This window comes from Haemorhous mexicanus, chromosome 1 (genome assembly GCF_027477595.1).
Source record: "Haemorhous mexicanus isolate bHaeMex1 chromosome 1, bHaeMex1.pri, whole genome shotgun sequence".
In the NCBI taxonomy this organism is placed as follows: Eukaryota; Metazoa; Chordata; class Aves; order Passeriformes; family Fringillidae; genus Haemorhous; species Haemorhous mexicanus.
In genome coordinates, this window is record NC_082341.1 from 111,319,302 (window position 1) to 111,391,390 (window position 72,089).

At 38.6% G+C, this 72,089-nt stretch overlaps 1 protein-coding gene across 5 annotated transcripts; it reads left to right on the plus strand.

Annotated features, from left to right (window-relative positions):
* Window positions 1-20,247: 20,247 nt before the first annotated feature.
* On the plus strand, window positions 20,248-60,271 carry RBBP8 (RB binding protein 8, endonuclease). 5 transcript variants are annotated; one of them, XM_059859209.1, is made up of 20 exons: window positions 20,248-20,419; window positions 22,021-22,070; window positions 29,264-29,484; window positions 34,569-34,611; window positions 36,577-36,672; window positions 38,740-38,852; window positions 40,390-40,465; window positions 43,533-43,699; window positions 45,102-45,203; window positions 45,906-46,003; window positions 46,607-46,734; window positions 47,666-48,551; window positions 48,638-48,764; window positions 50,633-50,733; window positions 51,141-51,255; window positions 52,155-52,307; window positions 52,940-53,009; window positions 53,969-54,065; window positions 57,555-57,696; window positions 58,528-59,271. In XM_059859209.1, the coding sequence occupies exons 3-20, from the start codon at window positions 29,373-29,375 to the stop codon at window positions 58,638-58,640; spliced, it is 2,739 nt and encodes a 912-aa protein (XP_059715192.1). In that variant the 5' UTR covers window positions 20,248-20,419; window positions 22,021-22,070; window positions 29,264-29,372; the 3' UTR covers window positions 58,641-59,271. The 5 variants fall into 5 exon arrangements, with proteins under 5 accessions (XP_059715192.1, XP_059715209.1, XP_059715225.1 ...); XM_059859242.1 differs by lacking the exon at window positions 58,528-59,271 and adding an exon at window positions 59,640-60,271 and having other exon boundaries at window positions 20,249-20,419; XM_059859226.1 differs by lacking the exon at window positions 22,021-22,070.
* Window positions 60,272-72,089: the final 11,818 nt, after the last annotated feature.

The following is a 72,089-nucleotide window of genomic DNA, read 5'->3' on the forward strand; positions in this document are numbered from 1 at the left end:
CTCTGTTCCTGAGTGTGAGAAGCATACACAGGAATATACATTTAGGCATACAAGTCTTCTCTCTGAAGAATCTCAGGTGGCACTTGGGTCTCCATTCAGGAACCTCCAAAACACATCTGTTATGGCATTTGATCCTTCCTGAAGCCCCTACATCTGGTACCTTCAGTAGGGAAGACCAAATGAAATATTCTAAATACCATCTACTTAAAGCTACTTGGCCTCAGTGGCCCAGAAAGGTCATGGATAACATTGAAATCCTTCACATACTTTTAGCTGAGGTTTTGAAACCAGTTGTTGGAAATGAGCACCTGAAGGACTGTGATTTTCATATGCTGTCTGCGAAGAACCAGCAAGTACCAGTGACAACCTCCACAGTCTTTGATGGCTCTCATCTGATTGGAAGCCACCTCTTGATCCACCTGGACTACCTAAACCATGAGAGGAATCAGCCAGCAAAGATTTTCCATGTAATTTACCCAAGATTTTAATTACCAGCCAAACCAAACAGCAGAGGGTACAGGAAACACAAAATCCACTTGGGAGTTCACAACCTGCCTGGTTCAAAAAGCACACACAAAACCACATTGTTTTATAGGCTTCAAAAAGAGAAGGAGGATGAAAAATAGTAAGCATTTGATTGCTGTTCTTCCCGAAAATCTCTTTTTCCAGAAAATTTCTCTTGCAGCTGGATTTTAACAGAACTACTATAGGAAACAGAAACTTTTCAGTGGCCCAGACTCCCAGACTGTAACTTTGGGTCCATCCTCTGCATTTTTCCAGAGATAAGACTAATAGAAGCTTGATTTTTTTTTTTTTTTTTTTTTTTTTTTTTTTTTTTTTTTTTTTTTTTTTGAATATAGCCCAGACTGTGCAATTAAGGACCCTATGGGGAAAAAAACATGTAAATGTCATGGACATGGAAGAGACAATGTAACAGAGACAACTTATTTCTGATATTTTGTTACTTTGTAGCACTTGATTTGCAAGCTGAATAATGTAGGTTTTACATGCAATTCCATTAAAGCAAAAAAAAAAAAAAAAAAAAAAGAGGGACAGAGTACTGGAAAACTTCATGAGTAGTCATCAGGTCCCAAAAGCTTAGATCCACAGCACAGCCTACGATTGTCCTAATCTGCTTGAGCATTTGGTGACACAGTAGAAGACTATTGTCTATGCTCAGCCACGGGAGGCAGATGAGACAGAACTTTAATGAGTATATTTCAAAGCTATTTGTTAGACAGCAAATGAAAGATGAAAGTTGGGAAAGCACAGTTCAATCACAGAAGAAAAATGTATTTTCTTTTTGGAAAACTCTGCTGTTCTTATTCTCCCTGGCTTGTCTCTCTATCCCCACATCTGTTCCCACTTACTCTGCGCCCATTTTCTCACTGGGAAGCATCAGACAATCTTTACTGCAGGCACAAATATCCATTCCAAGTGTCTTCGAGGGAATACATTCTTAGTCATGCTTCTACTCTACTGGGTGTCCTTACTTTACATGCAAGTCTGGGTCCACATGTGTCCCAGGCTTCGACTCAGCAAAATACTTATGCAGGGATCTCACAGTACAGATGTGCTTAACCCCCCAAATGTCTAGCATGCATTTAATTTTGAGAATTCATTCCACTGAAGCTGGCAAAAGAGCAGGGTTTGTCACTGTCTTCTCCTAAACTGGGGCTTCAGGCTTGCATATTGCACTTTGTGACACTGACAGCCAAAATGCATATTAATTATATCACAAATGTAACATTTCTGTTTTTTAAAGAAATGCAAGTTGGCAAGAAAGTTGGCTGCTATTTCCCCCACACTTTCTCCAGATGAGTTAATAATTTTCTCCCTTATTTTGTTACACACTCAAAACTCCGAGCAAGACTTTACTTGTCTGGCTTGTGACACGGCTGTGAATTCTTTTATGTCCCTTGTGTGTCTCCCAGGAAGAACCAGCGAGCTGGGGGACTCCTTCTCACTCCTTCACTGATTTTCTCCCAGGGAAGTCTCCTTCTCCTCAGCCCTCTAGGTGGCTCAGGTGTCCTTACAGACAAAGCAGACCACAAACACTTGGGTGAAGGGGGGAAAGATGTCCAAAACCACAGCAACAGCCTTATTTGCCTATTGCTTGTGGGTAAATGATTGTGATCCATGGGAGGAATAGAGAACTGGCATGGATCGGGAAACAATACCATAAGGCAAACAGGTTGCTATGCAAAATAATGATTTAATAGGCAAGGCCTGTAAGCATTTGTTATTAAATAATTACAATTAACCTATTTCAACTACTAGGAAGATTTTCATTCAGTTTGAAATGCTAATGTTCAGCGTGCAATGAAGCCACTAAATGTAGAAAATCATTCCTCAGAAAATCACAGCTCTGCAAGAAAAGAACATTGTTGCCAGCATTTTTTTTTCCTCAAGGAGAAAAGCAGCTGATACAACAGGACAGGACATTTTCCACTCAGAAAACATGCATGCTCAGGCAGGCTGGAGGACTGTGTAAAACAGGCAGCTGTGGAGAGATGAGTAAGTCCCATCCATTCAGAGATAAAACAACTTTTTTTTCTTTTTTTTTTTTTCTTTTTTTTACATAGGCTAGTCTAATGTGGAGACTGCCAATCCTTCCCTCTCACTACTTTGATGTTCATTTGCTTTAAAATTTTTCCCCATGATGAACAACAGAGATTGCCAACAAGTATTTGCAAGCTCAGCAGCAAAGCAGAAGGAACTGAAGACTTGCTGCTCCAAATGAATCCTTGAAAATGACTGTCTACAATCATTCTCTTCTGTTTGCTTCACTTAGTGAGTTATGGGATAAAGGGAAACAAACAAACTATGATGGCAATAGCTATAATAACAATAACAATTCATTACTGTTTGTAAAATCTCTGTTGGAGGCATGTAAGTGTGCAAAGTATCACTCTGAAAGGGATACTGAAGGAGACATTTATTTCCTCATAGGCTGCCTCTTTTTACTAATACATTTTGGGGTTTGATAGCATCACTGATTTTTGATAGCAAATTTCAATGCTGTAAAGAATACCACAAGAACAGAGGAAAGTGTACCTAAAGCAGTACACTGTCCATGATGCTATGGGAGGAGTGCAAGAACAGAGTTAGAATGTTAGAAGGTGGTAAATTTCCTCCAGACAAACTCCCCATCACAAACCATCTCCTATGCTGCACATTATGAACACAGAGAGCATAACCTGCTCCTTCAGAAATCAGCCATGCCGGGAGCTCCCCTTGCCGGAGATGTCACTTGCCAGGAGCGGGAGGGTGGGTGGCGGCACTAGGTGGCACTGGAAGCCCTGCGGTTAAGGCAATTTTAGTGTTATTTTGGGCTTTAAGCGCCATCTGGCGTTACCGTCGGCTTTTTCTTAAAAAGTTTGGTTATGAGACCCTGGCACCGGCCACCTCCACTTTTCATGTTTTACAATAAATATGCATAGATAGATATTAAAATACAGTACCATCGAGATTTGCTGAACAGATTAGTATTTCTCCTCCTTTCTTGTAGTGCTTTTGGAAAGGAGTTCAATATGCAATGCACTTATCAATTCTGATTTTTAGCCAAAAATATTTAATCAGAGAAGTTTTGGCTTAAAGGCACGAATGTGCTGCCAGATGCACTCCTGCTTCTGGATGCAAGAGCGTTTCAATGCCCTTTCCTTCACAGTTCCTTGGCTTCTCCTCCTTTAGGCTTCCTCTTGAAAACTCAATCAAACAGGTTAGAGAAATCAGAGAGATTGCCATGGGAGGCAAGAGCACAAAGATCAAACAAACAAAATCACACATCCATTCTTCCAACTCCCGTCCACCCTGCCCCCCCTTACAAAAAGAAACACCAAACCAAAACAATAACAAAGGACTAGTCCTTCACAAATTCCCCAAAGCCTGGAATGCATCTCATCAGTCAAGATGGTGCACACAAATGCCAACCACCTAGTAAGGACTTTCTTCCATGCAAGTTTGTTGCAAATCTTCTCATTCCTGTCTCCCTTCTTTGCTTGTTTGGCCAGAAATTCTTTAAAAACAAATGACAACTTATTTTATACCCCTAGAATATTCCTTCTGGGTAGAAGAGTGTATTATTTGTGTATGTAAAACTCTAGATTCTGCTTTGCCATTTCCTGGACAACATACAACCTGTGTCGAAGGCAGTGTGCAACAGGTACACACCCAAAAGCAGGCATCTGTTCCACATTTTGAAAGACTCTTGCACTATCGTAAAGGCTGGGAGGGCAGGGGGAGGCTTCCTCTCAGTCTTGCTGATGTTGAGGCTAACAGAGAAAGCTCCTTTCCACTTCTTTAGGAGCATACAGTGGATTTTGTCCTTTGCTACTACCTTGTAAACGGATGCTGTAAGAAGAAATTACTGACACAGTGTGACAAGGAGAATCAGCTGTGGCTCTAGGAGCTGGTGGGTGACTGATGCTGGGGTAGCAGCTGACTGGACCACTCGAGACCCCATCTACAGACAGGGCAGGGGTCTCCACTGACTCCGCCTTGAAAGGCAGAAGGGCTAACTTGTTCTTCCTGGGATTACCAACACAGGCACACTAAAGCCAAAACTCAGATTACCTTTGTATAACTTGCCAGCAATTCACTCACCCTGTTTTTATCCCATCACCTGGGGCAAGGATGGAGGGGGGTGGCAGGTAAACACCAGGGCACAGGGTGGGCACTTCTGCAAACTGCCAGACCAAGCAGGTTAGCCAGGGGAATTCAGAAAGGAGGGTGAAACAGTTGACCTACCCAAAAATGAATCCTCTCACAGACATAATGAAGACAGAATTTGCATTAGAAATTCATACAGCTGTTTGGAGAGGGGAATGTTGCCCTCAGGGACAAATCCACTCCCTAGCACCCAGCCTTGGCGTCTCCCTCATGCCTGGCCAAGGTCCTCCCCCTCATGAGGAAGAATCCTGCCCCCGAGGCGCCTTAGCAACAGTGGAGCAATCCTGAGGAGGCTGCTTTATTAAATTAAATGTCCTCGTGGGAGGATGCAATTCAGGGGTTTTTCCCTTTTTTCTTTCTTTTTTTTTTTCCCTTCCCCTCAAATGAAGTTTCCTTCTCAGAGAAGAGAGTTTCATTTGGAAAAATTAATTCTGTGTGGCATGATTCAAACTGAATGTTGTCTCTTTGTTCCTTTTTTAAAGTCAAGTTGCATAAAAGTAATACATTTCCAAAATCAGATTGTCTTCTTCTTCAGATCTGATTACTTACTCCAAGTTCATCATTAGGATAGTGTAATGTGGATCCATGCTTTAAGCAGGACTCTCCAGTGAAAACAATGAGTGTTCTGCCTTCTGCCTAAATTAATAACACAACATGACCAGTACAAAATGACTAAAAGATAAATCAAGCCAAGTTAGTTTCATTTAGGCTAAATGTGGGAGTTTGGCTTTGAAGTAAGAACATAGAAATTTGGTCTTGTTCTGTTCTAAAAGAAATTAATTTGAGAAACCTATCCTAAATAATCAAGACAGGCAAGTATTTTGTATATAAGTAACCAGGATTACATCCCTGAAATACAAATCAGGATTCTTTGCAGCTTTAATATAAGGTTTTCCATACAAAACACTCAGCATAAACTCTCAAATCCAATATTCCTCTTTACTTTTTATAATTAGCTTTTTTTTTTTTTACTTTAGTCAATGTAACTCCTTAACAACACACTCCTTTTGCCTATTTTGTACTATTCTGATCATACTAGACTATAAAAATCAAACCGTCTCATAGAAGAAGCTTAGGAGGTCTGTACTTTTATTAAGTATGTGCTTTACTTGGTGTATCTGCACCACAAATAGACAGAAGCAGGAGGTCACATCATTGTGCCCCTGTGTGGCTCCAGTAACAGGACTTTGGGCTACAGTCTACACAGCTGTGGGCATCACAATGGTCACTTTCAGAATGCATTTCAAGCTTGTGTCCCAGCACATGTTTAAGCTCAAAATGGTTTCATGTCCAAATAATTTCAATATTAACACCCAAAACTGAGCTTCAAACAGAGATCTGGAGTCATACTACTCTTTAGTCCAGATTCAAACATGCAGCAAAATTACACAAGGCAGACAAGGCAGTGTAGGTGCCTTCTAAAAAGGCTGGTACCTGCAGCAAGGATAGGTAGGCTGTTGAGCTGTAGTTCAGGGCAGACACACAGATGAGAAAGTGCATTTGTTTCACACAGCTTTCTGTCTTGTGCTTCACCCACAAGGGTAGCCCATGTGGCCCAAAGTTTCCTGATTCTTCTTAGAAAAAACGCAGTTTGTAAATTAAGTTCTATTTTAACCTCATGGCCACCTCCACCTCTGCAAGACAGTCCCCATGTGGAGATTCTTTTCACAGGACAGAAAAGACAATGAAGCTGTCAGAAGGGCTTTTCAGCCTGCCTTTGTTCATTATATCTTTTCAGCTCTTGAAGGTGCCGAGCAAAGTGTCAACAGCTGTTGTGAGAAGAGAGAGTGCATCAAAAACAGACCGTGTGAACTTCTCTTCCTATCAGTCTGTTCTCACTACCTGTGTTCTACCAACTTGTACTTATATTGTTTAGACATTTTACTCTTACCAGGGGATTTGTGTTGTTTTCATCTAATTATCTTTCTGTATAGAATAACTTCACATAGACCAACTTCATCCAGCTGAGAGAGAGACGTATACAAATAAAATTTTCACTGTATGCTGGAAGAATGAAGGGAGGTCACACCTCACCTACCCATGCTGTACAAAGCTCTTATTCATGTAGGTATGGTCACTGATGTATAGTGGGCTTTAAATAACTTGTTAAGAAGAAAATTAGTATCAGAAAAGTAAACAAAATTACAAATTTCTTGACTCTTCAGCTTTGCTGAGACCCACAACCTCTTTCTCAAGCCTTCCTCCAAACATAAAAGGCACCTTAACATTCTTTGTCATGCAAAAATTCTCATTTGTGTGAGACTCTAGTGACTTGTCTCACTGGCCTTTTAGGGCATAAATACCTCTTCTAAAAAGAAGAAAAAGGTCAGATTCGTTAAAGACTTCACTCTACTCATGACTACCAGGCTATTGCAATGTAATGACTCCAGGAGATAGGTCTTCAGTCCTAGTGTTAAGGAATGCGATTTGAGCCGTTGCCGGTACAGACATGTCACTGATGCTACTAAAACAAAACTTGAGCTAAAATTTGTTTCAAGTCTTTACTTGCTTGCAATGGAAAGTTTGCTGGCAGCTGTTGTCATCATTAGCCTTGTGGCGATGTTTTTTTCTGAAGTGTCTTGTGTCTTACTGAAGCTTAACGCTTGTTAAGTTGGGAGGGGACTTTGGGTGATCTGCCAGCAGCAGACAATAAAGTGTTCTTTTCTCCTGTTGTAACAGAGTCGTAAGTTTTGGTTTATGGATAATGGCAGCTACACATAGTAAATTAAAACACACACAAAAAAGAGGAAAACATGAGGGCTTTTCTCTAAGTAGTCTATTTAGCCTATTACAGGCTCCCCTCGGGTTTTAAATACAACCATAAAAACACTCTAATTTTTCACCATTAACTATTTTTTTTTTCTTAGTAAGCTAAGAGCAGGCATTTTTATAGCAATGTCCCTCTCCAGGGACCCCAGCTTTACAAGCTTTGAGCAGCATTACCATCACCTCCCTTGCTGTGTGTCCCTAGACATGCAGGAAAAGGTGTGATCTGGAGAACACCCCTTTCTCTGTGCACAGCTCTCTGGGATGGAGCTGAAATTCATCATCTGCTAGTACACTGTTCTCTGGTTTTGCCTTCTCACTATGGATTGCTGGGATGGATGGTGGTCTAGCTTTTAAATATGGATCAACTACTGCATCTTTACCCTTTCAACTGACACAGGGCTGTATCTCCAAGCATGCCAGAAAGCCCAGGAAAGAACCACTGAAGGAAACAGTGCAGTCCAAAGTAGACTCAAGTACATTGGTTCTGTGCAGTGAAGCCTCACATATAGCTTAGGGAGGCCTGTCAGGGCCATGGGACCCACTGCAGACATCTGGTAATTTGTTGCTATAAAACACCAAATGTACCAGAACCACTTAACTTCACCAGCTTCTGTGCAGAAGCCCTGTAAAATGTCCTGCAAGCAGATGGGGAGGGACTATATCACTCTACAGAAACACACAGCAGTCTCAGACTGTTAGGTTCAAGTTTAGGTTCATTATTCTAAAACAGGTCCAGTGAAAGCTAATCAGATTAAGGTAATTAAAAAACAACCAGGCACCTTCAGCTGAAAAAACAAAACTAGAAGTCCAAGCAAGGAGCAGCATGTTTTTGCCCACTGGTTGTGGTTTTCCTTGTTTGCTCAAGTTACCTGAGTCCTTGAAGTTACATGGAGCAAGCATGGCCAGGTACTGGCATTGTTTTAGCAGCATGATGAAACTAAACTGTAAAGAAATCTCTAAGGTTTGTGTGATTTAACACAGAGCTCTGTGGGTAGGTCCTGGGCTGGAGACACAGGTTACAAAGGGAATTCGGTTCCTTACAGTAATTCCAGCTCCTCAGGGCAACCTTGGACTTGTCACTTCAACTCTCTGTGTCTTTTCTTCTCCTTCACATTACAGCCACAATGATGATGCATTGCTGCCTTACCCTTTCCTGCCTCACCTCCTGGAACAGGAGCTCCACGGGAAGCAAGCCTCTGCCAGCTGCTTGCAGGAACACAGCCTGGCACAGCGGGGCCACCGGTGCAGATCGTCGCGGCTCCAGCAGCAGCAGGGCATGTGGCACTCCTGTGTCACCACAAGACACACAAAGCAAGGTTCACTGTCCCTGCCACAGCACAGACAGAGAGACAGCAGGCAATAATCACCCTCTGCATGTTTAATAATTTAAAGGAGGAAATTGCCATACATAACTTAAACCTTATGGGTAATTCAGGAAAAGTGGAATTAATTAACTATCTTGGCACTTGGTCTTGATTCTACTGCTAAGATGTATTATAAAACATATCAACATCATGGAAGTGTGGTTCTATTTGTCATGCTGTGTAACAAACAGGGAAAATACTATTGAATAGCAAGCCAACATCTTTCCTCACATACACTCTGCCTTAAGAAATCATCTCTTCCAGTACAGATCTGAGGCAACAGCATTCCTGCTATTAGCTGTCTTCTAATTACAAAGAAATATGAAGTACAGAAATAAAATTCCACTTGTATTACATCTGCCTTTCCTAAGTGGCCAGTGCATATACCTTGCTCAATTTAATTCTGGAATCTCAGACCCAGCCAGAAGCCAGCTCAGTCTCCTCAACACCACTCACTTGGCAGTCTCTTGCCAGGTTCTTTGCACTTGCATCTTTTCCTAATTTTCTTTCACGATGTTTGTGTGTATTTTGATCTTTCTGAATGATAAAACAAGGTAACCTAAAATAAAAAGAAAAAAAAAAAGGAAAGGAAAGGAACAGAAAAGCTATTTTAGCATGTGTAACAACAATCTCATTGGAATTTCTCTGGAAGGCTTGTAGTCTGATCTTGTAGAGGCAAACACCTCAGATAGAGTCCTTTTTCTTGTTCTGACCCATTTGCATAAAATGGGCAGTTTTATTTTTTTTTTTCTCATGGGATCTAGATTTTTTAAAAAGAATATTTCACACAACAGCTTTCACTTAGGTATTGAGACAGTCCTGATGGAAGTGCAGAGATCCCAGCTGAGCTGAGTGTCCCCTCAAAGTACAAGTAGGGTAAAGGCAGTTCAAAATTCGGCAACTGCCACATTCCCAATGGCAAAACTTTATAAAGAGACCAGATTAAACTGCTGTGCCAAGAAAGATGTTATGTTCTTTTGCTTTTAAAGTGTCCCTAAAGCTCACCAGGGCTTTCTTCAGGTGCTAGAGCTCTATAAGTAGCAGTAGCATATGTATTTCAAACACCAGCCACTGCTGAAAGACAATGAACAAAGGGCATGCAAAAGGGAGGAAAGAACTCAGAGCCAAATTCTCTCAGGTCACATACCAGGTGAGATGACACTAGTTCAGGCTGTTCACTTGCCCAAATGAGGCCCTTCTCATGTGTGCCATCTGCCCACATATTTCTATCTTTCCGGTGTTGCTGTCACAGCAAGTCCATCATTCTTTCGGGGGGAAAAAAAAGCCACCTGAACTATTGTATGTGTATTGATTTGGTTGATTTGCTGCCTGTGTAACTCAGAGCATCATTAATCTGATACAGAGAGCACCATTTGAAAGGCTTTGACTAAGTACAATATCAAGTGTCACCCTGGGCTTTAGAGTACAAAAAGTACAGATAGCACAAACAAAAGGGCCATATTCACCCTGGTTTAACTCTTCCAGCCTTGCTAACAATTGCCATAATGTGGTTATTCTGGAGTCGAATCAGAGGAAAATCTGAACCAGAATAAAAATGGGAGAAAGTTGCTTGGACAAAGATGTTTTCTTGATTTCTTTTGCTTGAATGATATCACTGAAAATGCCAGATGATTGGAAACATTCATGTTGTTGTTTCTCAGATGTTAGAATTGTCTGGTTTCTGGATAGCAATGTGCTTATCAAAGGTGCTAATCACTTCCTCCACACAAATAAGATTAATTTCTCTCTTGAAAATTAATATGCAGGTAGCCTCTGACCAGGACTGGTGAAGTGCTTCATAAGTAGTTGGGTAACAGTAAAAACCCCTGAGAGTATATTTAGAGGAAGTAGCAGCAGGCATTCACTTTCACAGCACAAAACCTTTCAAACTCAAATACACCTTGTGTTCTTCTCCAAATTCCTTCCCCTCACCTGTATTCTGGTCCATACTTCCATTGCTGTGTCAGCTATCATCCTTGCTGTTCCCATGCCCTCCTTCTCTTATTCTCAACAACTGCTATCAGCTGCTGCCTTCTCCAACAAGACTTAACACAGGGCTGCTGTACAGGCTGCAGGTCACCAGCCAAGTTCTTTGGGAGTATGCTCTGTGATCCCACATGCATTTTCAGTATGTTTCCCTGTTCCTACAACCCACACATATGCACCCAGAAGAAGAGGTAGACTTTCATTACACCAGCTAGGAAAAAAAAAGAAAAGATGCTAAATCTCCAGTGCAATAGGGCTGTCATAAGCCTGAAGCAAAACAAAACTCAGCACCCTGTCCAGCCTTCCTGCCCTTGATCACTCCTGATATTACTCACCCACAGGGGTTCAGTCTAACCTGTATGTCATGCCTGTGGCAGACAGAAATTCCTATAGTTTTACTGAAGCTGAACATTATTTGAATTTTCAGTCTTTCAGGTATCCCTTAAAAGAAACTTTGCAAGGCAATTCAATTATTTGACCTTTGTCCTACTAATAAAATCCTTTTTATGTTGAAAAGGGTATTTTGATCTGAATGACAGAGGCTGGGCTGGACCCTGCTTTGTTTTCAAGCCAACAAAGTGATAGAGGGCCAGGGCACACTTCAGCTTTCAGGTTTTTATACAGCCCAGAAATAGGCAAAACATGATCTAGAAGCTTTAAATAAGGTGAGAGGGGTCAACCAAAGCAACTGTGAGCAGTTTTTAAACCAGTTCCAGTACTGGTTGAAATCAGCCCAATGTGCCTTGAAATTTGCTGAGACCAGAACATCTCTCTTTTTTGTGTGTGTGTGCTATTCCTCTGATTTAGCACTGCAAAAACATAAAATAAAAAAAAAAAAAATCTGAAGAAACTGATGTTGTTGTTGACCCAGGTAGAATACCTATGACAAAAAACCAACTTCTCTCTGTCACTGAATTATTGTTTCTCACTGACATTAAGAAAACAACCTGGAGATTAGCCATTGATAAATGGTTTCTACTTCCCCAAAGGGAACTTTCCCGTTTTACACTGCAGTGCAGACAATCGAGCTGTCAGATTGTCAGGAACGCGTGACACAGGTTTCCTGTAACAAACAGGCCATGTTCCAGTCTGCACATTCCAATTCCATTAATCCTTGTACTGCTCTGTGTTTAAAAGTATAAGTAGCATGATTGGAAAAACAATAAAGATACCATCTGAGAAGTAAGTATATAAGGGTGCAGAATTCTTAGAAAACGGTATTGCTGACACTGGACTGTACCTGGGCTTCTCAACATGTAGGGAAGATGAGACCTTGACACCCTAAGGAACAGGTTAACATAATTCTCATGTACTGAGAAAACTCAGGAACTGAGGGCTTCACCCCTGTTGCTGCAGTAAAGAAAGCAGAGACAACAGATTGCTCCTGCAAAAAGCAATCACCCCTTCTTCTGCTCTGCTCTCACCCCAAAAGAGTCCCCATTCATCTATTTTGCTGGCCTTTTACTGAGGAGCAGCTGGATAGCTGGCTGCACAGGGGATGCCGATGTCCTTTCCAGCACAGGCATTCAGGCAGCAGAATCCTTGCCAGCCCAGTTTATGAAACAGGGGGACCCCTTTCATTCCTTGATTCTGTGTGCCCCCACAGACTAAACAGGGGTAAGTCTTTGAGGAGTCCTAAATCACAAAACCTAAAGAGCAGCAAATTAGTGAAAGGAGAAAGCACAACTGGACAATTTCCTCACACACCTACACTGAGATCACCCATTTCAGGACGAAAAATTATTTTTTGCACTTCCTTAATGAAATAACAATCCCTTAATTTCCAACACAGACGCCTGCTTTAACAGTAGCAGAGCCTAGATCAATACTTTAGATGTGGTTTGATACTTTATGCTTTTGTTTCACTGCCTTTTAAAGCATAACTCACATATGAGTCCCTGATATTTGTTCTTAGAATTAATTATATTCCTGTATTTGCTTGAATACAAGCCAGAAAGTAATGAACTACACACCTGAGTGTTAGAAAAAATGTATCAAAGGTACAAATACACTATTCACTATTCCATACATTCTTTAAATTGCTGGGGTGAGTAAAAATGTTCTCCCATTTAGTTCACACATTTTCATTTACTGAATTAAAAAAACATTTATTGGTCAGTATTCTTTGCTTTCTTTTAGGTTTCTAGTTGCTGCCATTTTACAGAGCATACTGTCTGGTCCTGACTGCATATGAGTCAGCCCAGTTTTAGGAAGGTAGGTGGAGAATTAGTGTTTGGGCCAAGTGAGGAGAGTGATAGCTGTTCCCCAGTTAGTATTGAATGGAAGTACTTTATTGGGGAGCATGGGGTGGGTGTCTGAAGAAAAGTAGTTGTGTTAATTCTAGGGGGTGCATCAGAGGGTTTTTCTACGTGTTGTGCCTAGGAAAGAATAGTTTCACCACTGTGTTCTGATTTTGCATTTCTAGATGCTTACATAAGAAAAACACCTTGCTAATTTGCAAATAGAAACACTCAAGGCCTCCACACTGTATGAGTAAGTCCCTTTTTATAACACTAGATGAAATTCCAATTATTTTACTTTCAAAAAATCAACTGTTGAAATATTTATTTCCTAAAGAAAACCATACTGCAAGAACCTTTACAAAGAATGAATAGGACAATTCCTTTTAGATAATTGTATTACATAGCGCTCAATTAAATGACACGTTTTACCTGTATAAGCATCAATTTAGAGGACATGCTCCAGGTCACCCTTACTGACTTTGTTGCCCAATTTTTGCTTATCTTGAAGAAATACAAATGAATCTCATGAGAAGGATATGAGCTTCAGTGGATTAAGTCCCAGTTATAAAAGGTCACCACTGCCAAAAGGACTAGGGAACACCATCAGAATTCACTGGTTAGTCTACTTTGACAGTAGGATACATTGACACTTAGTACAAGAATTTGTTCAGAAGGGACTAGGGCAAGGTATTCGGAGTGCTGTAAATTCACACCTTATCTTACCTCTCTCTAATCTGCCTATGTTAGACACAGTGATGAAAGAAGACATTTTTAATTGATTACACTGAGCAAATCTAAAGTCTGATCACTGAAGTTCACCTTCAAAACCAGACTTCCTGTCTTAGCTTAGCTGATTCAGAATGGAAGTCAAAGTAAGGGGCTGCAGATGAATTTGGTCTAGCTTAAGTGAATCATCCAAAAAGCTCTTCTACACTAAAATCCTGTAGTATCTGTTTTCTCAGACAACATGACTCAATCCTTAGCTATCAGCTGGATTCTGACCTTGCCTTAGGTGGAGGACCAGATAAAGGCAACCTGAGCCATCAGTCCTGACAATCCTGCCTTCTGTCAGGAGCTTATGGTGGAAGCACCAGAAAAAAATACACTTTCCTTAAGGCAAATTGCCACTTCCCTTGGAATTTTCAGAAGCTTATTAGTACTTTAGGAAACAACAGTACTTACATTGTGCGTGCATTGTACTGCCTTTTTTTTTTTCTTTTTTTGATCACTAGAGCACTGAAAAAGCTGTGGCGCTATGCTCAGCACAGTAAACACAGTGCAAAACAAAATTTGACTGGCATCATATAATGAAGAATCACTTCAAAGTTCATATCTTTCCTATGCAGGTCAAGAGTTTATGTTTTAGCCATGTAGTTTTCCTGAGGAGAAAAATAACTCTAATACAAAAGATACTGTGAAATCACCATTAACTTTTCTGTGTTTGTCTTTTTTTGTGGGTTTTATTCAGCTGATCCCATCTCTTTAGTGATAAAGCAGGTGGAAATGAGGAAAATGTACAGTATCATTACTATACTTAGTCCAGTAATGTGCTCATACTGTAGCTGTCAGTTCATTATACAGTTTCCTCATGAAATTTTAAGGCCTTTAACAGCATTCATATCATATTAAGTAAAGTTTTTGGTCACAGTGCATGTGCCAGTTTCCCAAAAGTTTGATCTCTTTCATATATTGAAAAGTTTGGAGCATGTGCCCCTCAGACATGCTACCACTCCTTTGTTTCAAAATGAAATATGTTTTGCTTTAAAAAATAATCCTGTGAGCCCATCACTGTCTGCCCTGCCAAGGTTTGCCGGTACTTCAGCTATCCTGATACAGTTTTTGTGGGGCTGTGCTATTATATTTATTTAGTAATTGTGGTTTTAAAATTCCTTTTGTTTAAGTATAAAATTTTTAAACCAGACTATTCCACTGATACCCTCCACCAAAAAAGCCCACCAACACTTTCACTGGAATATTTTGGAGACAATGGCAAAGTTGGCTTCTGGATAAATAAAAAAGGTGACAGCCTCTCTGCCCTTTGTGAATGTCAGGGCTTCAGATGTGTGTCTCAGAGGAAGGTGGACAGAAGCTCTGCAGAGACTTGTACTCTCTGCAAAAGAGTAAGGGGAAAGGCACTGCCCCACCTTTCCCACTGCTCTTCCCCTCCTTCTGCCACAAGATATCTCCACCTGGGATTTCCCAGAGGTATCTAACCTGAAAGAGGATAAAGAAGAGGTACTGAATGAAGCATAAAAACAAGACACTCTGTTCATGCAGTTTCAATAATGCTGCAAGACTGCTGTGAACTCTTTCCTTTTAAAGTCCTAAGAGAGCTGACAACAGGTTAAATGGTGTGACTGTTGTAGCTGCTGAATATAAACAACTGATCACAGATGACAGAAGTTGAAGAAGTGAGAGAGAGAGAGAGGATGTAGAGCTAGTGATCTGCTTGGTGATGTGCTGAACTGATACAAGCATAATTATGGTTTAAGTCATGGGCTAAAGATCAAAGGTGGAGGCTTGAAGGGTCTGTCTTGATTTTCCGTTTTTATCATGCATGGTCAGGAAGGGAATCTTGAGTCACAATAAAGCGTGACTGTATACTGTGTATGGACTAGCAGCACAGAGAAATGGCTGCCTAAGTTTATATTTCCCCCTTGCTTCAAAAAGTGAGTGGCTCCCTTAACAGCTCAAGCCAGAAGACATATACTGGAACAGTAATTTTTTCAAAAATTTTATCATACAATAAAGATGACAAAAGAGGATTAAAAATCTGGCTTCGGTAAGGTCATTAGCAAAGCTTTTTCTGACTTTAGAAGCTTGGAATTTTTTGTGAAAGACTAATTGCAAAAATCAAAAGCTTTGCTTTTGAAAAGTTGGAACAAATATTCACATGCAACTAGTGTTTTCCTAATACCTTCTTCCTCTTCCTGTTTCTAAGTACAAGAACCAGAAGAGACCAACAGAGATTTGGGTATTGGAAGAAAAAATTCTGCAGCAGGACTGTTGAATGAAGTAACAGAATGTAAGAGTGGTTGGGTTTCCCTTAATGTTCTGAATTCTGAAGACGCTTAATAACAATGCGGCATCTTAAGTTTCTAACAAAAGATATTGTCTCAGTAACATTAGGTTTCAGAACAAAAACATATTTTCTTGCTCAATGAACCAGAAAGCAATAAATAACATGTTCTTTTTTTAAATACAGACCTATTGAAAATTTTAGTGAGTCTTTCTTCAGTAATAGCTTGATTTAAACTACCTTTTCATTTTGCATATGAGACACAAAGAGAGATCTAATGTGCTAAGAATATTTCAGGAGGACTCCTACAACAGAAAATTGTAGCTCCTTAACAAAACTATCTGGTGTATTAGTAAAACAGCAGACAAATAAGTAGTAGACAATCTACTTGGATTTTCTAAGGTCTTTGACCAAGGCCTGCAGAGGATACCATAAGTACAGATAAAGGCATGGGAAAGTAGTTCTCATATTTAAAATAACTGAAGACCTAGACAACAAACCAGAAAAATTAAATATCTGATGTCAGCATGCGAAAAGATAACTGTGAGGTCCATTATATCCCATGCTTCCATGTCTTCATATAGAAAGACTTTTCCTTAATACAGTATCATTTGAAAAAGAACATTAATAACAAAAAAATGTTTATTATTGAGACATTCAAACAAAGACAGCAATGCCTCTTCTGGTTCCTGCTTTATAATTCTCTCTTTACAACAAATACTCAAGCTTCTGTAATGATTAATCTCCATGAAAAAAAAGGCAAAGCAGTCCTAAATGTCTGTAAGACACCAAAAAATAATAACATTTCAAGGCTTTTTCCTCCCAGAGAAAAACTGCAAGATTTTGTACCAGGCTTCTTTTATAGTGAGAATAGTGATAATTCTCTTGTAATTAATTTTTATATCCTGCTGTCTCAGACTAGGTAAAGGAGAAACTGTTGTTATCAACAAATTAGTTGCAACAAGTTCTAAACCTGTTTTTGCTCAGGAAAGCATCAAAAATGCTTTAGGTTGCGTCCCTTGGCTCACTTGAAGGCATTTTTCTCTAGTTAGCCTCTAGGTCAGAAATTAACTGCTGCTCCCTCTCTTCCTTTTCCAAGGTTGGACTTGGCCTACTTTTCATTATGCCCTCTATGAACCAACAGTCTCATGCCCTTACACTGCTACACAACTAGTCAAGAGGAAAGAAATATTACCTAACTGTGATAAGGGGTGGGGGCATGTGTGTTATCTGAATTTGCTTGTGAATGTACTGAACAGCTCTTGATAGCTACAGGGAGGTATGTTGTAAACTCTCTGTAATGAATACTTGTAGACATGAATGTTTGTGCATACCTTCACTATAAGAACAAGTTGAAGCCTGCACCATTTATATTGTTTTACTTTTCAGAATTGCACCTCTTTGAGACTCCTCTCCTGAAGAAGATTTTATGTGATCACTGTATAAATTGGTAGAGTTCACAGATAAGCATTACATGACTTTTCTTGACGGAAGCTGGAGATGACGAACAACTTATACTTTATTCTCAACTGGAAAAGCATGTAACTGTTTAGTAGGTTTGATTTTGAAGAGAATTCACCTGTGAAATTATATTTGAAATAAGAGAGAAAGAGGTCCTTCAGATAATTATACTGCCTTTTTTAGGAGAAAAAAGATCTCTCTTACAGAGAACTCCAAGGAAGCCTGATACTACAATACTTATAGCTGTGGTAAGTCTACATTTATAACTGCTATGAGTTATGAGGTGGAGAACAAGAGCCAACTGATGTCAAAATATGTGTTGATACATACAATAAATTCCTTGTCTTATACTTTTGCCTTTTACTTATGAAAAATTAAATTTCTGTAACTTGTGGAAATGAATATAAAAGCATAACTTAAAACTCAGCCCTGACAGCAACTCTGTATGTGAAGCCCTAACTAAGGAAAAGCCCCTGCTGAATCTCTAAGGTGTGTACATTGTGGGTTTTGTTTGGGGGGAACAAGAGTCTGGAAACAACAAGCTCCTTAAAAGCTCTCAAGTCAAAGGAAGAGGAAGTAAACATCCCTTTTTCCCTAGGCTTTTCAGAGTCCAGTAAAGAGTTCAATGGCAAGTACAATGCCTTTAAAGACCCATCATCAGGTTCACTCTAAGACTCCAAGTTTAACGGTGAGCTCAGGATGCAGAAAGGAACATTTCAGACCGTATCTTTTATGAGACCAGCTGACACAGTTGGAAGTAGATCAGCTTTGAAGCAAGCACACCAGCCCTCCTTAAGTCTAGTGTACAAGCAGAACCTTAGCCACATTGTACATTCTTACAGCTATTTTGGGTGGTAATTTACTTGTGTTAATCAGTTACACAGTTTACCCAATTATGCGACACTCATAAAACCAAATCATAGGCAGACAACAGTACGTTCACATTGGGTAGGGATTTACAGTTCAAGATTAAGAGCTTGTGGAAAGAGCTTTGGAGTTTTTAAACTTCTACTAAATATGGCACCAAGACTGGGGCATACCCAGAACCCAATGTCTCCATCACATTTGGCAGCGATGTCCGATTATTCAGTATAGCCTCCTGAATCACCAAAACCACTTCCTGCAGCGGACTCTCTGTAAATCCCTTACCCAAGTACTGACCCAGCCCAGCCCTGCTTAGCTGTATGCAATCATAGCCTAAGGTGGTGTGAGTGCAAGCACAAACAGCATACATCTGGCATTTCAGCTCAGTTAGCTGCCTTCTTCAGAAAAGAGCCTTCCTTTCAAGGCAGTCATAAGATGCAGTTTTATAGGAAGGGTTACTTTCCTGTAATAATATCATTTGAGTGTATTCAAATATCAGCTTGTCCTTCATATTCAGGTCAATGATGAAAATACCATTGCCTACCCTACACAGCACTGTTAGAATTTGGTGGTAACTTCCTGTTCTAATCACAGTCTAGCAACTATTATTAAAATCAGTAAGTAAGAAAAGATGATCTAAAAAATGATAAATATCACTGCGGGATCATTATATGAAAAAACACAGCTTTCTACAGTTACTCACAGCCTTTGACAACATTCAATACAGCAAACCTTTTCAAGCCTGAGTGTTTAAATTCTGGGTGCTTAAACAAAAAAGAAGCACATTTAGCCAACTGTTTGTATATGTACCCATGGTTACATTTCCAGAAGTGTTAATTACAGCTCTTACTAATTTTACTCAACATCTCTGACAATTACAGTAGGAGATCTGAAAATTATGGCATATATTTGTATCTGAAAAAGAAAAAAAAAGAGTACTAAGTTTACACAGATGCAGGCTTCTGTCGGGGCATATGCTGATCTCTGCCTACAGCCTGAATAACTATGCAATCTGCAGGACTGCGGTGCAAGTATTCTTGCCCCACAGCCATGAACAAGAAGCAGCACAGCTGCCATTGCAGCCCATGTGCTATTGTAGCAGAGCAACTGCTGTAGTTCCTTGTAGTTATGGAAGCATGGCCCAAATGTGCCATATTCTCTGACCAGTTTCACCTTGAAATAAGCTGTGCAGTAACTCAGGCTCAGCTTGCACCGACCTAGGGCTCCCCCAAAGTCACCAGGTGGGTATTCCACATGCAAGCTCCCAGTATGCTGTTTCTCATGTGGTAACAAAGATATGCTGAATCCTATGCACACAGTAAATATACATACTTTGCACTGGAAATAAATCTGAATTACTGCATAATTTGGGGGGGGGGGGGGTTAGCTAGTCACTCTAAAGATTTAGTGTTACGTTATAATAAGTCTGTACTGTTAGTGTTATAAAAAAGGACATTTTCTTCTCTGTTTCTCTTTGCACTTATGCTGGGCAGACCTCTAGCCCAGTTCATCTGCATATAAAATGAAACAAAATTTATAACAATAAGATCTTGCTACACTTAATAAGGATGTATCACTCCCCCACCCCTCGGTAAATGATTTTGCTGCAGGCTACATCATTCTCTCAGAGTAGAATGTTGGGAGTTGACAGAGGCGTGAATAATTCGCGGTGGAGAAGCCTCCCCAGCCGAGCTGAGCTGCAGCATGTTGGGCTGGCCTTTGATGCAGACTGGTTGGGCAGGTTCCTGGGTGCCCCGGGAACCGGTCTGACGGGCCTGTTATGCCAACAAATTCTGGTATGATTCCATGCTCTCCAGAATGCAGAAACCTGCCCAGCCAGTTAAATGAAAGGCATATTAGGTTATCCATTGCACATTGTATATATCTTAGGTGCAGCAGATCTCCTCTCGGCATTCTCTAGTGTGGTCCACAGTGGCTTCCTCATCTCACTTACACTTGAGGTTTATAGCTGGAGGGGAAGTCAATAGTAAATATTTATCACCCCGACCAAGAACAGAACTTTTCACAATTCAAACAGAAGGGTGAGTTTTGAAAATCTTTCTTTAAAATTATTTTAAGATAACCTTAAGCAAAAAATTTCTCTGATGCTTGAAGTGGTATAGTGTCTATTTCCTTAATGTGTCTGAGTAATGCCAGTCTCTACAGCACTGCTTGACAGAATTTTGGTAATTGCAGCTGTTTGAGCTTTCTATGTGCAGCTCGACATCATCTGCTGTCTGCAGGGTATTTACTGCAGAGACACTAGCATAGCAGTGAGAGACAGAAACTCCACAGTCAATGACTTGGTATTTTGAGCAGTTCACTTAAGTATTGCTTATACCGCTTCTCTTTTATACAGCATTTTTATAATCCCTGTCACATAACAGCAGTGTTGCGAGAAGGCATACTGCCATTACAGTAAGATGTGTGGTTACTAATTCTTGTCAGACTAAATTTTTTAATAGTTCAATTTTATAGAGTGAGCTACTTAAGCCTAGATTTACCTGTTCCATGGTAAGATGGGAAAATCACTTGTCATACTTACTGCTTTCTTTCTACATACTTATTAGAAATTTACCTGTTTAGAATGAGTAACGGTGGTGGTAATGGCAATAAAAAGCAGTACTAGTCATAAAGGGTAGGCTGACCTGAAAGTTGTACCTGTATCTGCAGCTGAATCCATTCACAGGTTCTGTGTCAAATAAGAAAAATTAAACAGTGTGAAAACAAAAGCTGTGGAATCTGGTAACTGATTAACTACTGGGGCACAGAACTACTTGCTGAGCTGAATAGAAAGGAATGAAGACAGGTTTTGTCATGCCTGTTAGGACAAAATAACTCTTTAACTTAAGTAACTGTGAATCTTCTCAGCATCTGTGTAGCTACTTTTTTAAAAACCCTCACATAGCTACTTAAGTCTCCCAGGAATTCTTGATTTTGTCTAACTTTAAGCAAAACAATTACCATTCTCTTTTGTGATGAGAAAAAATCCCATATCGGAATCAGTGGATACAAACCACTAGATACAAAATATCTGTACTGGATTATGTAAGATTTTATGGTAGTCACACAACAGGAAGCTTCAATTATGTTTACTGCCAGCTATTTCCAGGCTGATGCTAAAATTAATATTATTCTTTTGTAGAGTGCCAAGAAAAAGGCCTCTTGAGCCTCTTAAAAAATCAATGACTTGAAATCACTTTCTCATTAGCAGCACTGTATGTGTGTGTAAAATTTTTTCTTCAAAGTGTAGAAAAGCAGAAAAGAACATTGGAAAATTTTATAGTCTCACAGAGGCTGATAATACTCATCAGGAAAAAAAGTTCCATTTTCTTATCTTCTCAGTTGATTCTGCTATCAAATGCATAACGAAAACTTGCTAAGGGATAAACCATTCTCCAAAGAAAAATTACCGCTGGCTGTGCTATATGGTTTGCGTAAGAACTCTCTGTAGAGCCTCTAAAATGCTACAAGAGAGCATTGATTTCTAAAGCTATGGAATTTTAACACAGAACATGTTGAATATATTTAAAATTCAAACTTAATAAACCACTTTTTCAAAATGCTGTTTGCCATCCCCCACCCAGTTTATGTGTTCTGTTTTATTTGGGTTTTCCTCAGCTTCCTTTTTTTTTTTTTTTAGGGGGCTGGAAGTGCAGGGGCTGTTGTTTGGGAATTTCTTTTTCCCAAATGGTAAGCAAAATATTACTTCCTATATGTTGTTTCTTTTCTATCCCTCAATTCATGTTGTTTACTACAGTAAAAGGTAGGTGGCATGATTTTTTTTGCACAGATCTCTTCACTTTTACTTCAGCCTTCCAAAGCTGAGATAAATATGCATAACTACTCAAACTGGTCACGTTACCCTGAGTAACATCAGTATGAGCAAAACATTTCCACATGAAGCTAACACAAATAGGTGCTGCTGCTTAGAGCCTGAAGACCAGGAACACTGCACTGGGGTCCTGCAACAGCATCCCTCACATTGCCTTTTTGGTTTTTTCCCCTTCCATCCAGTCTTCCTAAGAGACCTGAAAGTTTGAGTTGAGTAAGCCCTGGCACTTTCTGACTATAGATGAGGAGCAGTGAACTCACTTCAAGGAAGAGGGCTCCTTAAAATGAACAGTGTTACTGGCATCAGGAAATTTGATCTTGGCTCAGTTTCAAATGTGGCTACGCAAACAGCTTGAGAAGAATCAAATTCAACTAGTGGGGTGATGGAGTGGCTCCTCCCTATTTTTCCAGAGAAAGCAACCACCTGTGCCAGACAGCAGTGGTGGTGTCTGTTGTCTGTCTTCCCAGCTGTAAGAAATCATGCTACTCAGAGCAGTTCCAGTTCCAACACTTCCAGTTCAAATTTCATTTAGGTAGCAGCTGTGCCACATACTCTTATTTGCTGCATCTGAAGTTGGGCTCCTTTGATGTCTTTATTAGCAATTGCAACATAAAGTGCATTAAATGAACATGACCAGAGAATTCAACAATATATTTATCCTTCAGTTGCAGATCTGCAAGTTGAGAAGGCTGCAAACACACTGGCCATGTATATGTATGTGTGATCCATTAAATGTGATGCAAATACATAAAGGCCTCACTATTTTATTTTATCCACACACAATATACATATTTATTTTATACACACAAATTTATATGCAAAGAATGAAATAGTTACATTTGTGCATAAAGCAAATAAAATATTTAAATTGGATTCCCATTGTAATTCAAATCTGGTTTTAATCTTTACATTTAAATTTAAAGTAATAGAAACAAAAAAAATTAAGCTTTCTGCTAATATCTTTTAGCCCTATTCTGTATGCATATGCAGTGAACTACGTCATCTGCTGCTACCTGAGTGGCTAGAAACCCTGATGCAGCCTCTGTACTACCCCTCAAAAAGGCAGGGGGGTGTCTGTGAATTAAAGGCTATTTTTTATTTTATCTGTGCTGCAACATTGCAGTACTCATACAAAAGAGCTTCAGTTATTAGCTGATTTGCTAGTAAATAGTCCAGTCATCAAGAAGAAAGGCATTGCCACTAAACTGTAACTGAAAATTGACAGCTCCAACTACTATTATAGGATTAAACATTTCAGACCATCCAAGTCTGAAATGGGCTAGGACAATAAATTCCCTCTTTGCAGAATTGCTCATGGTTAAGTGTTCTGTCACCTAGTTCAATGTGCCACAGAAAGGGTTATTTTGAAATCTGGACACAAGCCATGGCACCACAGGAAGTTTCATATCTGTTCAAGCGCAGCAACGGTGAAGCATTTTTCCCACAGTTTTATTGTCTAGGTGTGTGTGTTTATACTCTTACGAGGTGAATGAGATGCAGTTCCAGTTAGACTAGTCATCTCAAGACACCCAGTGTGTGAATGTGGAATATCAGACTCTCCAGTAGTTTTCTAGCACATTCAATGAGCCAGGAATCTATTCAGTGGCCAGCTATGTGATTATGGAGTACATAAAATCAAATAAATCTGGAAGGGAGATAAAAGTAAAGTTCAACCGTTAACGTTAATCCGTTTTCACTTACTGTGGAATAGATAAGGATAACACTGTAGAAGCCAGTGGATTTATATTGCTGTAAAGATCAACATGAGAGAATATGAAAACAAACAGCTCAGAGTTTACTGGGAAATAAAAGGGGTGACACAATTATTTGCCAGAGTGCTTCCTATAAATAGCAAGAAAGGTACAGTTTATGGTAAAATATCTGATCAATCAGCAAGAGGGCTATTTTATTGCTGTTTTATCAGATCTGTGCATAGATTTAAGACATTTGTTTCTCTTAACATGAGGAAACGATTGCTTGTCTACATCACAAACTTTTAGATTACAGAAGCTTCAAAAGTAGAATGAAAAGCTGCCAACAAGAATTATTTATTTAGAAAGACTGGAGAGTCTATCACAACCTATTATGACATGACAGCTTCCTCCAAAACACCTAGCTAATTTAATTCTACCATATGTCCAGTGATCTGATAATGGATCAAACTTACAATTTGATCTTACAATAAGTATCTGTTGCTGAGCTCCTGAACAACATGTTCCTTTTATTAAAGTAAAAAAATAAGTGGTTAAACAATGATGAGGAATGAGCAGAAAAGTTAAGTACATGATTTTTTCAAAATACTTCAGAACTCGTGGTATGCACTTGATGGGAAACCAAGAATATTTTCAACAATGGGGAACAACAGAATTAAAGCTTGAATCGTGTGTCATCTCCTGTCTGACAGTATTTCAAAATACCTCAAAAATGTTGAAATAGTATTTTAGATACAGTTTTATTTATGCTGTAGTTCCTTATTTATGTTTTCTTGAGACCTGAGTGATCTGAGTAATGTAAAAAGAATTAGATGGAACAGCTAGTAACAATTTATTAAATACCTGAACACTTAAATTTTTAAATATTGCTATTAACAACATAGAAAGTATATGTTTGCAGCACTGTCCCTTCCAAACTGATCACTATTATGTCTCCTAGTCATGCCACCAAACTGTCTCTGAATGGGTTCCTATACATACCAAAACGATCCAGTGGAACCACATGAAGGCAGAATAGTAACAGTGAAAAACTCTGTTTTGTTTCCATTTCATCACTAAGAACTACCAAAAATCAAGAGGTTTATTATCTCATTGCAGACAGCAGGGCTGGTCCCAATGAATGAAGGAACATTGATCTGCAATTTGGGAAAAATATTACATTGAGAAGAAACAAAAAAGTTCAGCAGCCTTATACTGTACTAATTAAATGTGCCTACTGGCTCCCATACTCACATAAACCACAAAAATATGCCTAAGCTGCTCTGTTGTACAGTAAAATGACAAGCCATGGAAACTGTTAAGATCTAGAGGGTGGGGGGGGGAAGCGGCCCCACATACTTCTGTGTGCAAGCCCCAGCAACCAGAATACGAATCCTGGGGCAGAGACAGATTTAACAGCATAGTCTTAAAGGCAAGGCCACTTCTGGCACAGTTGTACACCCCAATGATCCTTTTTACATCTAAACCAAATGCTGCCCCTGCCTTCCTTCTTTCAGGAAGGCAGGGGCAGCATTTGTTTCAATGCAGGCTCCAGCTCACACCCTTGATTTTCCAGAGTGTTCTGTGCCTGCTGTGACACTGAACTGTGGCACCAGCTAGGGCCTGGCTTGTCCCCTTGGCCTTCCTCTGGCAGCCCTCTGTGGAAACCCCAAGTACTTGGCCAGAGGAGGTGTTTTGAGACAACACCTGGTGACAAACATGAGCCAGTAGTGTGCCCAGGTGGCCAAGAAGGCCGATGGCATCCTGGCCTGTGTCAGAAATAGTGTGGCCAGCAGGATCCCGTACTTGGCACTGGTAAGGCCAATGAGGCTTGGGCCCCTCAGTACAGGAAGGACATTGAGGTGCTGGAGCCCATCCGGAGAAGGGCAGCAAAGCTGGTAAAGGGTCTGGAACACAAGTCCCATGAGGAGCTGCTGAGGGAACTGTGGCTGTTTAGCCTGAAGGAGGCTCAGATGAGACCTTATCAGTCCCTACAACCACCAGGATAGAGGGTGCAGCCAGGAGAGGGTCAACCTTTTCTCCCTGGCAACAAGTGACAGGACAAAAAGAAGTGGCCTCAGGTTGCTCCAGAGGTGGCTTAGGTTGGACATTAGGAAGAGTTTCTTCACAGAAAGGGTGAACAGACATTGGAATGGACTGCCCAGGGAGGTGGTAGCCACCCTCTCTGGAGGTGATACGGAAAGACTGGATGTTGCACTCAGTGTCATGGTCTAATTGACACAGTGGTGTTTGGTCAAAGGCTGGACTCGATGACCTCAGTGGTCTTTTCCAACCCAGCTAATCCTGTGACCCTGTCACTGTGTCACCCCCGCCACCCGAACTCCCCGGCGACCGCCCGGCCCGGGGGACTCAGAGCCTCACGCTCCCCTCTCTCGCGAGAGCAGCGCGGAAGCCTCGCGAGAGCTGCCCGCGACCCCGCCTTCCCAGGCGGGGAAGGCGCTCGCTGCGGTTTTTCCTTTTTTCCCGCCGCTGGCGCGCGGAGCCGCCGGGAGCCAACCAGGTAACGGCTCGTGCTCTCCTCATCTTCCGCCGGGGAGCGACCGCGAGCGCGCCGCCCGCGCTCCGCCCCCGGCACGGGCCCGCCGCAGCCCCTCTGGCCCCGGGACCCCGCCGGGCGCTCCTCAGGCACTGCCCCGCCTGTCTGAGGGAGCCCCGTTCTCTCCATTTGGGAGGCTCCCGCCGCTCGGGAGAAGCGGCGTGTGGGACATGCCATACCGCTCCCCTGGCGTCCCGGCTGCGGGGTGTGACCCAAGCCTGGCGGGAAGCTCCCAGGTGTTGGTCATGGCAGGATTTCCCTGCGGAGCATCCCGGCGTGTCTATCGAGTGAGTTTTCTGTGCGGTGTTCGTGGAAGAGGGAAAGAAGAGCAAAGTTCACCGCCGGGAAGTGCAGGAGAGTTGAGTCTGTAGGAGCAGCCGGTGGGGGTCAGGGCGCCGTGTGCTGCTCAGAATCCCGGAGGGGCGGTGTGTCCCCGGGAATGGTATCAACACCGATAAGCAGCCTCGGCGCGTTTATCGGTGCTGATGGATTCCTGGAGGAGATCACTGGTGAGGCCGTCCAAAGCCTGACGGTGCCGGAGGGAGTTGGGTTGTGGAAGAAGAGGGAAATAAATGGACGCTTTTAGGTGGTTCTATGAAAGCGGCAGTCGGCAGGATAGCAGCAAAGCAGGACATGCGGAGAGGGGCTGGCACTGTGCTTCCACCCCCGAGCAGCTTCCAGTGCTGACCCTGCCTGCAAGTGTCCGTACATCCAGGTCTGGCGTTTTTTCCCCGTAAGGACTGGAAAGCGCTTCCTTAGGGCTGGAGATTAAGCCATCACTTTTACACCTGTGCAGATGCCCAGGCCTGTCAAAGGCTCGACTTGAACGCTACTTGCGGGCCCTGTGTTTTAGGGGAGGTTGAACACCTGCAGGAAGCAATGTATCATTTTGGGCTCTTGAGGCAGATGAAGCTTGGGAAAATGCCTTGCTCTTTTTTCCCTATTTGTAGTCGTTTGATGCACTAATAATTAGCAAAAACTTCGAGCGGGTTTTGTGTATTTTTTTTCTTGAAGTCATCTTGGGGAAAAAAAACCCAAAACAAATACTACGGACACCATTTATTATCTAGAGTCAGGTGGCTTTTCCATGGGGATGAGTCATCTGACACACTTAAATCTGAAACAGTAAGTGAAAGCAAGTGTGTTGTTTTTACTGCTCTAGTGCTTGATAGAGAAAAAGCTTGGTCCTGAATGTGGCTGCACACAAAGTGAAGCATTCAGCTGCAAAGATGCAAGCAAATCACTGTTCAACTTTTCTTGAAGACTTGTAGGCATTGCTAATTTCAAAGGGTAATATTTTTTCTATTAAGGATTTCTCTGAAGATAACATTTGCTAACATGAAGCCATATCCTGAAATAGGCACTGAATTTGCTATGGACAGAGCACGTGAAGGTGAATGTTAAAGCTGGCTTCATTAGTGTAACATTTAAATATCCTTATACTATAGAAAATGTACAGATCAAGTGTTTCTATTGAGAATAATATTTTGTTCCATTATTTTTACTCCATTGTAAAGACAGCCAGAATGAAAAAAAGTGACTTAAAACATGGCACAGAGAGATGAGACAGGAGAGTGGAACCAAAGCCTCCAGGCCCTACACTTGGTTACTGACCACTGGACTGAACATTTTGCTGTGGTGAATCTCCGGGGGACCAGCTAAACCAGTAGCTGCATTCATATACTCTAAGTTGTTTGAAGGTTTTCAAGATAGGAAATGCAGCTTCTTGACTAATCATAGACTTTGTATCATCTGAACTATAACTTATACCTCAAAAATTGGAGAGCAAATTGTTTCTTCCACTTGGCAGTATAGGCATGATGGTTTACTTGCTCAAGTTGCTAATTTAGGAATAGCACAAAATATCTAGCTTTTTTTTTTCCTTACTGCATTTTATATTACAAGGTCATAGAGATAGTTATGTCCATCTGGTAATGACAGTCCCTGTTCAGAGGTGTTTGTTAAAAACTGACTGCATAAAAATGGGGAAAACTTAGAATGTCCAGTTTCACACAGAGGGAACTGAAGGACAGGGATTACAGGAGTATTTCAGTATTGGACAACCAGTGCCAGTAGAATTGAATCTTGAGCCTTGGCTCAGAGCCAGATCTGAGTACCATGCTTCCTCTGTAGTTTGCCTGAGGGCATCATCTCTGTAAAAAACCTTTCAAAACAAGTGAGAATTGTGGATAAGAATATCCTAAATTTTGTAGGCAGTCAAGCTTCTAAGACAGAGCTAGTTGGCTTTAATTGTTCTTCTCAAATATTAATGTTTTGGAGATTTATAGATTTTTGTTATTACTCTTCAATTATTATCTTTTTTTCATCAGGGAATGGGAATAATTTTAATATAGAATTGTGAACACTTCAAGGGGATGTGAGCTTTTCTTTGCAAAAGCGTGTCATTTGAATCCAAGTTTATATAAAGGATGTATATAGACAAATCCATCTCTGATAAAACTTTAAACAAATGCTTTTGCTGACAGCCAAAATTTGTCACTATGGCTTACTTTTGGAAAACAGGAATTTGGTATAACTCTAGATAAGAAAAAAATAAAGACTCTTAAGTTGGTTAATCTAATTTTAAGTTGATAGCTTTTTAAGGGGAGGAAAATTCTGTTAGTTTGTAATTGCCTGCAGCAAAATACTTAGCAGTGTCCAAGTTTTCAGGGTGACTGTCAGCGTGAAAGTATAAAAATATATATCCTCAGCAAGGATAGAAAGTAAACTTTGCATTTCATCCATGGCTACAAGTTATGCTCTGAAAAATTCAAATGTGAGTGTTTCCATTCTGTTGTTACAGACGTACACCCCTCTTCAGAAACAGTTTCATAACTATGTAATTTAAAATACAAAGTTTGAGAGTGAGCCAGTTCTGCAAGTCAAAGACGCTGGGAGAAGGAAAAAGCAAGATGAATGCATCTGGAGGAAGCTGTGGCAGCCCTAGTTCTGCAGAACCTACAGGAGATTTCTTCAAAGAACTGTGGTCCAAACTGAAGGAATGTCATGATAAAGAAGTACAAGGTAAATCATTGAAGGTTGGGTTTCAAGTTAAAGTTGGTGTTTGTCAGTTACCACAGAAAAACTTTGAACCAAATACTCTGCATGGAACTAAATAGATTTTTAATGTTTTCAGTTATACAGAAAGTTGGACCTGATGATTACAAATGATCCTTAGAGATTGACCACCTAAGCCTGGTTTAACAGGATTAAACTATCAACACACATAAATTATTTGCTAGGTCAGTGAAGAAAAAGTAACACGTTATGTGGAGTCTCTGCTTGCCTACAAAATATCTGTGTGTTACTTTACTTTTAATGGAATGTGATTGAAATTTCCAAACCATGTTATTCAATGGATTCTTTTCTTTTGCTTTTTGCTTTAGTTGCTTCAGATACATTAAAATTATTTGCATTGTTTATTTCCCCTAACTTGTGCAAAATCACACTGCAGATTAATGTTACTGAAGTGAAAATTATTTCTTCAGATTTTAGTGTTCTAAATTTTCTCAGCAAATTTTGTAATCTTTTAATAATATAATTATTCTTACATTGTGTGACTTGTAATAACAATTTTACTACAGATTGGCTGTTAGTGTCTGTTCATTTTTCAGTAACTCAGAAAAGATGAATTACTGCAGTATGTGTATTGTTATTATAATATGGTTTACAAGGAGTATTCATAAGGGCTTTTTGCTAAAAACATTATGTAAGTTAACATTTTGTTCTGCTAGTCTAGTCACATGATCCATTCTTTTTGGATGGAATTAAAACAGTATTAGACTGTGTCTTCTAAGGAGTTTATCCTTATGTATGAAATAGTATTTATATTAGGCTGGAATAAAAGTGGGTGAGTTTTTGTGATTTAAGAGCTGTAGTTAAGCAAGTGGGTCTTTACACAGAGCATTTCAGTGGCCTTGGTTGTTTCTACCAGCCTCATAACAGTTTCAGGTCTGTCCATTTTGGCCCAGTTATACCATCACTTCTTGGTTTCAAAAACTCTTGGAGATTGTTTTATAATCAATAGATGTTCCATGCCTCCTACTGAAAGTCTTGATTCAATTATTTGCAGCACTAGGCTGTGACACTTTGTTATTGACTATTAAAAGAAAGCAGACCAAACAAGCAACCAAAAAGCATATACCAGCATGGCAACTGAAAAAAAACTATAGCAGACAGTAGCATTTCTTTACATTAACATATGGGCTACAATTCTACCAAAAAAATTAATTTTTTTAAATTATTATTTCTTTAATTGTTGATGGTTCTTTTTGGAGTGGGTGTGATGTCAACCACAGATAAACGCGGAAGTACTGACAGGATGGGATCTGGCAATCTATGGCATGTCTGAACAACAAAAACTGAACAAACAAAAAGCTCTGATGTAGAGACTTATGTTAAGTGACCCTTTCTCTAGTTTCTTGGGGTGTGCAGCACGTGATTTTCAAGTTTGGGTTTTCTTTATGCAAGCAAGATACTCTTTAGAATGCATACAGGGTGTGGCCAGGTAATTTTGCCACCAGGCAGTCTTTTTCATGCCTAGCCCTTTGTCAGTATGTCCCACACTGTGTTAGGTAAAATTAGGTCTTCCATGATAACATCAAAGACATGCCCGAAGGATAGTTAATTTTTTCAGAAGGTGGGGATCCTCTTATAGAAAATGGTACTGGAAGATATTTTAGAAACATCAAACACAGACTTGCCTAGACTTTGCTTGTTTCTGAAGTCTATAAATAAGAATTAAAATTGACTCATGAGTTTCCAATCTAAATGTCAGCAAAAATTATTTTAAAGGTGGTAGAAGGTGGATTAAGGGAAAGTTAGTAGTTATTGAAAAAGCTTCTTTCATGTACAATGTACTGAACACTGAAATGGTGGAATTATTCTTATTTAAAATCATGAAAAGTAGAATTTGTGACACATGAACTTGACATGGTCAGACATGCTGTATGAGTTATTTCTATAGAATGTAGACTGAAGAATACTTTAAACTCATGCAGCTTGAAAGGGATTTTATTGAATTTTGATATTAATATATTGTAAAGGGTGTTATTTTTCACCATTATGTAAAGAAATCCAACTTCTTGTTCTTTTAAACTGATCACTTCCAAAAAGATCCAAATTTTGGGCCTTCTTCAGCCAAAAATAGCTATTAACTTAAATTCATCATGAAACAATGGGTAGGACACCTACATCCCAGTTTCAAAAGATGTTTGGTATGATCAGTGTCAGTTGACTTTTCATGGAGTTCAGAAGTGCTCAACAACTCAAAATAATGGTCATTAAAACTCTTTGCTTTTATTTCCGATGTGTGGGATACTTCCATAATGCCCAGAAGATTCAAAGGAATTTAATAATTCTTTTTGTAAACTGATTTATTTCTACAGGTAGTAATTCTTACCTCTTGCTTGAAATAATTATATAGATGCTTGCTGCACATGGATTGAGATGGTTTCTGAGGATTAATTTAAATCTAAAACTCTAAAAATATCTATCAGTGTAGAGATGTGAGCAGTGTTTATGTACAAGAATGGTCTAATTTTTTTAGTTATTGCTTACCTCTTGAAAAGCAGAAGATATCAATGGACAAAAAACTGTAGTCATAGAAGGAGAGACACTTGTGAGGAAAGCAATCTCATTGACAGGTTGCTGTAGGAAAGGAAATGGCTGGAAGTTCCTCAAAAGTAAATAATTATAGAAAACAAAGCTGGAAGGGATTTTAGGAGGTCATCTAGTCCATCTCTGTACCCTTGAGGTAGGATTATGTCTGTGTCATTGCTGACAGTAGCTTGTCCAACTTGTTTCAAGAAATCTTCAGTGATAAAGATTCTGTGGTCTTCTCAGGCATGGTCAGCTTTAAGGAAGTGCATTTAATGCTTTTGAAAATTCATCAGAACAGAAATTATCATAGCCATTAATTGAAATATTACAGCTATATAGTCTAATCAAATAGCAAGTTTCATAACATAGTTTAGTTAATCTGCCTAATGATAGTTTAAATAAGGTCTCTGTTGCTTTAATAGGTGTAAAGTGTCATTTACCAATGCACTTACAAGCTTTAGATAATGTAGATTATATAGTCTAGAGCTTGTCTATTCCATAAAAATACTGTGCAAAAGACAAAATTGAGTTGGGAAGGGACATAGTGGAGTTCCACAGAGTTTTATGTTCTCCCTATGTTAAATAAGGAAATATGAAAAAGCAAAGCTCCTTAAATGAGCGTGCTTAAAAACTCTCAGTGCTCTGGAAAACCAAAAGGAAGAGAGTACAGCAGATGTAGAAATTCAAGACTCTTGTATAAATGTAACAGGCTGGTTTCCTGCCTTCTCATTGCAGTCATTTGAACTAAGAAAAAATGCAACCTTTAAGTAACTAGTTTAGTTCCTCCTGAATTCAGGTGAGAGGGGAGATAGTGTTACCTGTAGCACAGTACTGGGCCTTTTGAGCCCTGCCTCTTCAATTGGTTGCTCAGGTTGCCAAAGTTACAATCCTAAATACTTGCTGAACAGACTACCTGTTCATACAGGAGATGCATTGTTGTGCAGCTTCATTCCTTCCGATGGGCGTGGAGCAGCTTTAAAGCAAGCTTTATAGGGGTTCTAATTGCAGATGCCTAATTGACTTGATGAATAGCAACTGCTTAAAAAAATAAACCCTCTTTCTGTGCTGATCTGCATGATAGAACATAACTTCTCACAGGTGCTGGACACTTGGAGATAAAAGAAATCTTGCTGTATTTCCTAAGAATTTTTTTAAGTAGTCTGTCTGCATTTTTAACTCATTGTCTCACTGGCATCTTGTAGCAAGTATGGGTTCACTGAGTCTGTGGCTGGCTTGACATTTTAAGTGGCCTGAGGAGTGAACCTTCTCAAGCAATTAATTTTTCCCTTAGAGCTGTTCCTAGTTGAGTGTGGTAGTGGAGAAAAAATAGTCTGTTAGTTGCCTTAACCTACATTTTCTATAGTAAGATGTAGTATTAGCTCTGTATTTAGGCTAAAATTCAAAATAGTCCGAAGTTTTCTTACAAGTGTTCTGGTTTTATAAGTTTATCCTGCTATCCTAAATGCATAATGCTTTTGCAAGAGGGCTTACAAGACACCTAATGTTCAACCTGAAGTTGGTAGCAGCCTTTCATAGTTAGAAGAAAATAACCGTGCTAGGAGATGTTATTTTCTGATGTGATATGAAAATTTCTCTTGGATTTCTGTCTTAAGAAGCTGTTCTGTCATGGAGGTCTGATTATTTCTGTTTATTTGGAATAGGAATGGCCAGCTTGTGTGTGGGTAATATCGCATAAGTTTCAATAGCACTGTGTCCTGCTTGTTAAATTGTTTTGTGCACAAATATCTTCTTGTCTCTGTGCACGTACAAATGTACCCAAAACCTTGCAAGCAGATTGACTGGACAGTGTTCTGTCCCCTGGGCTGTCAGCTGGCCACTCCTGCTGAGAACATCAGTTGTCTTTGAAAACCTTTTTCCTTCTGCTAAGAATATAGAGTTAGGAGCATGGAACTCTTAGGGGGAGAAAGGCCACAGATAAAATATCATTCTTCAATTCACCTTCAGGTAGTCCAAGGAAGCTTTAACTGAGAGAGTATGGTAGCGCATCTCCAAATAAGGATCTTGTCCTTCTGTGCTTTAAAGCCTTGAATCACATATTTTTAATGTTTCCTTTATGCATATACACTGTAAAGCATTTCTCAGTTCAGTCATTAGATGCTTCATTTCCAGTATTGTATTATGAATTTATGTGCACACAGAACATATTTTAGGCTACTTCTGTGAGCATAGTCAATGAAACTATATTGACAGTGCTGGCTATTCATATGTGGTTGTTTCACAAAGGTGTTTGTTTACTTGTGTAAGTGGAAATCTGTGTGTTTGCTTAAGAAGTACTTATTTCCTGGAGATCACAATGACCATATTTGTTTTCGAGATCCTGTAGAACACACTCAAAAAGTCCAGAAGGAACCTTTTTCTCTCTAGATTAGGGACATTTTTTTGTCTCTTTGTAGATAACAGTAGTAAATGGGGAGTTAATGTATTGTCTCACTCATTTTTTAAAATCAGAATTCTATAATGTGTAATTTCTTCTTTCCACTTTTCAGGCTTACAGCTGAAAATATCTAAGTTGAAAAAGGAAAGATGCTTGTAAGTACTCATCCTAATGATATAATTTGTTAAAGGAGAGTCAGAGTCCCATTAATGAGCTGCAATTCTTGTAAGATCAATTAAGGTTTCATGGATTCTTCCTTTAGATGTGTAAAAAAACTCTGCTTACTTTATTAATTCAGCTAAACTTGTCTGAAGATGTACAGAGCTCTTTACAAGGTATGTTATTTCTTAAATATAATTTATAAATTAAGTAGTTGCTCATTTTTAATCTGAAATGATGAAATTATCTCTTGCTTTTGATATTAGCCTGCTGTATCATAAGTTGCTTCCATGTTCTGGAATCTTAAATTGATCAGTCAGTTTTCTAGATGAGAAATATTATCAGTGCTGTGACTGAACAAATACCAAATAGGTTAGTCATTGTTTGTTGGAATCTGTCTACAGCTGCCACATTGAGGATACAGTACTGTTACATAGGAGGTCTTGTTCTCCTTGCTGCATCTGAATACCTGGGGTTTAGTATTTCAAACTTGGTAATCAGCTGACAATGAGCACCTTATTTTGTATCCCACTCCAGCATTGGAACTAATGACTTGTAAACCCTAGGTCAGAGACTGGCCATTATGCAGTGCCTTCATAGCCAAAGACGTCTTTCGTGTTTGTCAGATGCACTGGAACTTTAAGGAAAGAAAACTCAACTAAGAGCCGAGTTCCTTCTGTCATTTTACTGTCTTCATGGGGCATTTTACAGGGTTTAGGTGAAAGGCATGTAGTATTAGTGTACATTAATGTCTTACTTATTTATTGCAAATGACCTAGTGCCATAGAATGACTTAGAATTAACTAGAAACAATTTTTAAATTTGTTATTTTAAGCTTACTGTGAGTGGCATAAACAGAAAAAATGAGGGGATTTTTTGTGGTTTTAGTTTTTTGTTGGAGGGATTTTTTAATGTCCTAAACATCAGGAAAATACAACCTGCTTTTGTCAGACTTCAAATATTGCCATGGCTTGGCTGTACTTGGTTAGTGAACTGAAGTAAGAGAATTTTAACATTTTGTGCTTCCCAAGTTAAGGTACAAGCCTTAAATGGTCCATCATGCTGTTTGCATGTAACTGTTTTATAGGTTGAGTATGCAGTTGGAATGGCCTATGTGGGTCTGTGTGATAGTACCAAAAAATAAAGCATCTGTACTTAAATTTAAAGACTATATTTAAATATGCTTGTGATTGTACACTGTAGAAGCTTCCAGCTGCCCCATTCCCTTTATTAACCTATGATTGCTAGTTTCTTGAACTACTGTAATGCCAGCAATATAAAAATGTGGTTGGCTAAACATATGTTCAAGGGATAGTGCCAGTTTAAAAGTTTGTTTGTGTAAAAGAACTGTATCAAGTTAGCAAATATGTTTTCATTTCCTGGGGTGTGTGTGTGCCTAACAGCTTTTCATGAGGCAATTTCATGACTTCCACAAATAATTCATCTCAGGCACACTGAAAACAACTGCTTTCATGGATATATACAAAAGATTCCATGGTAGAAAGAAGAACTGGGAATTTCTGCTCAGAAATGAGTCATTGTCATGTTACACAGATTCAGGCACTTAACTTTTATTGAGCTCCCGTTAGATTCCCTGCAGCTCCACAACACAGTAAGGTGTAAAAGAAATGTTTGAGTTTGTTCTCTGAGATTGTTCCTTGAACATTGTTAGCTTTTATGTCTTGACTGTCATTAATTCTAGTTTTTACCTGAACAAAAATCAGACATAACAGAAGATCACCTGTATTATGAATTAAAAACTAGCTGCATCTTTCCTCTGTCATTTGCAAATTATTATTAATCAGAAACACTAGCTTCGTGTATCTTCAACATAATATTTGTGCTGATGATAATCACATTTCCCAAGGATATGAAAGAAACATGCCAGAGAAAATTCTCTAGTGAAAAAGTAATTACTGCAATTTAAAGCTAGAACTAATTCTTCCTCTTTTTCTTTTCAGGGATGCAGAGAGGCTTGAAGAGTTCTATACCAAGAACCAACAGCTCAGAGAACAGCAAAAAGCACTTCATGACACCATCAAGGTTTTAGAAGACAGGTGAAGTAGTGTCTTCTGGCTTTTGAGTTTGCTGAATTTTGCTCTTGCAGAGTAGCTCTGGATACTTTGCAAGTTGAGTTTGTTGTGTTTTGGTGTGGGATTATTGATTTTTTTTTTTTTTTTTAAAGTAAGCCAGTCCTTTTCTAATGCAATCCAAATAGTGTTTTCAAGAGAAAGGTGTAAATTTACATTTTTCTAACTGAGGAACAATAAATAAATATATAAGATATTTATCTATCTCATCTATGTAATTAAACATACAATCAATAATGAATATAAATAAATAGCAATTTCTGTTGTATTGCTTTTTTCAAAGTGCTTAGCTTGTTTAGTTCAGTTTCAGTAGAAGTTAGAATAGAGCAACTTGGGAGGCAAACAGACATTTTAGGGTTTGTTCTTTTGTATCCATCTTTGTATAGCTAAATTTTATATTGATCAAGATGTATTACAAGTACAAAACCCAAAGGCTATAATATGTTGTGAAACTAATGAAATAACTCACTAGGAAATGTTTCAGATTTGAGGAGGTCTTTTTTACCAATTGCCTGATTTGCCTAAATTTGATCACAGGTTCTGTCTGTTACCTTCTTTTGGACTTGGGTGTTCTCCTCACCTTTTTATCCATTCTGCCTTTTCCTTATTTGTTCCTGTTTAATGTGGTACAGCAAAACAAAACTAATAGCCATGAAATTACAGTGCATTTTTTTCATCTTTAAAAACTGTACCTGTTTTGGAAAGTATATGGTGAATCTGCTGTTAATAGGCTCTCAGAAACTTTCTGGGAACAGGAGATCATTACATGGTAAATGGTTTTCCACTATTCCTGTGTTGCCTCTTATTTTGAGCTGTGATACTTTACTTTTACTTTCAACTCCATTTCTCTGTGAAAGGCATTAGGGATAAGCTTGTAGCCATGCAGATAATAAACTTTCAGACCATGTAAGTAGAGAGGCATTCATGGTGTGGATGGATCTTTCTAATCCCTTGGCAGATGAATTACTCACATTGTGAAAAACAAAATAAGTATTTCAGTTGATTTAATACAAGGAAGTTATAATGCCATGTTTGTTACACATTCAAATAAGCTAGTATGGAAAGGCATTTCAGTATTTTACTTCTGCCATAATTCCACAATATTAAAACACCAATAAACAAGTATGGTTTTTACTTCCAATATTCAGCTGTGAAATTGGAAAGTTACATAGTTTGTTTTGTTAGGATCTTTTAATACTTGATGTAGTAGTATCAGCAGTGCAGAACTTTTGACCAACTAGTTCCTTATTTAGCAGGCAAAAGAGACTCTGGTTTTCACTTTGGCATTACTGTTAGCTTTTTGCTGTGTACCAGAAATAAATACATTCCATTTATCAACTATAAAATGAACCCATATTTCATTGCATGAATGAATGTGTCAGGTAAGATGGAGGGATTCTAACCAGTCCTTTTCTGCTCATTAATATGTTTTAAACAGCTAATCTCAGCTATTAGAGACAGTGGAGTCAACGCCACTCATGCACTTTTGGATCCACCTCAAATTATTGGTGCTTAGATAAAGGGTTTCACATTTTCTTGGCAGTTGTTACAGAGTGAAATTACTATTTGTCCTTTTTATTTTATTTTTTTGCTTAATAACAGTACGTATCCTTCTTAGATGAGGCAGGAATTCTAGTTACTGAAATGGTTTGCTTATTTTATTTTCTTGAATGACCTTTACGTAAAATGATGATTTATATCCAACAGTATTTTTAGTAAGATGCCTTACAAAGGATTTCAGTGGCAAGGTATAGCATGCTCCACCTTATTATATAAAGTAATGCATGTTGTTTTAGAAGTATCCAGTACCTACAATCATCTATGCAAATGTTAGAGCATATAGTATTAGATAGTTCAGAAATCACAAAACATTATGTGAACATATAAAACCACAGTACTTAGTGGCATTCTGCATAACTGTCAGAATTTTTCTGGTTTTCATTGTTCAAAAGGCCTGTTAAACATTGGTATCTGCTTCATGCATGGCAATATTCTTTTAACAGAAGGACCTTTTTCCTCTTCATTTTATTGTAGATTAAGAGCGGGGTTATGTGATCGCTGTGCTGTAACCGAAGAACATATGAGAAAGAAGCAGCAAGAGTTTGAAAATATCCGGCAGCAGAATCTCAAACTTATAACTGAGCTTAGTGAGTTTTATCCCCGAGCCTGAAGACAAAACATGCTATTTTGTAAACTAGTTCTCCAGTAATTCCTGTAACTTGATATAATTTATATGTGGTGTGTTTAGTAAGCCCAAAAACTTCAGTCAGGGGATACTTAACTGTACAGTCTGAAAATATGTAACATACCAGTGACTAGTCATTTGACCCACCTTCTTAGATTGAAGTGCTGATACTGAAAGTGAACTGACGTGGAAAATCTTACACTGTAAAGTAGCTACTTTAGATAAAATGTGACTGCTTCTGTTTATTCCTAGAGCTAGAACGATTGCCAGCTTTCCTAAGAAAACCCTGACTTCAAAAGGAGCTAGTGATTGCAAAGTATCAAGTTCAGACAGAAGTGGGTCCAGCATGTGTCCTGTAGTTGGTCTCGGACTTTAACTGCAGTAAACCCATAACTGTCACATAATCAACTGAGGACACAAAAAATGGCTTTATACCAGGCAGCTTTTAGCCAGCTCATTTTGAATCAAGAAATAGAACATGTGACACAAATTAAACTGTTCGTTTCAGGTCAGGTGATACACAAGCAGGACAGAAATATGTTCATAAAGAGAGTTTGGAAAGATTGGTTGTAAAAAGCGTAGAATAATGAAGGACAGAATTTTTGAATGTTAATGGTATCTTTACCATTAATTATATTGTATCATTTAGTTGTCTTTATTTGTCAAGAACAAGCAGATAATAAATGAGATTTAAAACATAGGAAATGCTAGACAAAAAATAGCTTTTTGATGCTTAATTAAATTATGGAAATACTATGCTAATACAGAACACATCAGTGTTTCAAGGACTTCTAATATTGAGCACTTGCATAAAATTATTCTGAGTTGTGAGTTTAATGATGAGCGGCAAACACGGTACAGCCAATCTCTGAATATAGCTCTGAACCTTAAAAATCAAGGTGGCACCTATTAGGTACAGATCTTGAGCTGTGACACAACAGTAGGTTCCCATGGGTTTGGGTTGAGATTTGTATAAAAATGAAAAAGATCATTTGAGGAATCTATAGGGAAAATAGACAACAGCAAAATAAAAACAAAAACATTAAAGTTTAAGTGGACAGAAGAGTTGGAGCTATCACTACATTAGTTTGAGGCAGCATGGAAGAAAGGCTCAACGGTTGCTTAAGTGGCTAAAACCAAATGCAAATTGCTTTGTATTTCATAGGTTATCCTTAGCCTAAGGAAGCAATTTTGTCCATGGAGGCAAGTGAGCAATTCACTCATCTTTACAACACAGTCTCACTTGTGTGTATGTGGACAAAAGTAATTAATGATTGTGTAGAACTAATGTTGTGAGACAGTAATTGTGTCACCTCTGCCTTTTCTAACATTTCATTTTACTACTTCTTAAATTACTATCTTGAAACTTAATTTTTGTAAACCACAGAAAAGTTGTTTGGTATTACATTTTACAAATGGTTCTGTTTCCTTCAAGGACAAGATTATCATGTTAATATGTGTATATTAATTTTTTAAATTCTTTTTTCTGTAAATTTCAGTGAATGAAAAAAACAACTTACAGGATGAGAATAAAAAGTTAACTGAACAGTTCCAGCAATTACAGAAGGAGCTAGAGTAAGTTTTGGGTTGTTTGGGATATTCCCCCATTCCTCGGTAGAAATGTCTAGGAATATAAATGTCAGCTTTTAAGTCTTTAAATCTTGTTTCCTCTTTCTGATAGACTGTGATAAGATAGCCTACTGCCACAACATAACAACATAAGCCCAGTTGCCTTCTATTGTGCAGATTTTTATTTTCTTTTAGCTGTGTGCATCTTGTTTTAAAATGGGAGTAAAACTCGGAGAAGTGAATTCATCATAGAAATTTTGCTTGACTTCTGATCACAGTGTATAGCAAAGCCTTACATCTCATGCTTTTATTCCTTATTTGCCTCTTTACCTTTTGTTTCCTCCTAGACTAAGACTTTAGAAAAGTAGTTACTTAGATAGTCAAAAAGTCCCAGGATCTTGCAATACATTTTTAAAATAAACTTACTATAATTTTGCAATTAAAAAAGAAAAATACTATAGTAAATTTTGAAAACAAGACATAGAAATAATGAGCTACAAATTGTGAAATTTTATTCTGCTATAGTAAGAATGTACCATCTAATGTTGCGGTTAATATGTGAATGTGGTGTACTGTGCAAGGCAGAGATAGTGTTCCTTTCTTTTTGTGGTCTGACATCATCTGAAACTTATTTCACTTTTCCCTATCTGTGACTATCTGTGTTTGTGCCTGGGAGAAATGGGACAGGATGTGTGGACTTGATACAGAAGGTTTTCTATGCATACCGTTTCTTTCTTGTCTCTGTCAAAATTCAACTTCAGTAGGGAGTGAAACAACTAGAGTTCAGTTCAGAATGACTGTAGTCCTATTCCTTTGTATTTCTTGGTTTGTCTCCCATCTTTGCACCTTCATTGTCTTTTTCTGTATGCATTTCATTTTCTCGGGATAACAGACTTCATGACCCCAGCTTCCACTAAAAATCTCTGGCCAATGCAGGCAAGCTGACAGTGACCAATGTCGCAATACGTTATTTGCTCTGCATGTTAGATGATCATTCAAATAAGTGCAGAGTTGAGTGGATAAACAGTCATTTACAAGGATGGTACTGCAGTTTTAATACAGTCACTTCATTTGGTTGTTTTGGTTGAGCTATAGTCATGGTACTTTATTTAGAATTAGCAACTTAGATTGATATAATATCATCACATTATAGGTGCAAAGTAGCAGGTTGTTTCTACTGCATGATATGAAATCAGATTTTTGCAGTCTTCTGCATTTTGTAACCAAGTTATAATATTAGGAATAAAAATCTGAGAATTCTCCATATAAGTGAAATCAGTGGAAGTGTAGAAGAATTGTATTATCTGATCCTTTATGACATTGAGATTTCATTATGCATGGATGGAAACAGCAAGGAAATTTCTGCAAAAATCTCTTCTGGAGTCTCAGATAAATCCATGATTCAAACGTTATTTATAACATAGTTATGATATACAGTATGTATGGCAGCTACTTCATTTGATGGTTTTTTTCTGTGATGGTATGTAGAAACTACCTCTTGGTATATAGAACTAAGCTGCAGAAAAATATATTTTTAGTAGGTTCATTTCTCAAACAAGGCCACGTGTGCCAGTAAATTGAAAGAGAGCTCTAACAGCTAACTTTATTTTGCAAAGTAAATTGATTAATCTATTGCTCTGTTGTTTATTTTGATTTGTGTCTTAAGATATTGCTAGTAGATAATACAGTTTTTCAGTGCTTTCTTTGTAAATGTGCTAGAAAAGAGGAATTACAAAATCACACAAGGGATTCATCAAGACTTGAGAACATCAATGCATCAGTATTTGTCACTAAGTGTTCAAAGTTAGTAGTGGTAAAAAGCCTAACTGCAAAAATGCTTTTTGTCTTAAGCCAGACAGCTTTTCAAACTTTTCCATTACCTCATTTTATATAAGATGTCGTGGTTCAGCTTCAATGCAAGCAAAATTTATCTGTATTTCCTCTTCTTCCCTTAGATCAAAACCTTATATCCTTCTCCTTATAGTTAGGAAATTATCTTTTGGCCTGTGTTTTCTCTTGAGAATCATAAAGGAAAGTGCAACTGCAGGAAGATGACCAAGCAGGCTGAGTTAGATTTCTGTGTGCTTTTCTTTTGCTGCCTCTTCCACATCTCACTGCCACCACCATAGGGCAGATAGCCCCTTGTGAGGTACTAAACAAACTATTTGAATTCAAAGATCCAAAATCAGTCCCTTTTTATTGTTATTTCCTCATTATGTTTAGATAGAGTTTTTGGAGAGAAATGACATTGTTGTTTGTTACACCAGTTTTTATATACTGACTCTCCAGCAGGCTGCTGGAGCTGACAGTGTGAGAGAAGGTAAACTTCATAACTCATCTTGTATTTTACATTACTTGTTTTCCATGCTTTTTTACATTATTCCCTGAAGACCTTTTTGAGTTGAGTTAGAGGTGACATCAATGTTTTGGAGGGGGATTGCTTTGAATATAGTGCTATTCAGTACTATATAAAAATTTCTAAAAGCTTTTATTTTGTATTTAAGGCAGTATTTCTGATCACTGAATATATTCTGAATTGGAAAGGACCCAACAAGGATCATCAAGTCCAGCTCTTAAGCAAATGGCCCATCCAGGGATTGAACCCAGAATCTTGGTGTTATCCAGCACCATGCTCTAACCAACTCAGCCAATCTCAGGGTCTTAAACTGTGAAGATGTACAGGGATTTTCATACAAGGGGGAGACACTGATCCATCCATTTCAGCATGCTTTTGTTAAAGAAGCACCTGCTTCAGAGCACAAGCTATAACCTCTATAGTACCTGATTTCTTCTGGGCAAAGGGGCTTCCATAGTGCAGTTGTATGTTGATTTCAAATGTGAAGAGCTAGGGTTGTATGGTGTTCTTGGGCTTGATGAAGCAATGGTCAATCTCTTGTTAGATGTATCTAAAAACTGGGTTGAGTATTACTTTTTTACAGTGCAATGTTGTTGAGGTGGCTGTATTTCCAGAATTGTTGGGTTCTCATACTGTGTGATTGTCCTGCTTGCTGAAGTGAAAACTCTTCATCTTGCTGACTTGAGGTTTTATTTGACCACTTGATTTGGTCTCCAGGATGCAAAAGCAGCAAGCTGTGGAGGCAGAAGAAGTTATTCCAGATTCTCCAGTTCTAACATCTTCATTTTCTGTGGTTAATCGTATGAGAAGAAAAAAAGAGAATAGGCATGTCCGATATACGGAACATACACCCCCAGATTTGGAACTTAGGGAAAGCAACAGTGGTAAGAGTATTTTTATTTTGTAATTAGTTAAGGGCTGAAGAGAAAGATAGATAGTGTATAAACTTGACTGCAAAGGGCAAAAACTAAAAAAAAAACCAAAAAACCTTGTGCTTTTTTTTGCTCTGCCTTTTCTCTTTTTATGTGATAATGCAGGAATCCAGGGAAAAACATCTATAGCAGTAACTGTTATATCAGTGATATGCTCAGAACTTATCTCAACCTTCTACTTTTATTCATCCATCTGCACATGCAAATGTAACAGTTTTCCAGCCTATATTTCTTCTCTACTTGCAAATTGGCTGTAAAAGCATCTGTTCAGGTTTGACTTGTGCACGCAGCAATGTCACCACCTAGTGGAGAGCGAAACATATATTTTGCCACATTCTGAAATTATTCTGCAACTGAAGTAATGTAACTGGAACTGGTAGATATCTACATGATCTCTCTGTATTCCACACTGTTTGTTGTTTTGTGTCTTAAGTTCAGAAGTATTGTGTGCATTTAATTTCCAGACTTTGTTCTGTTGTGTCATAGAAATAACTCTAATATATTTTGTCTACAAAAAGTATTTTTGTAAAATAAGGCACTTTGTGCTTGTGTTTTATTGATACACAGGAAATATTATAATCCAGGTCAATTTATCTTGTGGCATAAAAAAAGATATTTTAAGTTTGAATACATCTAAGTATTAGTCTTGACTAAAAGCCTCTTCCCAAGAATAAAAATAGGATAGCTGTGGGATGAAAAGGGTGGGCTGGTTATTCATGCCCTTTATTTTGCATTTGAAATTTTTAGTGCTGTGAGTAGTTTCTCCTTTCTAAGCATACCTTTCTCTTTCCATATTCTGTATGAAAAATGGAGCTACTAAATGAATCCAAAGTTTAATATGTAAGAAGTGGTGTGAATACCTGTCACAGTTAATGGCTTTGAAAAGCTATTGGTCATTAAGGTAGAAAAGACTGCATGGCATATGTTTGTCATGATTCAAATCTCAAGTTTTTCACTTTTTTATTACCTTAGCTGATGCAGAACATTGTTACCTTGGATGGTTTACTCTTCAATAATTTCATTGCCCTATTAACAGGTCAAATACAGCTTTAATAACTATTTTTACATGGTCAGACTAGATGGTGGTGTCATTTTGTGTTAGTATTGTTTTAGGACTGACTGGCTAAAGTCATATTTGTGAGAAAAGGATTAATATAAAATATATATAATTTTATTTTTATTCTGACATATCACTGTCATAAATTATCAGACGTGCTTACATTGCTGGATCTACTGAAATAGTAAATCATACATTTAAGTGCTTTTAAGATCTGGGTCATTGTCTGTATCTATGCAAAATTATCACAACAGGATACCTAATTTCACCATGTCAAAATGTTTCCGTATCTCCTAGTGTTTGGAAAAATTCCACTCTTTTCCACACAAGTGAGCACTCACCATGGAGGAGAGATACTAGTGACAGACACTTGTGATCCACAACTGTCCCCTGTGCCAAGTAAGTGTATTGATAGATTTAGTTCTAATTCCATTCAAAATGAGGCAAAAATATTGTAAAAGTGAGGTTTTGTCTCTTTAACCTTTTTTAACACATGCACCTAATAAAGCGTAAACCTTTTTAAATACTCTAATGACTGAGAATCAGCATGGAATTATTCATGCAAGTCAGGGTTGTGGTGGTTGCTGTTCTTGTGCTTTCCAATCTTATTATCTTGCCCCAGTTTAATTAACTGAGTAATGTTAAACCCCTCAAAGAAGGGAAACTCATCCATTTGTTTTCCTAATAAAAACACATGAAAAATAATGGTGACTGTCAGTTAGGAAATATGCAAGACAAGCATTGTATTATAAATACATGTTATCTCTGTTCTACATGCTTTTATCAAACTCTTTGTGCCCTGGACCAGGAGTGGGAAAAGCAATTTATACATTGATTTTTAATTTTGGGGAGCTGTATTATTCTGATTGGACACATGTTTCTCTGTGCTGATACAGCAGTTTGCTGTCATCAGAAATTCTTTTGCCCCTTTTGCCACTTACTTTCAGATACAATTTTTATCTGACAGAGATCAAACTATTTCCATAAATGCCAGTTTTAATTTGTGATCTCTTTCATTCTGTGTTTGTACCACCTCTCTGAGTCAAGCACAATAGTATAATGCATGTGTAGCTTATTGGGATCTTCTTTCTACTCACAAAGATAAACCAAGAGTGGGAGCATACCCTCTTCCAAAGCCATCTTTTAACTTGGCTGCAGTTGTTGCAGAAACAATTGGACTTGGTGTTGAAGAGGAATCTGTAAGTATTCCCAAATTTCTTACATAACCAACTTTTTGGGCCAGTTGTTTGCAAAAACAATGTTTTTCTCTTTTGCATTAAAATTCTGCAGAAATATTCCAGTAAGCTCACTTTGGTTTGCTTTTGCTTAGTCTTTGCTGACTTGAGCACGAAGAGATATAACTGTGCTGACCTGTCTGGGGGGGTTGAGGAGGGTAGAGACATGGTTCCTCCTTTCAAGTTTTGTTAGTACAGTGATCTAAATCCTTGGGTCTGATAAATTCCCTTTGTGCAGTAATCAAAGACACTGAAAAATGTTTCTTGGCCATGAGACTGATTGGTGACTCAGGTTAGATTATTTGATGGTTTTGGTTGGTAACTACCGTGAAAGTTATAGTATGAAGAATATTTTTGTGTCCATGGATGTGAATGAATTTTTTCAGTTTCCGTAAGATTTCTTTAAAGCTTCTGGTCATCTCTTAGCTTTTATGATTTTTCAGAGTTTTGAATGTTTTGATTTAAATGAGTCTTGAGAGTATTTATGTGCCAACCGAGCATATTTCTAATTTTAAATCCTATATCTTCTCACACCTCTTTTCTTTGTTTTCCTTCACCACTTGCAAGGAGTCCCAGAGTGTACTGAATCTTCCCCTCACTAATACAGTTACGAGCCAGGCCTCAGAGAGCATGCAGTGTGAAGACTCAAGAAAACATCCAACTTCTGAATCAAAAAATGATGACAACGCTTTAGGGTATGTTTCCACTAGGTTGTAATAGCTATAATTGTTTTAAGCAGGCTTATAGAAGTTTGGGTCTTTGTAGAATTTCAAACCACGCAGCATTTTGCTTTAAAGGTATAGAAATGGAAATAAATATTTTGTATCAGAGGGGTTTCTTTCAAGTAAATAACATGATAAGCAAAGAAACTCATAGAATGCAAAACTGTAGGCTTTTACTTAATTCACAAACTTCTTCTTTGGGCTTTTTGTGCACACAGTCCCTTCTTTCCTAACTTCTCATTATTGCAAGGTATCTTCTGAGGCCCACAACCCTGTGGATAGTGGGCCTAGAGCTGGAATGCAAGAAGGATCTTATTGCTCTGATTAGGTGTCAAACCAATTGACTGCTGCCCTTCCCACTCTCCTCAGGATATTGTGGTCTAAACTGGATTTTTTTGGCCCTCTTTGTCATCTTGAATGTGTTTTGTTGATGACAGGTAAAAAACAGTACCTGAAAGGAGCTTGCACTTTTTCCCTTCACTTGCAGAAGCTTTAAGAATCTGTTGTGGTTTTAAGATGTATACAAGAACCTAAATAGAATCCTATTGCAACCATTCTCACTTTCTTCCTTTCATTGCGCTGAAAGGTAGGGAGTCCTTGGATAGAAGAGATACTTAGGCAAGCTTAACTCTGTCCTTGGTTCTCAGTTGAATGTGGAACAGAATTTCATACCATACACCAAAATAAAGGACAAGATCTACATTTTGTTTGCCTTCTACAGCTCTAAGTGCAACACTAGCTATTCCTAGAATAGGTTAATTTTTGTTTTTCCTTCTGTTTTCCGTTAATACTAGCAGCTCACGCAGCTTTAAAGCAGATCAGCAATAGGAAAGATTTTTTTTATGTCACTTTCTCTCCTTCCATCTTTACACCAGAAAAATCTCTCATGTTTCATTGTATTCAGTATTTCAGATCCATCTCATAATACTCCACCACATGATGACTGGGATTCTCGGGTAGCTTCTCCTGTTTTTGGAGCTTCTAGCAGCATGAAGAACAACTCAAGTACAGTTCATGCTCCTTGTATTTTAGATTCAGGATTGAAGCCTCATCTCAAAACCAACCTCTTCAACAATCCATCCAGTACCAGATCTCATAAAAGTAGATCAAAATCTGAAGATGTTGCTTTTGTTGCACCACTGAATCTTGGGACGGAAATCAATTCAGTAATCAGTCAGGCCTCTGTCCATAGGCAAATGGTTGTGAAAAAGAATTCTAATGAGGCTTTAACCTGTGTTGGAAACACCTGTACAGCTAAAAATGAGGTGATCAAGAGTGATGTCCTCCTTGTTTACCAGAAGCAGCTAGAAGGCAGGTGTGCTAAGAGAAAGAAAGCTGAAGATGATCATGCAGTTAGCTGTGAGCAAACATCATTCAGCAAAGAGAACTCTGTGCCCTTTCGATCTGATGTTCAGCAGGTCAATGGGGAACATACAGGGGATAAGCCCTTGGATCTGTCTGATCGCTTCTCTGGAGTTCGTGCTCAAGAGAAAAAACAAGGAAGTGAGGAGACATATAAAAACAGACTGAAGCAAGTGACTCTGCATGACATTTTTTCACACATAGGGAAAACCATTCCTGAAGGTTCAGCATCCGTTCAAAATGCCAACAATGAGAGCTGTTTGTTGGGCAGAGATTTACAAGAGGAATCCTGTGTACAAGAGGCAGTGCTGGGAAGAGCATTCCCTGACAGGAAAAACCAGATCCCAACGAAAGAAGAAGTTCCTCCCTTCAAATTTGCACCACTGCCGAGTTCTGCAGAGACAGAGGAACTTTTTGATGATGTAAAGGTATGCTTTTCTGACTCTTTTTTTCTTCTCCTTTGAAGTATTTTATTTAAGTTTTGGGTAATAGTAAAATTGCAATATGTTGTTAGGTTGCCAGTGGCCATGTACCGAATAGAAAGAAAACAAGGACAGGACATGGAGAGTCTGAACCAGCATCTGTACTTCAGCCAAACCCTTGTAGACTATCAAAAAGTAAAGCACAGCAAAATGAGCAAGGTAACTTGATGAAAATATTCCTTTTACTGCCTGCCTACCCCCTCAGCCTGTGCTCAGATTGAATAGAATTTTTCCTATCTTCCTTTCTTCTACTTTAATCCTTTGTTCTGCTTCTAACTCAGTCACATTCTATTTGGGATTTCTCAAGATCACCCCCAACATGTACAAATCTGTGTCTTCCTGGCATACTTTTGCCACTGTATAATAAATATATCATTGGTATTCAGGTGTACATTCGACAGGCTAGGAATCTTGTTCTCTCTTGATTGTTTAGTATTGTTCTTTGTTGCAGTGTAATAATAAAATCTCATTAAGTTTGAGTTTCAACTATCTATATCAAATACTTGAAAACTACTCAAGTGTAATCATAAGTCATTTTGTTAATATTTTTCATTATTCCTAATGATCTGGTAAGGAAATTTGTACCTTCATTGATAATGAACACAGGCTGTCGTATATTCTATCCAGAGCATGTATCTTCTTTCCTCTTAAGTGCTCCCAGTTGGAAAACTAACTTTTTGAACTAGTGTTTTAGAATCAAAGCTTCGGTATTCCTCAGCCAAGCTGTTACACTGCATACTTTATTTGGAAATAGTTGCATTATGAATTTAAAAGATACTTGCCAATAGTTGGTGTGGCCATGTAGCTTGAAATCTAAATATTCCCCTCAAAGATTAATCAAGAGGCATCTTTGGAGCAATGACCAGACACTTTTGTACTCTTTGCTTAGACCTGACACTTGCATTGTCATTGATCTAACTTCAATAGTGACCCAACTGGGAAAGGCACCTCCTGGACCTGTTATTTGTAAGCAGAGAAGGACTGGTAGGTAAAGTGATGGTTGGGGGCTATCTTGAGCATGACAGTCACAAAATGATAGTTTTCCATTCTCAGAGAAGTAGGAAGTGGGAGGTAGCAGAACTGCTACCTTGAACTTTTGGAGGGCAGATTTTGGCCTGTTTAGGATCACTTGATAGTCCTCCCTTGGGAGGTGGTCCTGAAGGGCAGAGGAGTCCAAGAAGTGTGGACATTCTTGAAGAAGGAAATCTTAAAGGTGCAGGCTGCCTGTGTGCTGCAGGTGAGATAAGGGAAAGAAGGCCAGCCTGACTGAACAGAGAGCATTGGCTAGAACTCAGATATGAGGAGTTTCTGACTTTTGGAAGAGGGAGCAGGCAGCTTCAGGAAAACTACAAGGATGTTGAGAGGTTGCACATAAAATAAGAATATAAAGTATAAAAATAAGAATGGCCAAAGTCCAGCTAGAGAGTAACCTGGCTACTGCCATAAAAAATATTTCTGTAAATCCATCAGCAACAAAAGTAGGGCTAAGAAGAATAAGCTGTATTGGATGTGGGGGAAACATAGAGATAAAGAATGAGGAAAAGAATGAGGTACTTAGTGCATTTTTGCTTAAATCTTTAATAGTAATTCTCAGGGTACCCAGCCCCTAAGCTGGAGGGCTGGAATAGGGAGCAGATTGAAGCCCCCATAGTCCAAAGGGAAATTGTCAGTGACCTCCTGCACCACTTAAACACACACAAGTCTATGGGGCCAGATGGGATCCACATGAGGGTACTGAGGCAGTTGGCAGAAGTGCTCAGCGAGCCATTTTCCATAATTTATCAGTAGTCCTGGATGACCAGGGAGGTCCTAGTTGACTGGAGGTGAGCAAATGTGACACCCATCCACATGAAGGGCTGGAGTGAAGATCCAGGGAACTACAAGCCTGTCAGCCTGACCCAGGCTGATCCCAGATCTCCTTGAGTGCCATCATAAAGCACATCCAGAAAAGCCAGCAGATCAGATGCTTCTGGCAGAGTTTGATTCTAATTATTTGTCCCTTTTTTTCTCATATTCTGTGCATACAGACCTGAAAGATAAACCTTCTATAGATAACTTCCAGTGGAGCATAGACCCAGGAGCTGACCTTTCACAGTACAAAATGGACATTACTGTGATTGATACAAAGGTGAACTTTTATAATAAGTCTGCATGTTCTGTGATGTTGGAAAAGCCTGCAAAGCAGTATCCTGAACATTGTTCTGGGCAGACCAAACCTACTTTCTAGGTTTGGTCTGCCCTACTTTCTAATAAAATTTGGCTCATTTGATATTTGTTCATGCTGTTGTTATCCTAAAACATGTCCACTGTTTAGTAGTATTCCATAAACTCAACAGGAATATTCTCAGTATGCAAGTGGACGAATGGTTGTGAGAAAGAATTCTAATGAGGCTGTAACCTGCAGGAAAAAAAAATAAATCAGTGTCCAAAAAGAAGCCAGTAACTGCTTTGAAAGTGTTTCAGATACACGGCATTGACACTGACTAACTAATTGCTTCTGAGTGCAATTGTCATGTTTGCTTCTTTTTTCCCTAGGGTGGTTCTCATACCAGAGTTGGAGGGGAAGTTGTTGATATGGATTATACTTATGTTAGTGACAGTGTGCTATTAGAAATGAAAAATCAACAGCAAAATCAGGAAAGCAGTCCACGTAAGACTTTTTTTTTTCCTCTTTTCTTCAGTTCGGTTTGCTTTTTTGTGGTATGGTGGGGATTTGTTGGAGTTTTTTTTGTTTGGTTGATTTTCTGAGGAGGAGGAGGAAAGAGTAAAAGGGCACTTTTTTTTTTCCTGTATGGCTAGATAGTAGAAAATGGTTTGCAGTAAAAAACTGGTGATGAATTTTTATAGGTTACACAGGTTCAGTCTGTTTCCTAAAGAGTTGGTGGTGGGTTTTGAGGTTGTTTTTCTTTTAACATAGGTTAAGAAAAAAGACAGAATTTGTGCTGAGAGAGCCAGTAGCTAGCTATTCGTTTACCGTGCTTAAAGGGTGAAATACTTAACCATATAACAGTTCTGATCTCACCTGCAGTAAACAGCTTTGAAAGATTTCTATGTAATCACATCATACTTTGTATGAGAAGACTAATTTAATTTTTAATAACATATAAATAGAACTAGTATGTTTAAAATGAATCCAAATGTGTTTATATCACTTTTACTGTATGGTATGTGGTGAATCATGGCTGCAGGGCAGTGACTATTTCCTATCCACAAAAAGTATTTCCTTTTGCTTGGATAAGTCCATAATTACAGGAACAAAAATTTGACATATCCAGTATTAAGGTTTAAGGTACCTCACGGTGATTTTAGCAGTTAATCAGATTTTAGAAATGGGATCCAAGGTATCTGAAAAATAAATGAGCATTGGCCACATTTGAAAGATTGACAGAGAAGTTACAGCAAGAATTAAGGTGTAGCTATTTTTGAGTTAATTGGTACTGGAGCAGTAAGCAATGTTTATTCTTTTGATACAGATTTAGTCAAAATGCAATTTCTTGACTAAAATCATTGAGACACTGATTTGGATGTTCTTTGTGCTTTTAATAACAGGAGGAGAAATAACAGATATGTTTGATCGAACAAGCCATGAAGAATATGAATCCTGCCTACCAGAAGATAGTCCTCCTGCATGTGATGAAAGAGAAACTCTTCATGGTGAAGAGCAGGATAAGGGATTAACAGCAGCAAGCAAGAAACTAAAGAGTGGGATATAATTTGGTTTTGTCTTTATTAGCTTACTTAAACTACAAGAGTTGATTTGAAATCAGACTCTGTTCTTAGGAACAAATATGCCAAATAGGAACAAATATGCCAAATTAACCACCAGTTCTTTTTGCATCAGTTGCTTTGTGGTAAAGTTGATTACTTGTAAGGACGAAACATAAAGCAATATGAATTTCTTTTTTTTTTTTTTTGGTAGTTCATTTATCACCACACAAATGTGGAATGTATAGTGGAAGTTGGCACAGCAGCAGAACATTAAATTGACTCTTAAAGGAAACACCAGGTTTTGGCTATAGTTATTTACTTCCTTTCTTCTCACTATTCTAGGTTCTATAGAAGATTTTACAGTATTTTGTATTGTAAGCAGCCTTTCCTTGGATGTTCTTGTCTTTTTTGCTTGTGTCACTGCTGCTTTCCTTCTGCTCCAGTAATGCTTTTTGATTGATGGTTCTATCAATTCTGTATTACTTTTTATATCTATTTGAATCCGTTGTCTCAGACTGAAATGTACATGGCATTTTTATATTTCTTAACACTTAGTTAATAATTTTACAGAAGTTTCTGCAGGCAGTCTGTTAACCTTATATTTTGTTTTGCATGTCTACTTACAGAATATGAGGATAAACAAGATAAAGCCAAGCAGAAAGCTTTTGTGGAGCCTTATTTCAAAAGTGATGAGAGGTAATTTAGTTTGTTCTCTATGGGCATTTTAAGGCTCTTTGTATCTTCCCTATAGGAAACTTGATTTTCCATAAAATAAACGTGTTTGTGTGTAACAGCCTAGCTGCTGAAGATGCAGAAGCAGAAGATCTACTACATTAGATAAAAGACTTTAGATAAAAGCTGGGGTAAGGGAAAAAAATGTTGAGATGCCTATTACATTTGCTGAAGAGAAGGGATTGCCTCTTCTGCTTTTTATAATTTTAGTGAGTGCAGTGTTTTGTAATCTATGTGGCTTCTTACAGGCATATGGTCATGCCTGAATTTATGAGCCGAGGACCTGCGGGCTGCTTGTACAAATGAAAACCTTTCCTTCTCTGGTATTTTTACCCCTTGCTCTCTAGGCAATAAATGAATAGTGTTCAACAACTGCACCTCTTAGTGCCTCCTCTGTTCCCTTCCAGTATAATCATAATTAGAAGTCTGAGTCTTCCTTTCATAATGATACCAAGCCCTTCTGGTAGCTTATATTTTATCTCAGTGCATGTTTTCTTTGTATAGGAAAACTTGCTTACTGTTTTGAAAGCACTTAAGTTGAAAAGAACCTACTGATCTTGAACCCCAACACATGTTCCTCTCATGGGAATCATTGCAAGCACAACTCTGTCTTGGACAAAAATATTCTATAGAAGATCTCTGTTTGAGTAATTTCTGTATAGTAATTACTTTTACACTATGAAAAGCCATAATAATGAGACACACTTCTCTGGTTATGTAAAAGTTCATATTACATTTGAAAACTGTTTTATTTATAGAAATTGCCCTATTCAACTATGAAAGGCAGTATGATTTGGGTTTTGTATTTGTTTTCTGAATTATTTTTGACTTGTCTGTCCATCATTGTGTTGTAAAAAAATGGAAAATTCCAGTCACATAGAAGAAATGAAGTACTATTATGTGAAAGCATTTTTGTTTTTCAGAAAGAGTACTGTGTTAGATTTTCCTCATATTGAGGTTATTCGGAAAAAAGAAGAAAGAAGAAAATTACTTGGCCACACTTGTAAGGAATGTGAAATAGTAAGTAGTGCTTTAAAATTTGTCAGTCTTCCATTCTTCTAACTCCAGACAGTATCTCAGTGCTGAAGTGCTGTTTTTAATTATTAATCTGGTTGCATCATCATCATTACCTACAGTAGCTGGGAAGTAAGTGTTTACCAAAGCTGGATAACCAAATTTGCAGGTGGTTTGTTTGTTTTTAGTGCAGTAACCACATATAGCATGGAAAGACTTGCGTTTGATTTTTTGTGCATATCTGCATGACAGAAGAGCTTCTTACATCATGGTTCCAGTACAATTACTGTTAATAAAAAACACATTAGCTGGTCAAAGAGCTATTTCAGGTTTCCAAACTTTAGAGCAAAAGCTCTACTGAACTTTATGGGTGCTGGAATAAGTTCTGTATCCCATTGTACTTTTATATAGATAGATCTCGTTTTGGTTGATTTTTTTCTTTCTTTTCTGGGTTAATTTTTTCAGATAATTACACCAGCATAGGAGACAATGTGTATATTTATGCAAATGCATGCAAAAATGTTTAAATTTATTTGTTTAAAATACTTGTTAAAATACTTGTTAACGAATTTTCCATTTCACATTACACGTTTTTTTCCTCCCTTTCTATTTCCTAAGCTGCTTGGTGTAGAGATGAAATATCGACATAATTACATGTGTAATAAGAACATATTTTATTTAGCCATTAATAGAGTTACGAGCTAATAAATGATGACTCAGTAGAAGTGTGGATTAATGACTGAACAATGATGGATTTTCATGAATCTTTCCAATTAATTTCCACATATATATAGAACCAACATTTTTCAGAGATTCTCCTGCTATTCACTTTATAGTTAAGTCCCATTTACTTAGCTGAAGAAATTTATTAGAGTATGCTTTTAATAAAAATATTTTCTGAAAAATATTGGTAAAACTCACTAAATACAAATATTTAATTTTTACAGTCAACTATAAATACTATTTTTAAAAATATGTTTGATTTAAAGAGTTTGAAAGAAAACAAAACAGCCCTCAGCTTTCAGTCTGTTTCATGGTTCCAGAGCCATGTGTTAAGCATTTTAATTTCCGGTTTTTGTAAGCTAGAGATCTTCCTTCTGTAGATCGAATTCGTGTCACTTTCTGTCAAATTGGAGTGATAACTATAGTGTCTGGAAACATTCACAGCTCCAGTTTTGTAACAGTAGGTTTCTACATTAAATGCTAGGAAAGTTTGGGTTTGTTGTTGGTTTTGGCTTTTTGGGGCTTTTTTTTAAGTCTACACCATTCAAGATTAATGTCTTGGAATGTGTGGAATGCTTGGCTGTGTCATTGCACAATAATAAAACTAGCTTTGAATTAAATGCCTGTGAGTGAAGGGAGTATTGAATAAAGCATAAATGATACTTTAGAAAAGTCTTGGCTTGCTGATTGGCCATATGGGTTTGAAAAGCTGCCAAAGTCTAAGGGAATATTTAGGGAGTATCAGTAAATTGATTCTGGCCCTGTACTGCAAGTGGTGTCAGTGAGGTCAGTTACTGTCACTCTGAGAAGACCTGGGATTTAACTTCTGCACGTGCTGCAGCAGGCTGATATTAAAGTCCTTTATAAGTGCTTATCTTAAAGCCTTGTGGAAGCATCTCATTCACTTTACAGTGTAGAACTTTTGATAAGAAGTCTTGTTTTGGTTTTTTATCACCTTGTGATGCTATCAAAGATTGTAGGCAGAAGTTACAGGTAGCTTGTAAAAGTAACAATTGTTAGTGTGGTTATTAAGTGTAGCTACACTTAGGTAGTAGGAGGACCACTCAGATGCATTTTTATATGCATTTAGATTACAGGAATTATTCTACAAATTTTTGCTAAACTAATGGGAGGAACATTTTTAGGGTTTGCTCACTTTCTGAAACTGCAAATTGTAGAGTTCTATAAACAATTCTTTTACAGGGAAGACAGCATGAGATTGCAGTATCTTCACACATGGAAAAACTAGCTTGAATGTTTTGTGTGGATAAAAACTCTCATTCTCTGTCAACCCTAATAGATTTCTAAAGAAACCAAAGAAGAAGTCTCTTTCTAATTTATTTTTTAAACATGCTTATCTTGATTTTTGATTGTTCTTATTTTCTGTTCCTACTAAACTGTACTGTATTTTTCATTGTTGGATCTGTAATTATTCCTTACTAATCAAAAATTGTTTAATTTAAAAAAATGCAACATACTAACAACTTTTAGTAGATTAATTTCTAAAATTTCAGGCTATTTACAGGACAAAATAAGAAGCACTGCTAATTATCCCTAAATAAAACTCAGCAATATTTGTCTTATACAGACACTCTAGAATTTTTATAGTTAATTTTGTTGACTTAACACCTCGTTCTTAACTTTTGTCAGTAAAAATTGAATGAGCATACTTTACAATTTCAAGTAGGTTTTCTGAAATCATGCCAGTAACTGAGAGCATGAAATAATCTCTTTTGATAGAGGTATCCTGTTCTCTTCCTGAGTTCCCCAGTCTAGGTCACTTTCTGTCTGATTGAATGAGTTATAAACTTTAATTTGCCTTTTTGACTTGTAACACTGCCATTTCAGTAGAATTCTTTTACTGTTTTCACAAAGGTCAGGTTTCTTGTGTGGCTGTGACTCTTGACTTACCAGTTGAATCAAACAGTGCATTCACTTTTAAAATATTTTGACCCCCTGTGTGCTCTAAGGTCCAGATTTGTATTTTTAGGAAATCCAACTAGAAATACAAATTAAAACAGTAGAAAACTGCATGGAAAAAAATAAATATACTCTAACTTTCTATGATGCTACTCAGGGAAACACACAGCAAAAAGGTTTGGAGAGAGTATATACTTTTCTCACTGCAGCCCCCAGTACAGCTGACAGCGGTGGAAGAATGTAGCCAATTTGCTATAGAGAATGCTCAGCTGACAGATAATTTCTGGAGTCCCAGTGTCAGTCAGCTACTTAAACTAACTCTTTATTTACTTCTAATTTGAGACTAAGTAAGTAGGAAGAATTTTGACTTAAGTTTGCAGTTACTACTGTAAATTTGGATACTGGAAATAATTCTGCAGCATGGGGTTTGCAGTGGGCTTTTTTTTCTTCTTCCTTTTAAAATTTTATTTCTAGATGAAAGCTGACACTTAAACTTTAAAATTCCACTCTTTCAACACCTGTGCTACTTAGCTTTGTAAAATCACTAAGTAGATTGTTGACATAAGTAATTGTACACATGCCTCAACCTTGTTACTTATGGTATGTTAAAAGATAGAAGGTTAACAAATTTGCCACGATAAAGTTATACTTAGTCTGTAAATTCAGTAAGCTTTTAGGATAATTGCCAGCTGTTTGTCATTTGGATAACAAATCTCTACTCTGGCTGTCCTCACCATTGTTTTTAGATAACTGTGTTAATAAACACAGTGATTGATAATGTCAATTGTGTAAAGCAGCTTCTATTATGTATGAATTTGTTAACTGGGATTTTTCTCCCCCCCTTACATTCAGTATTATGCAGACATTCCAGAAGAAGAGAGAGAGAAGAAACTAGCTTCCTGTTCAAGACATAGATTTCGCTACATTCCTCCAAATACTCCTGAAAATTTCTGGGAGGTTGGATTTCCTTCCACCCAAACCTGTGTGGAAAGAGGTTTGTGCCAAAAAAAATCTTGTAAAGTACTTTTTAAAGCCCTTTCCCCCACCACCCTGAAATTATCTCTAGTTCATAGCAGCCTTTCTCACCCAGTCCTGTTGAAGTCTGTTTATCAGCAGCCACTACAGCCACCATTGGCTGGTTTTAGCAGTTCCTGTACTTCTAAAAAAGGAATATAAGGAGAATTTCTTAGAGCCTAGATAGAGAAGCTAGAAGTAATTGGGATTTTCATAGAACTTAATTTAAACCCTATATATTTTTGACCATAAGCAAGAATTGGATTTTCAAAAGTAAAGACCAAGAGATTGTACTTACTTAGGAGAGACAGGCAGCACTATTGATGTCCTTTGTCAGTGTTTTTAGAGCTTCATAATACCAGGTGATAATGGAAATGTTGCAGGTAAGGTGTAGCTAAACAGTTCTTCATATATATACCCTGCTTGTTAGTGACAATGAAAAGATGTGGTGTTTGGTTTTGGGGTTTTTTTAAAAGTGTCTTCACAGAGAAGTTTGTTCTTTCTAAATAATTTTTCAAAATCTTAGAGCCTGGTGTAAAAATGATGTTTTACAAATTATGTTAAAACACAGTGAGTTCGTGGCATACTCTACGTACAGTTTTTCAGAAGTGGTGAAGTGCTGGGGTGAGGAGGCCCACAGCAACTCTGAGTTCCATTTATATATTTACTTGTGCATTAGCTGTGAGACATTAATCTTTGCTTTTATCTGTTCTTGTTACAGTGTCAGGTCAAGCGTAGGAAAATGTAGCCAGAGTTGTGTATGTGTGTTGTGTGATAGTGTTGCAGTATCATCCTTAATCTTTCACAACAGGGAGCCTTGATTTTTATGGACCGTATAACTTGTTACTACCCATTTGGAATCTGCTTGCAGCCTCATTAAAAATTAGCTTCTTGGCTGTCTCCTTGTTCTTCTGGAGTAAGTAAGAGCTGTTCAGTTGTTAATGGTTCTCAACAGCATATCAGAGGCAGACTTTAGATCAACCCTCCCTTGGAAAAGGGAATATTTTGTAGCAGTGCAGCAAGAGAACTAAAACACAAGAGAGCTCCCATGATGAGCAATTGCTCTTGCCACTCCAGTGTAGCGGGGTACAACATATGTATTTTCTACTCCTTATTGGTATCTTGAACCATCAGTTTGTGTTGTTTTGGTTTCTTTGGTTTTTTTGGTTTTTTTTTTGATAACTGAGTTACATTGAATTTTCCAACTATGGAGAATTTTCCAACTATGAAGTAGAAATCTACTACTCTCATTTCGGTGGATGTTGTTGCTGATCAACAGTAAGGAATTGACAAAAGCCAGGTGCTGAAACTGACTTACATAAAATGTCTGTTCACTGTCAGTGTTAGCTAAGTTGAGCATGTTATAGAAATTTTCTATCCACTTCTCTTATCAGAGGGCTTTCAAGGTGTGTTTGATCCATAGGCTCATGTTCAGCTTTTTCCAGTCTTTATAAATCTGGGTGCTCTTAAAACAGAGGGAGGTACTGTTTATACCTACAAAACACATGTGCCTGAAGTTTCCTCTGTATTACTAGGATTTACATTTTCGAAAGTGATTTTTATTAGTGAATTGAACTAGAAGTTCTTGCATACTTTGTTACTCTTATGTAAAATCCTTGGTAGAAAGAAAATGGAAAGTGCAGTTGTGTTTTGAATAGATGAACAATTCATAGTTTCCATTCTGTTCTTCACCGTTAACTGTCTGTATTGCATTACTGTGCAGTCACCTACTAGAAAGCAGCTGTGTATTTTAATGAATGATATTTGCACACTGGGATCTCAAAACTTCTATGTGGAGTCAGAACCAGTTGCCCCAAAAGGAAAAAAAAATGTACAAGTTATTTTTTGAGGCTAAACACACATTAAAGCTTGTTATGGCTGTTTTTATATAGTATTTCTTACCCCAGGTTCATTCTTTTTAAGGTTACATTAAAGAGGACCTTGCTCCCTGTCAACGTCCAAAAAGGCGGCAGCCTTATGCTGTGATGTTTTCTCCAAAAGCCAAAGAGCAGAAGACATAAAGGATGGGGAAGTGAGGAGTGCCAGCCTGAAGTGAATATCTCCTGTCCGTAGATATTTATAGTTAATATAAACTTGAAATAAAGAACTGTGTTTTCCACAATGATAGATAAATTGTTTAATTGAATATGTAAATTTTATAAAATTCATTTGCAAGTCTGATGTACCAGGAAACAAAACTATTTAATGTATGTTTGTTTCATATTTTGTTAATACATTTTGTATTTGTTTTTGCACCTGTCAGAGAAGTCTCCTACTTTTTTTTTTCTTTAAGGCCAGCAGCTGAAATTCCAGCAATTCCTGTCTGAACTTTGTGTCAGTGAGTAACTGCTTTGAAGTCACTGAAATCAGTTATTTTTGCAAGAGTAAATGTCTGTCAATGGAAATAGAAATGACAATTTTCTAGGGTGCTTTTATTTTGCTCTGGATTTTCTTGTATTTTTTTTCTCTTGTTGCAATAATGGTTGTATCTACTTGGAATAAAGCTGCATTAAATATGAAATGTATCTACTGTTCATAGTTTGGAGGTGTGAAAACCAGGAAGTCTCAGTGTCTTTCTTCAATTCTGGTGTTAAATGTATAGTACCATGTTTTCCTCAGTGTTTAAATTAGAATGTCTAATATTCCTTTTATTTTTTCCTTGAAATCTCTTTGCATATATGTGTCTCATTTATTGATAAAGATACACATTGTTATTTCTAAATTTGGGTGACAGCTATGCCCAGAGTTCTCCTAGTGGACAGCAGTAGTCATCACCTAGGTTACAAATTATTATCCAGAGATAAATTAATCTTTTGTAGCACGATATTTCCATACTTGCATTGGGAAAGTAAGATCATACAGTATCACAGAGGAAGAGTAACACCTACATAGGTAGGCAAGCCAAAGATCACCATAAGATCCCTAGGAATAAAGAAGCTACAATCAGAGTTGGGTTCAAGCAGAACTCTTTTTAAAAGAGATCATAAAGCAACTATTGAAATGCCTGAAGGAAAAACAATAGAAAGTACAGATACATCTGGGGGTCTATCTGTATAATATTTATATATAAAAATGTATCTGTAATTTCTATTTTTATACTGTATGTATGGGTATAAAAATATATTTAAAAACGTGGTGGATAGGACCACCATTTACATTCAGCTATATTTATATAGGAATGGTGGCAGGTTCTGCTGGTGGAGAGGTTGTAGCATAGGCCCAAGAAGAAAACTAAAACAAATGTGATCAATTTAACTGTAACACTAAGTGACACAATATCCTTTTAGGTTGAAGTTACAGGCCTTGCAGAAAAGTAGAAGAAGGAATAACAGTAGGCACTGTCCCTATCCTACCTGCTTAGATGGTTTACTTACTTCAGCACTTCACAGGGGTGTATCCTAAGGAATGCCAAAGGCATAAAGCCAAATAACAATGAAAGTCTTTAGTCCTTCCCATATATACTAATACATGCTGATGATAAATGTTAACAACACTGTAAAATCATTTCTTGGAACAGGCAGTCAACCCATTCCAAAGTAAGTCTGGTTTCCTGGAATTTTTTTTTAATTGAAAAAAACCAGGTCCTGCCAAAAAGTGGAATTCTTGCAGGTATCTTGAAAATTGTTTTAGAACAACTATTACATGATCTGCATAAATATTTATCCATTAAAAAAAGAAGTTTTAGCAAGAAGAGTAGGGTAGGAGACTGCTTTGAACTAGGGAGAGCCTTCTACACTATAGTAGAAGCTATTGTGTAAAAGAAAAGTAGAAAGTACTCTGCAACTTGTCAAGTGTACATTTTGCTATGAAGTAGGCTGTTCTGATGCCTTAAGTTTTAGCTTTCATATTTTCCAGATTCTATACTGCATTAGCATATAACTGAGCTTCATATAAAGTGTTAGCAAGTTCTCTTCATGGCTTAGTTAGACTAAACAATGCTTTTCCAGCCTGAGAACCATGGACACCATTGCAGCTTCAGGCCCAAAAAGTATAAACAACAGCAAATTGAGGAGAGCAGTCTGGGAGGATGGGACTTCATAACCTGAAGCTGTAATCGAACAATTAACCCAAATATATAAATGGACCAAAACTTAGAAAAGTGTGAATACTTGGGACCTGCCATCCATCTTGGCTGGAGCCATGGCCAGGCTCTTGTACTGCCCAAGATGTGTCCTTTGAAGGCCTTTTAATAAATACCTACTTTGTTCCTTTAACACTGTCTAGCCTCTGTTCTAGGTTGCCTCTCAAGGCATCAGTTTGAGACAGTTTCTGAAATCCTATTTTGAGAACTTTGTCGTGAAAGGTAAAATAAAAGATCAAACAATAATGGGAACATTTAAAGGTAAGATGGCAAGGAAAGATGGGATTTTTACAGCAATGTTCATTACAGAAGTGCCTGGGAACATTTGCAGGGTGGGTGGGCCGAGCTGTTGGGAACTGAAATGGCAGAAAAGGTCAATGATGTGGGTGTTGGCAAGTGGACAAGATTGGAGCCTGCTCCCACGGATTGGAAGGTGAGAGAAGAAACTGCTAAACCCCTCACTATAGCATGGAGCGTGGGCCTCAAACCAGCTGTGGTGGTCAAGGAGAACAAAGTAACAATTCTGCCTTGAGGATTTCAAGAAGACCCCAAGGACATCAGTGGGGCTGCAGCCTGTTGAGTTATGGAGTCATGGGAGCTGGGCTAATTGATAGGAGTGTAATGAACAAGATTTTCAGACCTTTATAAATACAGTGTGAAAAGATGACACTTTTTACAGCTGCTGTTCTGATGGCCTTTTAGATACTTTGAAGGTGTCAAAATATGATTTATCCAACAGCTCACAGTTGAACCAAGTTGTGATGGTGCAAAAGAAGTTCTCTATTAGAGGATGCCTGTTGAAAGGTACATAAGACATCACAGTGGGATTCTACTACATTTTACCAGAATTTTATTCAGCCTGCTTGTGTTCTGAGAAAGGGTGAAGGGATAAGTCTGTTAAATTACTAACTGAGCAAGTGGAACTGGGATATAGAAGAGGGGGAAATTGCAGAGCAGAACCCCGACACACACAAGAAGGGATGTCACGGATGCTGATGAAGTCATGATGAGGAAAGGAGAGAGCAAGGATTGCTCTCCAAGAGCAGCAGGTTAGTTACAAGAAGAAAGGAGCACAGTGTCTATGAGGATATTACTGCTCCACTAGAGGACAGTAAGGAACTGCTTTTGAGCTTAAAGCAGTGTAAGAATTACTCTTTCTTACCCTTTGGTAGTTGGCTAATTTTATAAGATTTATATTGATTTTAAAATTATAGATCTCTTGTCTCGCTCATAATGCCAGAAAAACTCTGTTGCTTCTTCTTGAGAAGCAGGCGATCGATTGTAAACATCAAGAAACAAGAATAGAAACAGACTGATTTCTCCTCCAAAAATAAGGATAAAGAAATACCAGAAGCCTAAGCAACATTTGTGTGCCAAAAAGATTATTGAAGTTTATAAATTTTAAAAATCTAGTTAAATATTTCTATTTGCAGAGTTTCTAATTGTGACTTACTTGCATTTTTAGGACACTCTTGGAATAATATGTATCTTTTGCCCAGAAGGAATGGAAGAAAAAAGGAAGCAAATCAGAGCCAGAAAGGAAAGTTTGCTACAAAGCACTTAAAATATTGTTACATTTAAACATATTGGCTATCTTTGTCCTCTTTATGGCATGGCAGGACATTGTAACTGCAGTCAGCTGGGCTGTCAAGAGGAGTGGACTGTATTCTTTGAGATTTGTGGCGTTTTCCATAGTTGGCAGTGAAAAGAAAAAATCAGATGAAAACCACAAGCTGAAGTAGGTTTCTGTCTTTGGAGGAGATTGGGGTGAAAACCAATGTTTGTAAGGTAAATATTCAATGGCTTCTTACCTGAAGGCATTACTCAGAAGTTGAGAGAGTGGGAGAAATTTCTTCAGGTGTATTGAAGTATGAGCATCCAAATGGGAATCTCTGAACTGCAGAGCCTATTGGATCATGCATCCACCACCTGGCAGAACAGCCAGGATAGCCACAGCTGTCTCCTAGTTTCCTGTCCTTGGCTGGGACTACGCCTTAGGATTCATGCTGCCTCTTCTCATTTTATAAGGGAAAACTTAGTAATCAATGCTAAGATTTGTGCATCTTGCAGTTATGTAAATGAATAGTGATATAATATTGGTCATGGCTGGAAGAGCTTGAGAACATGACATTCATGTAGGAAGTACCCCCAAAGAAATAGTAATATCTAGGAACTCATTCATTTGACAACAGTGAAAACCACCCTCCCTGGAATGGGTTGAAAACTGGAATGGGCTTCTGAACTCAGATTAAGGTAAACCTCTTGGGGTCCAGCTGAACTTATGGCCTGCTGGAGTACAGCACGTTCCTAGTGATTCTTAGCATATATTCCAACCTGTGACATTCAGACACTGGTGTGGACCCAACAGTTGTACAACTTCAAGTTGGTGGCTTAGTGTCATTCTCAAAAACATAAAGATGGCTAAGTCATGGCTTTAGCACTTCCAAAGTGTAATCTGCCCACTCTACAAACAATCTCAGTCTGAGAAGGAAGGCTTTGATAAAAAAAATGGTTTTTGAGACTGCTTGGAGCACAGAAGTCAAATTGCTGGTAAAATGTTCACAGGCAAGCTATTTCCTGCACTGCCCATGAGACCGACCTGGTTGCTAGTTACCTTTAATTAGATGTGCTTTTGAACTTTGCCTTTCTCTTGCAGAAAGGATAAATGCCTTGTCTCTAATGAAGCAGAAGGAAAACTATGTCAGTGTGCTGGTAATTAGAAACTCCTGACAAAAGAAAAAAAAGAAAAATAATACAAGAGCAGAAAAATCATAAGCCAGGGAAAAACAGGAGAGAGCAGAAGAGAATGATGAGGTTCTTGTTAGTGGTACATCATGGGGTATCAGTGGACTCTTGTTTTTAGAAATAATAAACATCAGCCCTGATCCTCAACAGAAGGGGTTTGCTGTGTTCAAATAAATCAGTTGTGGAGCATTTGGAAGAAGAAGCTGACACTTCCTTTGTCCTGTGTGTCTCTTAGTGTAGAAAGACTGCTCAGTCTCAGCATAATCTGTCTTTGTTGTGTTCCTGCACAGAGCATAAAGTTTCCAGGAGTGTTCTCTGTGTACAAGTATGAACACCTAACTATGAAGGAAAGGTAGTGAGACACTGCAGAAATAAACTCAAGGATAACTCATTGGAAGACGGACCTGACTTTAAGATTAGTTTTTTTTCAGTAAAACTTGAAATGTAGTGTTTTCCTCAGATTTCAGCTTGCTTCCTTAGTCTGTGCATTGCAATCTGTATTGTCACCGTTATCAAAAAATTATGTGCTGTAAATGATAAAAACAGTGTTGTCCTCTGTGAATTATTTTACAGGTTACAAAAAGTGTCAGCACAGGTTCGGTTGTTGTGTCTTAGAACAAGGATGTGCTATAAAAATACACAATTCATTTTGATCATCAAGTTCAAAATTATGATTCCTCTCAATATACATCAGTCTCCTCTCAATGATAAATATGAGATTTTTTTCTGAATTGCAATTGCCTCCCGTCTCACTGCACTCCTTCAAAAGCTACTTCTTCTCTTTAGAATATTTGTTAGGATATGTACGTGGCTAGATATTTGGCATCCTGGGCACAGTGCCTGAGGTGCAAGCACCATCACAGCAGAGCCACATGGACTTCCTGGGGTCTGGGAGAAGTTACTGCACCACATTCACTGTGAAGAAAGCCTCCAGACAAGGGCAGCAAGGTCTATCTCCCACACTTGGCACTTGGTGGGAGATAACCCTGCCCTGCAGGAACTTTGAGAAGGACATTTGAAGACTGCTTGTCCTTGGGTGGCTTTTGCCTGCATTCCAGCTGCAGCCATGAACCAGGCTTATCTGTCTCAGTTATAGCCAAGGCTCCTGTTAAGCATCTCATTAGGAAAAATAGTTGGAGTTTAGGTCAACATGGGAGAAAGGTTTTTTCATCACAGATGGGAAAGCTGATTTAAGCTAAAAGTGTGTATTTATTGGGAAGGCATCCTCAAACTGAAACATGTTACCAAATCAGGACAGTAACATTTGGTACGTGCTTGCTGCACCGGTAAGCGACTACACGTGGAACTAACCAATGCACCAACAAAGTTATCAGGAAAAACTGATGACATCCATGACATATTCAGACAAGAAAAGAGAGGAAAATGTCCCCAGAAAAAATTGTAGGAAGAGTTCCACATGTACTTCTATTCTACACCATGTCTTCTACTAAGATATTACACACATGTGGTGATAATGCACATTAATATATTTCAGGTACTGTACCAGAATAAATAAAATATTAACAACAATTTGGAAATAGAGAAGATCTCCCTTTTCCCCCTTTTCTTATTTCTGAGTGGTCTACCCAGGCCTTTAAATTTCAAAGGAGAGATTGGTTAGATTTTTTGTTTGGGTTTGGGGTTTTTTCACTTTTGATAGTCACTAACTTTAATACCTGTTTTGAATTTTCAGTTACTTAGTACCTAACTTGGCATGGTTCCTATTTAAGGCAACAATTTCATGTGGAGAATGCTTTAAAAAAAAAAAAAAAAAAAGATACAGAGGACAAAACTTTATATGCCTGTATTCCAGAGCCAGTAGGAATAGACAGGAGACGGTGCTGTGGATCAAACACACATGAAACAAGAAGCAAAGGAGACAAAATTCAGATCTAGTCATCAGCTCCAATCCATATGGTGATAAAAGCTGCTCAATTCCCTCACAGTCAAAATTACCAACTCTATGAGTCTTTTTAGAGCAGTTTTAAATAAAGTGAGAATAAAATAAAGCTAGATAAGAAAGAAATAGCAATTTAGGGGCCTTTAGGAATATGTTTTGTGTGCCTTACTTGTGCCCTTGGGTAAATCAGTTGTGGGAAAAGATAAAGAGATTAAATACAGTCTTTGAAATTACATTCCTAATGACTCACCATTTCAGAGAGCTTGGGAATTTAAGCTGCAATTGAAAAGAAGCATAAAATGAAGAAAAGCTAACATTATCTTGGATAATATGTATCAGATAATGAGTTGATACTCTTTTAATGTTGAACAGATGTCCTAGAAGAGACAATTATTTTAATTCAAATTTTCTTTTACTTAAGCCAGTTTGCAAAAATACAGGTCCCCTCTCACACAAATGTAAGGATGAATATAATTAGAACCAAGGGGCTATAGCTGCAAGTCAGAAAATCTAATTTTCAATTCCTATTCCATGGAAATATCTTGCATCTCATATTGTAGTATTCTTACACTTTGGAACAAAACAGCCAAATTTTCCATTAAATGAAACCTAAAATAATTGAGTTTGAAATATTAGACTTCTTGAAGTATTTCACTCTGCCCTAGCTATTGAACTTATATCATTACTGACAAATTAATAGAAGCAGGCAAGAAACTCAAACTCATCATGACAACCCTCTCTGAAATCACTGCACTCTTTATGTGTGTTTCTGAAGTGTTTTTCTTGCTGGATATGAAATGAATACTTTCCAGCTTGCTAGCCTGCCAAGCACACTCTATTAATTGCTAATAGATCAGTAAATGCTTGGCAAACCATTCAGAGAAACCAATGGGACTTTTGAAGTTTAATCCTAATAATCTGACTTCAGCAAAGAAAAAAAGAAATGTAAAATGTTGTTAAGTATGGGTTTTTTAGCCATCCTTCCCTCTACTTCTTTTTTGGTCAGTAATAGAGAAGCACATGAAATCATTGAAAATATTATTTTCTTCTTCTCAAACTTGTGTTGGAAGAGAGGTGGTGTCAGAAAGCCTTTTTTATTCCTCAGCCTCTGAGTGTTGACAAAGAATATTTTCTTTGCAATCCTGGAAACGTATTATGCATTCCCAAGAAAGGAATTGCATTTATGTCTCATCTGCTCCATCTTCTGCTGTGGTTAACAGAGAGCATTGAGCCAGGGAGCTCTGGGATTGGTGGCACTTCACCCAAAAGATGAGCAAAGGAGGCTTTTGTGAAAATTTTGTCAAGACATTAAATGGCCATGATGTTCTGATACACTATTGTGGAAATACATGTGGAAATACATGACTTATTTCACAAGTCATTAAATCTGATCAGTATTTCTTTTAAAAGACAGGTATGTGCTGTGGAGACTGGTGGTTTCCAGGCAGTGCCAGATCTTTGAAGTTACTGCATGTATGATTTTCTCACAGGACAGGGTTCATTTATAAAAAGGCATTTATGTTAAAGCAAATGTGAGCTGGCACTGAAACAATTGCTATTAAAATATATTTCCCTTTGCGATGTCAACAATTTCCAACTCTGTATACATAAAAATAGCTGTCATGGGCTTTCTCAGAAGAAAACTTCTGCAGAATCTGCTTATCCTAGGACTGATCTGGGAAGGACATGAGAATAGGAACAGTAAGATTTAAGGCATTTGTTACCCAGAGAGGCTACAAATGGTTATTCCAAATGGGTTTGTAGACTCGACGTGGCCAATTCTAGGGGCTCTCACCCATGTCCCCAAAGCCCGTGGCAGCTCTTCTACACCCAGCAAGGACACCCATGAGCTGTAGCACACACTGAGTCATTCCAGAGGGAGCTGCCTTCAATATGCAGTTATGAGACTCACAGGAGACTCCCAAAACCAAACATTTCTTCTTTCTGCCACTATAATTTGCTACCTAGAGGCAGCACCCTACTCTTCCAAGTTCTAGATGTACATTCATTTCCAGGAGCTAAACAGATGCTTGCCTGCCAAGGGCCATCAAGGGCCTGCACTCCTGGTGGTGAAATCTTTTCCCTCACAATTCCCCATCTCTCCCAAAATTCTGGATTCAGGCTTTCAGCTCAGACTAACTGGAAGTGTTTTGAAAAGGGGCCCTTATTTCAAAGGGCAAGAGACTCAAGATGCTCTAAAATGTGATGGAGTGCAGCAATCAGAAGGCGAGGTGCAGTAATTCACATCCCATTGCAGAAAGCTCAGATAACAGGTGGGGTAACAGCAGAGAGCAACTCATGTGGAGGGAGCTTTGTGTGAAAATATTTCATTTTCTCAAAGAAGCATGTTAACTGTAGGATGCTCCACGACCATTTTGGTCAGATCCTGGCCTACTCTACTGCCACTTTCAAAACTCACCCATCTGTAAAAACCTACTCTAGGAGCTTTCCTTGTGCCATCATGCAGCTGATGGCTGTTGAATCAAATGCTTCAAACTGGCTTACCATATTTTAAATCCTATTGCCTCTTTGTTGTGTTTTTAGCACTGAGACAAAGGGAACTACATCTTTTGTATAGATTTATGCTATATAGTAGCCAAGAATAAATCATGCAAGTGGAAAAATATCAAGGACAGAGTGTAGAAAAGTAAGATAATGTGATTATGTGTGTGGCTGCTGTCTTTGCAGTACTCAAGCAGAATATCTGCTGCTCTGCACATCTCTCTTTTTTTTGAAAGCTAAAAAAAAATCAAAAACATAAAAGACCTGCTATTCCTTGGCCATGGCTGAAGTTGAAGGGAAGAATTTTTCAGGGAGGATTTCCAAGCTCCCACTCACTAGCCTATTCAATTTTTTAAGGCTTTGGGATAATACAGACTCATTTATTGCTCAGAAGTGGCCTGCTTGAAACTTTATATCAAGGAGGTTTGATGAATTTTCAACATGTGAAATTCCAGTGTTTTCCTGGCCTACTGCCAGCACTTCTGAGGTCTTCCTCTTTTACTACTTATGTGTGTGCAATCAGGTATTTTGGTTGTGTTTTCAGACCATTCCCCTTACCCATTTTCATTGCTCCACTGCTTTTGAAGGTCCTGAACTCATCACCAAGCCCACTGTTGTTGAATCAACAAAGCTGCAGCCCCTAAAATCCAAAGATTGTACAAATTTCTGCTTTTACTTAAGCAAAGCTTGCAAAGTGACCAGAGAGGGCAAAACAGCTTTCAAATGCCAGACCCAGTGTTGTTATGTGACAAAAGGCAGGGAGACCCTGATGACCTCCCTGGGGACGTGATCACCCCCTGCCCTTTGCTGGACTGTCCCAGGAAAGCCTCAGCCCCATGGGCCAAGGGTGACATCCATCAGGGTGAGACAACAGGAGAGGCTCACCTGAGGGGTTTGGCACATTATGGGGTGCAGGGGAACAATGTCTTGGGATGCAACAAATTTAGAGGATGTCATGGGGAGGAATCAGAAGTGGCAAAAGGGAGGGATTGTGGTGGCTTGGGGGATAATGAGTTGGTGAGAGTTAAGGGATATAAGAGACCAGTCAGTGCCCTTGTCTGGCCATGCCCTGCACCTCATTGCTGCCACGTGTCCTGTCTGCTCATTAAAATGTGTCCAGCCACACCCCTGGGTAGAGGCTCCCTACTGTTGCTGGCAGGAAAATGGAATAAGTGGCTTGGGAGACAGATATCAAAGCAGAAATATCCTGGCCAGATATTTCTCCATCCCTACCTGCAAAACAGGAGGAGCTGGAGGAGCTGGCTACTGATCCAGGCCAAGCACAGGGGAGAGTGTGAGGTCTGGAGCTCACTGTGAGACCTGTCTGCATGTGTGTGTGTATGTGACCAAAGATTGATAAGGGCATCCAGGGCCAGCTGCCAGGTGGGCTGGGTGTCCATGCCTGGTTACAAGAGGGGTCCATAGCCTCGTGTGGGTGTGTGTGTGTTTGTCTCTGCACATGAGTGGGGCTGGAACCCTCTGGGGGCTCCTGTGCCCCCCACGTGCCAGTAGGTGCTGGATAGATTGGACAGATTGGATATATGAGGACAGTTCCTGCTCACATGGTGTGTCTGCGTGTATTTCCAACACACAGACCTTTGTGTGGATCAGACACAGAGAGGGACAGAACTAAAACTTTTGTGCTGCTTGTGCAAGCGCTGTGTTTTCTAGGTATGCTGGTTCTGACTGGGATAGAGTTGTTTTTTTCAGTGTAGCTGGTGCTGGGCTGTGTTTTGGATTTGTGTTGAAAAGAGTGTTGAAAACACAGGGATGTTTTTGTTGTGCCTGAGCAGTGCTTACACAGGGTCAAGGCTCCTGTGCTCCTCATTGCAGGCAGGAGCCCAGGATGCACAAGGAGTTGGGAGGGGTCAGCTGACCCCCAGCTGACCAAGGGTGCATTCCAAACCATAGGGCATCATGCTCAGCATGTGGAGCTGGGGGAAGAAGGAGGAAGAGAGGGATGCTCAGAGTGATGGAGCTTGTCTTCCCAAGCCACCATCAGGTGTGATGGAGTCTGGCTTTCCTGGAGGTCACTGGACACCCACCAGGTAGCAGTGAGTGAGCTGAGCTGCCAGCTGGGCTTTAACCACCACACTGGTTGGTGGTGTGTGGCCACATGTGTACAGGGTTTGAGTGTGTGCCAGTTTGGAATTCATACTCAACCTGCCTACAGGATATTTTTACCTGCTGGGCTGCTGAATCCAGTGACCTCCAATCCCACATGCCCAGGTCTCTGCTCTACTGAATGCAGTAGGAATAAATAAGTGGCCTAAGCTGAGTTTTAGACTATTGGGGCTTCTAAATGAAGGATTTTTTCTTACACAGGGAAGGCTTACAGACACATGGGCTCCACCCATTCTCTGCTGGTGGCTGCTCAAGGACCTGTACAGGGGAAAGCAATTTCTGACTGCTGCACAGCCAGCATGCAAAAAATTAGAGAAACAAACTCTGGAGGGAGAAACTTTTAGCTGCCATTAGTGTAGAGGCTGCAGCTTCTCCCATCAAATTTAACTAATGCAAGGCCATGCCTCCAGGATGGCTGTGCCTGTGGGTTTCATTCTCTCATGCTGAGAGGGATTGCACAGCTTCCAGCTCAAGATCGTAAGATACAAGACCTGGGACTGCAGGTCCCTCCCACTATCCAGTTACCAGGAATTTTCCAGTAAGTGAGACCCCATAAGGAGGTGTCAGTGATAAAAGCCAACCTGAGAAGAACGCTCTCAGCATCAGCACTGAGCACACTGATAAATCATTTAGCCCAGCACGTTCTCAATGCCAGCCCCAAAGCAGCAATATTTACATAAGTTTCTCCAGCCCATGCACAGCTGGTCCCTGACTGCTCATACTCTGAGACCTCTCAGCTTGAACAAGAAGTGCCCTGGGTGGGGGAACAGCTCAGACTTTTCACAGGGACAGTTTGCATGGTTAGCTTTGGGTACTAAACAGTGCAAAATAAAGCAGAGAGTATTTCCTACGAGTCTGAGAAATCTGACCTAATTCTAAACAAGCATCTGTTTGCTCCAAGCATCAAAGCCATGAATAAGCACAGTAAAACCCTTCTTCTGAAAGCAGAGTGATGGAAAGCTTTCAAACCCTTTAAAATCCCCTGAGACCCTTCCAAATTCCCTTTCAGACCCTGCATTGT

Bases quoted from the DNA above. Each gene is read 5' to 3' on its own strand.
- RBBP8 (XM_059859209.1), top strand. From the start codon at position 29,373: ATGAATGCATCTGGAGGAAGCTGTGGCAGCCCTAGTTCTGCAGAACCT. The intron at 34,612-36,576 runs GTAAGTACTCAT...TTTTCTTTTCAG, and splicing joins TTGAAAAAGGAAAGATGCTT to GGATGCAGAGAGGCTTGAAG. The intron at 57,697-58,527 runs GTTTGTGCCAAA...CTTTCACAACAG, and splicing joins CCAAACCTGTGTGGAAAGAG to GGAGCCTTGATTTTTATGGA.